This window comes from Sciurus carolinensis, chromosome 4 (genome assembly GCF_902686445.1).
Source record: "Sciurus carolinensis chromosome 4, mSciCar1.2, whole genome shotgun sequence".
Lineage (NCBI taxonomy): Eukaryota > Metazoa > Chordata > Mammalia > Rodentia > Sciuridae > Sciurus > Sciurus carolinensis.
In genome coordinates, this window is record NC_062216.1 from 51781955 (window position 1) to 51854043 (window position 72089).

Here is a 72089-nt window from a genome sequence, read left to right on the forward strand (position 1 = left end):
ATTTAAGGGAGCAGCTGGTTATACATTTATGGACCAAAATGGCTGGAAAGCCCTTTGCACCGGAGGAGTTAATGCAGGGCTTGGAAAGCACTCTAAGACTGAGTGACTCTATTTGGGAAATTGTTATTTATGGAGCTTTATGCTGCATATTAAGCAATTTGGTGGTCTAGACTACAGTTAAAAATAAAGAAAGAACAAAAGGGCTTGATGGACAAATTATGCTTTTCCGGATGGGGGAACTAAGGCTTTCTTGTAACACCATTAGGGTTAGAAGGATTTGGTAAAAGGCAGTGTTTGTATAGTGACAGATATTAAATATGATAGAGTGTAAAACTGCTTAATTACAGAAGCCTCCAGATATTCAGCTACTTATGTTTCTGTGTGTGGGGAAGAAAGCAAGTTCTGCTGGGCTCCTGGCAGCTCAGAGGGGCCTCATGGTGGCAGTTCCTTAAGAAAAGACAGTTGCCTTGTCCTCTTTTTCTGCCTGAAAACTTGGTTTCATCTCATTCTTTAAATGCTCTGGACATGGAGGGCTGATGAACCTCTTTGTGGCTCAATCTCCTCTTCTGAAAAATGGGACCCCAGTGGTATGCTAAATAAAGGGATACAGTGTAATGTAGGTTCATGTGTTGACACATCCGGTGACACTTAGAACAGGGTGTTCTAGGAATTAAAACGAAGAAGTACAAGTTTCCAGAAACATGGAAGAGTTTCCCAAGATGACGTTTTCCAATCTTAAATATGCACTAGATTCACCTAGGAATCTTATTAAAATGCAAATTCTGATTGAGTAGGTCTGGGTTGAGCATCTGCATTTTGAACAAGTTTTCGGAAGATGTAAATACTGCTGGTCTGAGGATCAAGTTTTGGGTAGCAAAGTCCTAGGAAATAGTAAAAATCTATCCTTTAGTCTTTGAGTTCCCTGACTGTTGCCAGAGTCCCTAAATTATAGATCTGGAACATTTGGTTTGGTTTTTGGTTGCCTGAAAGAGAAAATCCAAATGACTTTGGATTTAAACAAGTAAACATGGAAGATTGTGCTGCTCATCTAACACTTAAGAGTAGGCAGCTCAGGGCTGGTACAGTGATTCTTTATGACCCAGTGTCTTTCTGTCTTTCTGTTCCACCATACTTGTGTGTAAGCATTCATACTCATGCTTATGGTCTCATGGTTGCAAGATAACAGCTATACCTTCTAATATCACATCTGAATTCCAGGCAAGAAGAAGATGGAAGAGTCTAGGTGTATGTCCTCTAAGACTGTCTATTCAAAAATGTTTTTTCACTTCTCACTGGTCAGAGTTAGGTCATAAGACCAATATTGAGAAGGTGGCTCATTTAGCGAGTGTGTGTCTATTACATACCTGCTATATGGCTACACTGGAAATACAAAGATCAAAAAGATAAAGTTTCTCGAGAAGATCCTGAAAGAGCTCCAGACATGTAAGCAAGCAAAATGTGAAGAGAAGATCTCTGATGGCCATCGTGTCTAGGGGCACACTGTCTGACTATTTTAGCTGGGAAGCTCTGGGAAGAGGAGGGGTGAGATAGCGGTTAGCTGAGTCCTGGACACTGACTAGGAAGACAGTCCTGGTTGCAAGGGTAGTGGGAGCTCAGGCACAGAGGCATGAGCCTGGAATTTGCATGTCCACTTCACACCTCCATAGGATCAACCCCAGTGTTGGGTCTAGTTGGCACATTCCTGCCAGGCTCAAAGGTGACAATTGTCTGTCTATAATCCAATTGGTGGTTCCCATGTTATATTACATTTACATATTTTTATTACCACTCTTGAAAAGACTGTGGAATACTCAAAATCTTCAGGCCCCAGAAAGGACCAGAGACCTCTTGGCTTCTATTCTGGACCAGCCCTTGCACTGCCTCTTCTTCCTCTCATGGGTATATACACAGCCCTCTTTCAGTATTTTCACCACTAGAACACTTCTGGACCTTCCCATCTTGGTAGGTCAGCTATACAGGGTTCCTTGGCAGATGCTTGCACAGAGAACTGTGGTCCCCTGTGTGACACAGGATAGGCACCCTTTCCAGCAACAGTCCCAAATCTTCCACTTCCAGTTCTGCAGGCCTGTGTTACATTATCCTCCTTGTCTTCCATCCTAGGACCCACAGTTTCAGGATCCCCATGCACTTGTCCAAACGCAGTCCTGTATCTCCCTTGTTTCAAAAGCATTTTTACCTTCTGGATGAATTCACAATAGTATGTAACTGACTATCAAAGGTGCTTCAGGTCTTCTCCCCAGGGACTGGAATAGAACTAAGGCAATCCAGTCTAGTAAAAAGTCAACAGGAATTAGAACCCATAAGATCTGTGTTCCTGATCTAAGCTTATTTCACGCTGAAGTGCTTTGGTGGTTAGACTGCCAGCCAAGGAGCCTACTGTGCTGAACTTCTATGTCTTCTATGAGCTAGAAATACAGAAACTCTCTGCTAGCTCAGAAGCTTTTTGCGAAGCCCAATTGTGATAACACACATAGTTTGCAAACTGGGAAAGATGGCAGAAAGGCAGCCTGCTACTCGATAGGGGACTGTGCCTTAACCCAGATGAGTGATGTTCCAGATGGCTGAGGGTGGGTGCATTATCCAGGCAGAGAAGACCTGGCAGAAAGAGGCTCTCCAGCACCCCTGGATGGAGACATGGTGGAGGTGGGTGCTTCCTCAGCTGAGGGCAAGGGCATCAGGCATGGAGCCGAGGGGGTTCTCCCCTGTGGGGGAGGAGATTGATGATGGCACACCCCTCTTGCTAACACCTCATTTATATCTGAGTTGGTTTCTGCTTCAACCTACAGGAAGGCAGTGGACTGTCTGGTGCACTTGCCATGAAGGGTTAGGTAAATAAGCATGTGGCTCCTGGGGGAATTTGTCCTGGTCGTGGGCTGTAGTCAGTCTTGTAGCAATGTTGGCAGATTTATTGGCCACCCATCACTGAAGCATGTGCCACTTCACTTTCACTTCCCTGGGGTAACCAGAGTGGAAGGGGTTTCCTAAAGGCCTGTATCTCTTGCTCTGTGGAGTCTGAGTGAAGCTTTGAGGTCCCAAAGCCAGGACTTGGCACCAGGTGTTGCACCTTGGAATCCCCTCTCTTGTTTCCCACTCCCAGTTACTGTCAGAGGCTTCCAGAAACCCTAGACTTCTAGGTACTAGTGCCTGTTTTTGTACAGTGTTGTACTGGGGGCTGAGGGAAGAGTGTCCAGGAAGAATTTATAGGAAGCTTGGCTTTCCCCTAGAACTGGCAGGTGCATTCCTGAAACCCACCCACCACCCATCTTTCATTGAGCAACCTACTAGGTGCAAACCCTGTGGGGAGAGAAGTGATTTGGACATGGCCCCTGTCCACAGGTCAGCTCTGTGGTGGGAAGAGAACCAGTACTAAAATCCTATGTTTCACCGTCTTTGTATAAGGCAATGAAGACCAGTTTCTGTAGGATTCAGATCTAGGAAGATTTTTCTTTCCTGAAGACAAAAGGAACTATGTGGGCTATTTCTGCTTACTTATTGTCTTGGTTCTCAGAAATTCAGTGCAAAATCAGCGCTAAAGTATAAAATCTGGATAAGCCTGGGTATTTCACATAGTTGTCTCACTTTACTACATATTTATTTACATGTACTTACTAAGCATTCAATATATGCAATGTGCTAGATGCTAGGGATGCAGGGATGAACTAGATAAAATAAGTCAAGGTCCTGGTTCTCCAAGAGCTCACAGCCATACAGCATATACCCAGAAGTCAACAGTTATAAAATGTAGACTTGAGTGCTGTGAGGATGTGTGCACAGACTCTGAGCACAGGGAAAAGAGGGCCATTAATTGCTAAAGATGGAGGAGGGAAGTGATGGGTAGAGAGGAATTCAGCCATGTCTCCTTGGAGGAGGTGGGCTTGACAGATAAAATATAGGAGTTCTACAAAATTTGAATTCCAGATAAATAAGAAATCTTTTTTTAGTATAAGGGTGTCCTGAATAGTGCATGGGACACACATATATTATAAATTTTTCATTGCTTAATCTGAAGTTCAAATTTTATTGGGAACCTTATATTTTTATTTGCTAATTCTGTGAATCCTATGAGAAAGTGTTTGTATAAAGGAAATAGAGGGTGTTACAGACAGAAAAAAACAATATGGATCAACAGAACATACCAAAGTTGGGAAGCAAGAAAGAAGCAAGTAAGTTGGGGAAGTGCAAGTACTTCCTTGAGACAGGAGACTGGGGTGGTAAGAGGTGGTGGGAGATGAAGCCAGAGAGACTTTGGAGGGTAAGATCCTGAAATCCTACTGGAGTTTGGACTTTGTCCTGTAGAACTGTCCAAGAGTCTATGATGGTTTGAATCTGGGAAGTAGCCAATTAGATGACTTTGTTTTTAGTTTATAAAATCATGTGAAAATTATATATTTTATTTTTAGATCTTTCCTTTCTGGAAGACAGTATATAACTCTGTATTTATAAATAAATGACTCTATTTATGAATGAATGAAAATTGTCAAGCCCCATTTGACAAAGTGTCATCTGGAGAGTGGGTTGATGTGTCTATCTGAGCAGAGAAGCAGAAACTTGTGACCATGGCCTTGCCATCCAGGGCATGGCTAAATGCATTTTTCTCAATGCCACGGGTGGATGAGGGTAGGAACTGTTGCATGAATGGTCTCATGAGTAGCAATTGGAGGGAGTAGTTTCCCTCCAGGGAAGGAAGAATATTCTGGTGGTTTACTTCAACTTGGTGACCACATCCTAAAGAAGCAAAGGGTCCAGTGGCAGCAGCTGGGATGCCTAGCTATCCTCTATCAAGAATGGGGTAGAGGGACACTTACACAGGAGGAGGTGGGGTTGGAGTTTGTCTTCCACTCCAACTTTTTAAGATTCTTCCCAGACATTCCCAAAGCCCAGTTTCAGGTCCGATCAGTTCCTGGATGAGCCAGGGGCTCGAGATTTCTTGGTGGGATGGAAAAGAAACTTGTCCAATGAAGAACACCACTGCGCTTTGTGGCATCTTGTATCAGATTTCATTTTAAGCTTTTCATACAGTTGAAAGCCCCGCCAGGTGCCTTATGTGTGCCTAGATGCTGAGAACATCCTTTATTTCAGGAGGCAGCAGAATAGGTGTGAATAGCTCTGTTTTGGAGAATACTAAAGCCAGAGGGATGGAATATGTTTCTTCAGAGTTGCCCAGTCTATTAGGAGCAGAACTGAGGCCATACCTCTTGCTTCCTGACTCTGGGCCAGAATACTTTTCTCTATCTTGTATCAGTCCCATGTCCACCCCCTGCCCCTTGCCCCCAACCCCCATCCCTGGCCACAGGCAGAAGCCCCTTCGTCCTGGTGTAATGCTGCTGACTGATGGAGCAGATGCTGAGTGTATCTTTGGAGAGTGTTCCAAAAGTCACTGATGATATGATAATGGAATAGAATAGGAGCAATGGGCTGGGAAGGCTCCTCCCCTTCCAGTTTTATTCAGGAAGAGGCCACCAGATAGGCACCTGGGAAGCTCCTTGTGACCCTGCTTGACTGGATAATCAGCTTCAAGCAATGGGAGACTAAGAATGCCTCCTTAAGCTGGTTCTGTGAAGCAACAGGGAATGCACTTCCAATGTTCATATACTGCAAACTAGCAGTGTGGGAAAATCAGAACTTTTTCAAAGTTTTAAGCTTCATTTTGCCCTGGTTCATTTAAAACATTGGAGAAGCAGGGAGGTCTGAGTTTCTCCTGTCCCACAGTTCTCATACTCAGGAACCCTGGTTTCTAGGACCTGTGTCAAGTTAATAGCATGTTTAGAGTCTTTGTTCTAGAACTTTCTTCTGCGTGCGCGCGCGCGCGCACACACACACACACACACACACACACACTATTAGAGAAAGGGAGACTGGATTTGAAGTGTAAAGTTCTGACAATGTTAAAAAGGACAAAAATATTGTATGTGCCCCTGAAACATAAAAAGGCTTCAGCCTGTTCCACTGGGTGCTAAATACAGCATGTAAACTTATCAGTAATCATTTTCCCCAAATTCTGAGAATGGATTAGAGTCTACTTTAATGGAACTGGGACTTAGAGTCCTCCCTTTTCAATTGGGTCTTGTAAGGAACCAGAAATGTGCTGGATTTAGAATTCTGGTGTCTACTAATACTGACACTCCTTGTTTAACCTGGAGACAGCTGTGTCCTGGGCAGAGCCCAGGAGGCTCATCTCTGAAGTAGGAAGAACTGTAGAGGGGAGGGGAGGGTGCTGGGCATTGGGGTGATCAGTGTCAAAATGGGGTGACTAGAACCATCCTGGGCTCTCCCATAAATGGATGTGTAAGAGCAACTCCTGCCTTGAGACTTCAGGGTTGGTGGAGGCAGTTACCTGGATGAATTTCCAGAATTCTAATGGATGATTGATGAAAGTCCTCTTACCATTTGGGAAAATTATGTCAACATGAGAGGGGTCAGCTAAGTCTGGATTCAGGGTGAAAGGATGTTATCTACAAACACTGATCTTTCCAGTGAGTAAGTAAACACACACATTTGGCTCAGGACTGAAAGCCTGTCCTGAGGAGAGAAAAGGACCCCCTACCAAACAGCATTTTTCTCTGAATGCCCCTTGAATTGAGACACAGTTGCCTGGTCTCCTGTGGTCTATTCTCTGTGAGGAATGTCTTCCCTAGCTCCTCAGGCTGAGCATTAACAATTATCTTGGGATTAACCCTTGGCCATCCAAAGTATTGCTCTGTATTCTCTCTCTCTTTCCCCCATTCTGCCCCTCTGCTTTGGGGCAGCTTTTATTGGCCTAGAAAGGACAGAGAAGTTGACCATCCACTGATGCTTCCTGAGTGCACGGTGTAAGTACAATCTCTGTATGGGCACGATTCCTTTAAGAAAATAGCCCTGCTTCTTCACAAACTCTAGTTGTTTTACTTGGAATCTGTCCATTATGAAATGAGGTCTGCAGAGTCCAAAGCAAGCTTCCCTGAGAGCTTTACAAACAAGCTGGCCCAGCAAGGCGGTCTCTCATTTGGTGCTCTGCCTCAAGAGCTAAGATCTGCAGCTCACTTGCCACACGGGGTAGCATCAATTTGCTCAGCTATGGTTTTTAGCATCCTCAGCTTCCCTCCACCCACACTTAAGGACACAGACATGGAGATCCAGTGAACTTCATGAACTGCTTACTGTTATCTTCTGCCCCGGGATCATTTATGCTTACACTCTCAGCTATGGAGCTTGACTCTTCTCAGGGGAATGTTTAAAACATACAAAGAAGACCCAGGAACTTGGAGGTAGAGGATGGCAGCAAGGCTCAGGGTCTAGCCCAACCATGTTTCTGCTCATACTGTTCTCTTGGCTTCTGCCTTAGTGGGGACCTTTCATTTTGACATAAGGTTCCTGAACTGGGCCTGAATGTATCATGTGTGCCCAAGTCCTGACTTGATATTTACACAAGCCACGCGGATAAGTGCACATGTGTTTTTAATGTTTTGACTTTCCACACCACAAACATGTCAATGTGTATATGCCTGCACACAGACATGCCGTCAGCTGGGTTGAGACTTGAATAGGATTTTTAAACTTCATTTTAAAACTTAAAAAAAAAAAAAAAAAAAAACGTCCTCTCAAAGCTAACGACTCTGAACAATATTTCCCACCATATTGAGCAACTTTATTCCACTGTTGGGGTTGGGTGCGGGAGGCGGGGGGGGGGGGGGGTGCTGTTGAAGACCACCATTCTGTTGTCCCACCTGTGGAAGATGTTGCATTTTAAATACAGCCAACAACCCCAAATACCACCTTCTCATCTTCACAGGGGCCCAGCTGGACACGCTGGGGATTTAAAAGCAGCACACCCCCACACCCCGACTGACTGCAACCTTCCCAATTCCCAGTTAGCCCAGAAAATGATCTTTACACTGTTGCTAAAGAGAACAAAATCTTGGAGCAGACCTGCTAGTCTGGTGAGTTATAAAATTAGGAAAAAGCGTTAAAAATTTTTGTGATCTCATGAATTTGTAAGGCCTATTAAGGTTTCTTGCTTTTCCGCAAACTGGCCCAAGTTAACTACAGAGCTAAACATTTTCTTTATTCTCTCCGCTCTTCTAAGTATCCCCCATCCCACGTTCTTTGCTTTTCCTTTTCCTTTTTTTTTTTTTTTTTTTTTTCTTTTTCTTTTCTTTCCTTCTTCTTTTATTTCTTTATTTTTTGGTTTTGCTTCTTAAGGGGTGTTGACCTATGTCTAGTTCTAGTAAACCAAATCCTCTCGCCCGTGAAGCGATTGGTTAATTGTGCTGGTGACTGACAGGGTAATGAGTGCGGCTCGCGGTAGCCGGGAGCTGATTGGCTGCGCGGGAAGACTCCGAGGGCTTGGCCGCTGGAGCACCGCGCACTCGAGTCCTGCAGCACCGGGAGGAGGTGTCGCGCGCCCGCCTGCAGTCCGCTGCGCCTCTTGGGAGCCGGGACCGTACTCGGTCCTCCGCGCCACGCTTCGCTCCTGGTGCGAACTCCCGCCACAGCGCCTGAGGCAGGCCAAGGGCCGCCACCCGCGGGAGACCCGGCAAGAGCGCGCCGCCTCGGAGCCGGGCAGGAGTGGGGACGGCGCCTTTTGTCCCTGGAGATCCTGAAAGTTTGCGGCGGGACGCGCGCGTGAAGGTAGCGCAGGCAGCCCCGACGTCGCGGCAGCTAGTTCTCTGAGCCAGCATGGGCAGCGGGCGCGGCGCGGGGGGCCGCCGCTGGGCCGCCTCCGGTGTGCTGCTGGCGCTGGCCGCGGGACTCCTGGCCGCGGGCACAGCCAGCGAGTACGACTATGTGAGCTTTCAGTCGGACATCGGCTCGTACCAGAGCGGGCGCTTCTACACCAAGCCGCCGCAGTGCGTGGACATCCCGGTGGACCTGCGGCTGTGCCACAACGTGGGCTACAAGAAGATGGTGTTGCCTAACCTGTTGGAGCACGAGACCATGGCCGAGGTGAAACAGCAGGCCAGCAGCTGGGTGCCTCTGCTCAACAAGAACTGCCACATCGGCACCCAGGTCTTCCTCTGTTCTCTCTTCGCGCCCGTCTGCCTCGACCGGCCCATCTACCCGTGCCGCTGGCTCTGCGAGGCCGTGCGCGATTCGTGCGAGCCGGTCATGCAGTTCTTTGGCTTCTACTGGCCAGAGATGCTCAAGTGTGACAAGTTCCCCGAAGGAGACGTCTGTATCGCTATGACCCCGCCCAATGCCACCGAAGCCTCCAAGCCCCAAGGTAAGGGTGCCCCTTCTTTTGCCCTTCGACCCCATGTCCAGGGTGGGTGCTATCCGCGGGCGGCCAGGGCTGCAGCGGGGGCGACGTTAGAGCCCTCATTACCCCATCCCGTCCCACCGCTCCTTGTAGTTCAGATGTGCTGCCAGACATTGCTCTCAAGGTGTGCGTACTGACTCCTAAAAGCGTTTAGTTGGCCCGCGGTGTCGCTCTGCGTCTCTCACGACCCAGGTGCCTGGTGGGACTTGCTTAGGAGTGGTGGCCCTTGGCCTCGGGCCCAGCAGAGACTTGGTCTACACTGGAGCAGTTCTTCCTGAGATCCGGTCTCTTTTTCCATACCTGAAACAAAACATTACCCTTCCAGTAAAAGGAGAGGTCTCCTCTCTTTTGGGAGGGTACCGAGTCCCCATCCAGAATTTTTAACATCTGAATCAGGATGCTACGGTAGGAAACCCAAAACTCAAATGTAGAAAGCTCAGAAAGGGCCAGAGAATGCTAAGTGCAGGCTTTATTTTCATAGGTTCCAAGAGGATTCAAACAAAAACCTCTTTCCTTAGCTGGTCATTCAGCTGCGTAGTCCTAGGACTGCTGCAGAATTGGCTAAGAAAAAAAAAAAAGTTTAGGAACTGGGGATTTCTGTTTCTTCACCCCATTTCAGGTAACAACTCTGAATTCGGGAGGTTTAGGAGGTAGAAAATCTCTTCTCCATCATCCTTGCATACCCCCTGCTTCTCTCATTTACACAAATCCTCAGGTAATTAGAAAGATAAAAATGTAATTAGCCCATTGTTCATCTCCTCCGTGGGGAGTAGGGTGCTGCAAATTGGACTTTGTAAATTCCTAACAGCCCCAGGGACCCCAGGTTTCTCTCAGAGCCCCCTCCTGTTTAAAGGGCAGTTTTCTAGTGGGAAGAAAAAAAATTGGGGGGGTGGGGGGGTGGGGAACCAACCAAAACAACAAACAAACAAACAAACAAAACCCAGCCTATGACCTTTTATAGGACTGAATCCAACCCAGAATTCTTCCAAAGCAAAGATAAGGCTCAGAGATGTGCAGATAATCTGGGATGGGAAAGTTATACCCCAGGTATGCTTAGCACAGGGGCTGGCATCTTGAGGGCTCTCGAGGAGCAGGGAGAATTTGGCTTATCTCGAAGTGTTCAGTATTTTTAACCTCTGCTATTGATGCTAAAAAAAAGGGGGTGAGTGGTCACCTTACTCTGGGAGAGATGTGGGAAAAGTTTTGGCCCAAAGTTTGTTTATTCTAGGGAGGGAGATGGGTTCAAAGTGACCAACTTTGGGTGGCATTAGCCCCAGGCCTCGGGTAAAATGGGAGATAGCCTGCCTGCAGTGTTGATGTCTGGCACCTCTGTTCTCAGTGTTAATCTTGTGCAGTGGGGTACAGCCCTTTGAGAGCAAGAGCTGAGCAATTACCCAGAGCAAAGCTCTTTGGTTCTGTTGGTGTAGAATCAATTCTCGAAGCCGGCAGGGTTTTCCTTTTCCCCTTTCTCAGCCAGCTGGGGGGTCATTCCAGCCCTGCTATGCTTGAGAGGTTGTGGCCAGTTTTGCTTGGGCTGAATCCATTCCCTGTGGCCACAAATGATTGCCTCTTTCTGAGACTGTAGGTGGACATAAAGTAGAGACCCCTGGAGGAATAGCATTTTGGAAAGTGGATGATGTCCAAAGGCAAGGTGGGGGCAGGGCCTAGATGAGGTAGTGCCTGCTAATGAGAGGAAAGAACCCTCCAACCCAACCCCCCCAAAATGCTGTGGTGGAGTTGGGGGGAACCTGACCATTACTAACTTCTGTATGTCTTTTACCCTGTGGCTGCTGTTTTGCTTGTCTTCTCCCTCCTTGCTCTGGACTCAGGTAGTCACTTTCCTAAGACCAGTTCTTTGCTGAACCAAGACAGAAAAGCTGGGAGAGAATCAGTCAAGAGTGGGACTGGTTCTCTTCTTAGCAATTTTGGTGGTAAGCTCCCTCCTGAGAGGGCACACATTCCTTCCAGGACTGCAGCCCCTGGGTCTGAGGGAGCCCGGCATGACTTCCTCTGAGACTTTCTGGCCATTGACTCTCAGCTGAGGGTAGAGGAGGGGGCAAGTTGTGTGTGTGTATGTGTGTGTGTGTGTGTGTGTGTGTGTGTGTGTATGAGTCAGGTTGAGACAGACCAAACTAATGGTCTTCAAAACTTTATAGCTAGTGACTCCAGGACAAAAACTGGACCTTTTGAATGAGATGAGAATAAGCACTGAGACATAGTTCATTTACCTTTTATTCTTTCAACTGGATTTTAAAAGCAGGGTCTTGTCTTTGCATATGTTAGTCCATTTTCTGTTCATATACTTGGGCATATGCAGTTTTGGGGTTCTGGCCAGCATTTTATCATTAAGGATATGCCTGATATTAAGAAGTGAGTCAAAAGACACTTTTCTCCCCAAAGGCAGATGCCCAAATCACATCAGCTTCTGTTATAGGAGAGGCAAGTGTTCCTTTTCCAGGAAAGTGATTTCTAAATCTTACATTTACATTAAATCTGTTAAACTTCTAGGCCAATAACTTGTTGTTCCTCTTTCCTGCCAGGTTTTACTGATTCAAATTGTATGAGTGAGCACATTTAGTTTAGTTGTTGTTTAGGCATGTTGTGCATTAAATCAGCTTGGATATTTCAGTCAGACTGTAGAGGCCACAGGGCCCTCACTTTCCCCAAGAAACTTCCTTAGTGTTCCTTTTCTGTCTCTAAGTGAACTGGCCAGAGAAGATCTGGTGGTGTGTATGCGTGTATTGACTTTAAACATTTCACTAAATTTTGATTCCCAATGTTGGGTTTCCTCCTCTTCTCTCCCTTAAAAATTAATAAAATATAAAAACCTTTTCATTTTTTGTTCATTTGCTTTAAACATTATTTTAAACACACTTTTAAACAGTGATTTAGTTCTACCTCTCAGACGAAAGCCTGGGAGGATTTCTCCTGCCAAGGCAGCCTGCAGGGCCCCAAGGATACATGAGGAGGCGCAGATTAATATTGCATTACACATTCCTCCTTCTTTCTCTGGGTAAAGCTGCTCCAGAGTCAGGTTGTAAGAAAAGTTGAGATGAGGGAAAGCCATGTTGAAAACAGAGTTCGCCCCAAGGAATTCTTTCCATCGAATACTTGAAGTCCAAATGTAATTGGTGGGACTGAGGAAGATGCTCTTGTGGGGTGCAGAGCTTTATGACTGCAGGTGGGATCGGAGGGACTCAGAGGGGCTTGCAATGGGTGCGTGGAGCAGATAGAGACTTGTCCTTTATATGTAGATTATCCTGACCTGCTACTTGCTTGGCTAACTTTATATTTGTAGAACCTTATAATGTGATAACTTCTACTTAAAAATCTACACGAGAAAAATCTCAAAGCAGAGCTCACAGTCCTGGTGTGTGTGACATCGTCCTTTCCATATTGCGGGACTTCCTTTTTCTTTTTTTTCTCCCCAAGGAACAAGAACCATGATGGAAAATTCTGGGTAAGTTTTATCTTTGGTCAAAAAACCTTATCTCTAATCTAAAACCTAATCCCAAGTTCTGGGTGCAAAACATGTTTCCAACATCAGTCTCAAAGGCAGTCATGCCATCCTTTGCTTGGAGTATGGTTCTTACTGCACTGAGAACCTGAAAGGTGTTTAGTCCTGAGTGCAGAGTACACGTGGAAGAGACATTTTGTCAATACAGACTAAGGGGTGTGCACTCTGCTGGGCCCTGTGGGGACCTTGCTTAGAAACCTAGAGAGTTCTGGGAGCAACTATGCCCTGATGGGGGCAGCTCCCTCCTTCTCCTCCTTGGGGTGCTTTCACTGTCTGAGACATAGAGAGTCTCTTGGGGGAAAGAGATGCTGCTGCAGAAGCCCCTGGAGAAGGGAAGCAGGGATAGAGGACAAAGAGTAGAAGTGCTCAGTTCACCAAACCCTACTTGGCCTTCCGCCTCCCTTGGCTTCAGTCTCAGGGGTGACTTTTCTGTGCTCTAGCTACAGCACAACTTAGACCTCCTGTGCAATGTGAGCAGAGTGGGTGGGCTACCCCTAGATTATGCTAGTGCTCCTAGGTCCTCCATAAACTCCACGTTGTTTGATAGATAATGATGGCCATGGCAGTGATGAGAAGCTACTTCATCCTCTGGAGGATTCCACTGAAGTGCTTTCTTTCTGCCCTTCCACAGAGGGGTATCCCAGCTTCGACAGCATTTTGACTCAGAGAAAGCCTCTGGCCTTGGTCTCAGAATTTTCCTCTTTTGGGGCCTAGCTGCTTCCCAGTGGCATGCCTACCTACACACACTTCTTCTTCAAAGCACTTCACAGTGGCTCATGAAAGAGCCTTCAAGGGCTCCCTCCCCAGCCAGCTCCATCTTCCCATTTGGCAGCTCTTACCAGTGTCTCCCCACCCCCACCCAGCTGCTCTGCTTCCTGCTCAGTCTTTAGCTCTTACTGAAGTGACCTTTTTTGGAGGGGTTTTTCAGGGCTCTGGGGTTGAAGTTAGTAAGTTTGACTTCTTTTTCTCTCTGGTGTCAAATTGATAGGCTGTCTTGTTGGGAGTGTGCAAATGGTAAGGGGGCAGAAATCAGAAGGGGCAAAAGGGGATAGGGCAAAGGCCAGGTAACAATGGAATAAATAGATCTATTTTGCTTTATAAGCCAGCGTTTTCCAGGGACTCATAATACGCAGAAGTTATGATTCACAGAACCTGCCTCCATGTACCTTAGACATCTTAAATAATTGTATCACATTCAGCTCTCATAGGCCAAAATGTTTCAATAAACTATTGGTTTGTTTATGGCTCTAGATTCGGGGCTCAAGGACCTTTTTTTCTATTCTCAGATCACCCTACAGAAATTCCAGAAGACCTTTAACCACTTTCAGCCTGGTCCCAGGCACATTTCTTCCCCAGGGGTTGTTTTCTCTCCATAACTTACAGCTTCTGTTTCTCCCCCTTTCCCTTCTTAGGTACAACTGTGTGTCCTCCATGTGACAATGAGTTGAAATCGGAGGCCATCATTGAACATCTTTGTGCAAGCGAGTTTGGTAAGAAAGTGTTCCTGGCGACCTGGGTGGGGAGGTTTGGAATCCCCTGCCTTCTCCTGGCCTATGTCTCATGTGATCAGAAAGCCTGTAGGCTTTTTTTGTTGGCCTTTTACATTCTCTACCTCCCTCTTCTCCAAATGACTGCTGCTTTTCTCAAGCAGATAGAAGACAGGCTAGGGCAGGAACTGGGCAGTTTCTATTAAAGTCAAACTGTTTCTGCTTTTCTACATAGGAAGGTGTCACTGACATGGTCCTGGGAGACCTTCTGTAGTAGCAGAGTGCAGCAGACATGGGGACAGGTGGAGAGATGCCTGGAAACACACCCACCCTGGGAAGCTATAAGGAGGCACAGCCCCCTCTCACCTGCTCCAGGGGGCAGTCCTGGCTGGGCTCTGCCTGGATGACTCTTTTTTATATCTACCCCTAGGTGTCAGCACTACTCTACACAGGGTTTAGAGGGCTAACGGCAGGGTGCCTTCCCAGGAGGGGGAGATTTTAATGACTAGGGGATTCAGAGGAGAAATCCCAGTCAAGTTCTTCCAGGCAAAGCAAATTGACATATCCACAGTGGTGCGATTTCTCTCCCCTTTTCCAAATCATTGTGGGTTGAAAGAGAAATCCAAATCAGCCCCCAGGGCTCCAGGAGCCAGCAGGATGTGGCCTGAGAAGCAGATTCCCGGTTCCTCACAGTCTGAGGGTAGAAGACCTGAATTCTCAACAACCTGGGAGTCTTTCCTTTGGGAAAATCAAATGTGAATTGCTTCCTTTTGGAGGACCAGCTCCCTTCCTCTCTCTTGCTCTACCTTTCGTGGATGCAGAGATGTGCTTGGGTCAGGCCTGGTTTGCTCAAGGACAGGTTCAGCCTGATGCTGAACAGAGTTTCTTTGCATTGTGTCCCGGAGTTTGGATGTCTTACGGCATTCTTACCAGGAAAAGCATAAAGGTAGGTAATGTGAGTCTTCACATCCATCAAGAATCACTTCCTTTGTGTTTTCATTACTCAAACTTATCAAACTTCATCATAGTTCAAAAAAGGGCCTTGTACTAGTGAAGTGCCATGTCTGAATGAAATGCACACCCATGTGGGCACATACACAAGTCAAAGGAAATTGTGCATCACGATAGGCACATTTTCAGTCTTTGCAGTTGTGCAGAAGATGGAAGTTGGAGAATTCAGACTCTTTGCTACAGAGAGCATCAGGAGAATGAATGTTCATTGTGGTTTTTATTTCAACACCAGGCCTCTATCTGGCTTCTCTGTTTTCAGAGGAGAATGATTGGCTCCTCTTGGAAAAATCTGGTCTCCCGTACTTTTTGCTATCAGTGTTTGAGTCGCACCTTATCTTCTTTTTTGCCATTTTATAGGAACTCAAATAAAATTGTAGAGGTCACGTAAAGTTTTTCATGCAAAGTCTGATGTCCTTCCACCTATTATGGGAGTAACATTTACTTCTTGATGGTAACACTCTTGCCTCATTGGGGATGCCCCAAACTGGGTGAGCCTGGTGGGTTTCTTGCTACACAGCTCCACACTACCTTGGCAACAAGGTTTTCATCCACAAAGATACATTTGGTTCCTTCCCAAAGGATGTAGAGGAAACAAAGGCATAAATAAAATCTCTTAGAAGTCCTGACAGGTAGACTTTAGTTGCATGGCTAGCACAGGAAGAATTGGCTTGAATATGACTGAGATTCCAAAGTATCCTCAGGAGGATTAGTTAAAGGTATATGATTTGATCCCCTTCAGATATTGTAAATCACAATACTCATGTTTAGAAGTTTACCCTTGACCTTTTGTAAACTCAGGGAATCGTATTAAACTGTGAAAGGTAATGAATCAGTGGTTAGTTTACGTTCATATGATTTTATCAGTTTCTGCACCCCAGAGAAAAGTAATAGAAAGTCTTGGATTTGAGTGTGTGGCAGAGACTGGCAGGTGATGTCTTCCATTAGGAAACTCAAAATTCAGTGTGTCTGATCATTTATATGCACGTGTCCCTTCATTCAACATTTATTGAATACACAGCACCATGTTAGACACTACAATCCAAAAATATCTACCTAGAATAAATTAGAATGTAATTTTTAGCTTTTTAAAAATTCCTGACTAAACACTAGTCAGTGATTAGCTGTAGAGTCATGTAGTCCATTTATAGCTCATAGGCTGTAAGTTGCTGGGACTGCAGGAACTCAAGGCAAAGTTAATATTAAGGAGCTAAGAAAAGAAGATCCATGTCTTTATGCTCAGAATCTTTGTCTGAAACTCACTATCCCTGAATCATCATGGGGTCTCCTCCCTATTCTTCCAGTTGCCCCTCAATATTCTGGTACCTGGGGGCTTTGTGGCTACTAGTTAAACTAGATACATTCCTCAGACATGGGCTGAAAAGGCAGTCTTAGGGAAAGACTATGGATGGGCAAGATTGACCTTATAATGTAGGGCAAAGGTCTAGAGGGCATTAGGGTAACTCACCTGCTATGGGCATCTTTTCCCCACTACAGTAGGTACCTACTAAGTCAACAAGCCACCAGCATACTGCTTACTGGAAGGAGGGTGTATTTCATATCAATAACCAATCTTATTTTGGTGAAGCTGAATAATTAGCTGTTTGGGATTGTATTCCTTCAGCCCTGAGATCATTTTCTTCTTGGGTTCATGGAGTTCCTCTGGGACCTTAGAGAGCATCTTATCAAGTCATCATCTTTGATAAATAAGGAACCTGGCCTTGCCAACTGGAGTTTTTTTGCTCACAATGGTGCTGGCTTCCTCACCTATGAAATGATGAACAGTGTTGGGACTTTGCCATTGAGGCAAGCACAGCACAAGTATGGTGTATGCCAGACTTCTTTTATCCTGGATGCAGGAAAGACTTTTTTGGGGTTTTGTTTCTAATGTTCTTATAAAACAATAAATTAGACCCACCCCCTCCCCCCCGCTGCTGTCTGTCTACAGGAGCTGAGCTTAACTCTGCCCTTCTTAGCACTCTGGAGAACACAGCCTTGTTGAGAAACTTGTTTCCTAGCTCAGTTCATTTCAAGTAAGTGAAGCAGTCAGCCACGCTGATGGGATTCAGTTAGGAAACAAAGGCAATTCGACAATGCAAGCTGACACACAACAGAGAAGAAAGAGAATGTTTGACTCCCTACTTCAGGGATCAAACTTTGCATTAAGTGATCCTGCCATTCCTGGTGGGAAGACGTAGGTTGCTAGAAGGCCCCATGAGCTCTGGAAGCAAGGGCTTCATTCCTTCTGGGTCAGCACTCACTCTCACACTCTTGCCTGCCTATCCTTGGACTCCTGCAACCTCTGTGGAGCTGACCATACCCAGCCCATTACCTTCCCCTGGACAATGCATTTTTAACCCTCTGGCAAGTCTGCCTGGCCGTTTTTTTTCTCCACCCCTGCATTATATCCCCTCAGTTCAGAGCACATTTTTTTTCCCCAACAGGGAAAAAAATCAGCAGAAAAGCTTGTGTGCTGGATGCTCTGGAATGCAGCTGGATCAGCCTGGATCAAGCACCAGATGTGGGAAACCAACAGTTAGATGGTGCAAACTCTTTAAATTCAACATGGTGGCCAGCCTGCCTGCTGTGCTTAAATTAGGATGCACTCTTCTGTTATTTGTTCTCTCTGCTTTTCTTGCTGTGTGACATCAGGATACTGCTCTTGCTTCTTAAATAGGCCAATATAGAATTTGTGAGCCGCCACACAAATGATCTTGCTATTAACAACTCAGTGCCAATATCCATCTTTCCTTCAGGTTAGTTTATCTCAGGGAAGTGAGGATCTGATTTATAAATGCAATGAAATTAGGATCCTCACCTCCAGCCACTTTCCTGAACTTCTTCTCCAGTACCTGTAAAAACCCTTAAGCATTTCTGGCAGAAACTTGCATGATAATATTTAGTACTTTCACTGCAGATAGTTCAGAGCTTCCTTTTGTTCTAGCTTTTTGAGTTTCGTGAGAGTTCATGTGGCAACTTCTTTAGCTCCATATTTTCTTGTGGTGGAAAACTATTCCTTTACTCCCAGAAATTTTCCTTGCCCTCTGGGAGGATTTTTTTTTCTTCATTTATATATTTTCTCATAAAGAGAAAAAGTGTTCTTGGCAACACTAAAATTAGCCAAATAGGAAAGAAAAAGAAAAGGAACTCTCACAGTTAGCATTTGGAATATTTCCTGGAAGAAATATTTTCTGAGGTCCATGCACCTCTGCTAATCTGTTCTCACTCTGCCTCACACCTCTGTCAAGGTATCTGGGCTATGCTGCTGTTTGGGGGCATCAAGTTTTGCTCAGCAGGGCAATTTGCAGTCTTGCATAAAAGGGGTTTAGGCTTTCCAAACTAAACTTTGGGTTTCCTCCCTAAGATGAAGAAAACGGACTGCCAACTCAATAACTGTAACATCTGTAAGCTGCTTGAGAGTAGTATCTGTCTTGTGCCATATTTTACCTAGTATAGGATGCCCATTAATTACGATATGGGTTATTTGTTTTTACACCACTGACAAAGAAAACATCCTTCATGCTAAAATGGGAAAAAAATCTGAGTCTCAGAGTGAACAAAATAAGACCTATTTGTACTCAAAAAGTCCCTGGCACAGTGTCCCATACGTGATAGGTATAAATAAAGATTTGTCAGATATGTCTGTGAATGATAGAGACCTGGACATTGGACTTCCTTGTTTTTAAAGGGGAGAACTCCTTTCCAAGTGAATATATGCAGTTTGTTTAATTGAGTTCAAGGAAAGCTACATGCCCTGCTTTGAGTGACTTGAATGTCTATGTGTATTTATAAAAAGCAGTTCTAATATCCAGAAATCTAGTTTAGTGAAAGCAAAGTTTAATAGACATGGTAGAAGGAGCCTTTAATGCCCCTCTCCCCCAGACCTGGCAGGCTGAAAATAACTGGATTTTATTGTCACTGAAGATGTCTAAAATACATCTAATCCATAGATTCGTAAATGCTTGGAATGAATTATGTTACTTCATGTGTGAGAAAACATGGAATCAGCTCTTTGTTCAGTACACTGGAGGTGTAACACATGTGTCACTGTGTCTCATTCTAAACAGTCTTCCTGTGCTTGGGGTTGGGTGGTACAGTGTAGAGACCCTGACTGAACCAGAAGCCTTCAAAGCCTTCCAGTTGGAGTGGTGTTTGCCAATTACTTGCTCATCCAGCCTCAGATTGGGGGTTCCTCCCAAGGAATCAGGCCCCTGGAAGTTTGGGCTGAGGTCACACATTGAGGAACTACAAGGAAAATCTGTAAAGAGCCAAATTTCCCCCTCAGGTAAGCATAATGGAACCTTCCTTCATCATGAATTCTCTCTTGGCTGTGATGGTGGCAGAAGATACATAGATAAGGCAAATTTGACTGAGCATCACTTTATTTTAGTGTCTTTAAACCAATGAAAGTCTACTGAAATGTGAGCAAGGACACAGCCATCTGGGGTCCATGGATGGGGCACTGCATCTTTTGGAACTGAATTCCTTCCTTCCTCTGCCTCCTTTGCCACTGTGTGTATGCTGGGCCACAGTGGGCAAATCTCTTATGTTCTCCATACCTCGGTTTCCTTGCAGTGAGATGGTAGCCTTTACCCAGGTATAGATTTTGATGATGAGTGTATAAGGTGAGATAGTATCTTACCTGCTGAACTCAGCAGTTGTTTGCTTTGGTGTTCTTTCCAGGGATGGAAGAAATCAGTGATTTGACTTAAGCAGGTGAGGCCTCCTGTGTGGGTTTTACCAATGAAGTGAGGGGTGATTCAGGAAGCTCTTCTGTCCTCTACTCTCAGTGTATTTATTGAACCTGATTCTCTTTCAGTGCTTCGTCTTCCTTGCATCAGACTGGAATGATTGCCTTTCTTTGTCCTGAGACAGATTTAGGAATAGCTGTAATTGGGTTGGGACTGGCTGAGATATGGCTTCTATTTGTGATTAAGTTCAGTTCTGACTGGGTTATTCCTTGGGATGGGCAATTGTCAGATAGTGTGGTCTGGGTGTGTTAGAAGTGCTCTCCAAACTGCAAATCTGTGATTCTCTGGTTGTGAGTGGACCTGACCCACGGGCCTAGCACACCCACTTCTTCCTTCTCTTCATTTCTTTCATTGTGGTAGCATATCATATTAACATACAAGTAAACTGTCTTAACCATTTTTAACTATTTAGTCTGTGGCACTAAGTACATTCACATCATGGATCAACCATCATGACCATCCATCTTCCAAGTTGTCATCATCCAAACTAAAACTCGATATCCACTGAACATCAACTCCCCATTCCACTCTCCCCAGGCCCTGGCAACCACCATTTCCCTTTCTGTCTCTATGAATGTGACTACTCTATGGACCTCATGGGAGTGGAATCATATGGTATTATAATTTTGCACCTGACTTATTTTTCTAAGCATCATGTCTTCATCTTTTGCTGGATATGTTAACTCCCATGGAGAAAGGGAGCAAGGAGAAGGATTTGCCCTTAAGTTCACCTTTAATTTCTGAAGCTTTTCTGGTGGGGAGGGTAGGAAAAGAGGGATAGGGGCAGAGCTGGGGTAAGGGGACTATTTACAGCCCATACATGCTACCTATTGCTGTGGGTACCATGTTATTCATCTACCAGTTATATGCTAAGTTGGATAAGATCTTGAAGATCAGTCAGTTCATGTTCTTCTCTTACATACTGAAGAAAAGATAAAGGAGTTAGTCATTCCGTTGCCCAAGGCTATTCCACCTGGACCCCTGACAGTTTAGTTTTCCTTCTCACCAGCACATGTTAGCTAACCAGCCCAGATTTCATACCCTCCTGCTTTCCTGTCCTCTCATGCCCATCACGTTCCCATCCTGCCAGGAGCCTGGGAGGAGCTTCTCATGCTAGGGCATTGAGTTGAGTGTTCCTTTACTCTCAGAGTTGGTGGAATTTGCGAGGACAGAGAGAGAGCTCAGTGGTTGTTGGATTCCTTCTTGTGGAGAGGCCGGCAGTGTAACAGGCTAGAAAGAACACAGGCTGTGGGCCAGACAACTTGGATTAAATCCCAGCCCTTCAAGCTGAGCAACCATGAGAAAGACTCTTAACCTCCCTGAACCTGCCTCCCCATTTGCAAAATATAGATGTTAATTCCAACGTTACTACATTGTGGGGAGAATTAATCAGTCAGATTAATTCATTTCAGTAATGGCTGTTCAATTCATAATAATGATCTTATTTTATTGTAAAGTTGTTTCAGGGTAGAACTTAGCCTAGGAAGGAGGATTTGATTCTAGCACTCATGAAATTAGCTTGTTTGGCAAAAATAAGTAAATAAATCAATAAATAAATGAATTACAAAGTGGAATGGAATGTACTGGTTAATTCTCTGCTGGCAGGATTAAACAGAAGAAGGCTTTTAAAAGACCTGTTTGGAAAAAAAATTTGCAGCTTCTGAGTGCTATAGTTAACACAAACAAACGTTCCCTACCCTACACTGCATAAGTTATTAATGATAGAAGTGAAGGACGTCTGGATTTTAGTTAGATCACTCATACCCTGAGGTCTTTCTACAACTAGAAGCCATCAGAGATTTATGACTCAATCTACAGTACTTCCAGGACATGTCCACTTAAGTTTTCTTTTGTGTGTTTTTAGGTGCTTTGAAGCAATCTTCTACCTAAGATATTCTACTTATAATTTATTGGGGTCTATTTCAGAGAGATTTTAGAGCCCCTTTGTGTTGTTGCACCTCCTTCTCCCTCCCCTTTTTCTCATGCAACACCTCCTGGGCAGAATTCCTTTTCTTTTCCAACAGCTGCCCTGTGATATTCATTCCCTTTGACCAAAGAAGTAGGCTATGTTCAGAGGCAAAGGAGCATTTAAATATTGGTAGATTTCACCCAGTTTTGTAGAAATGAGCCAGAAGCTCCAATCTGTATTTTTTTTTTTTTTTAAAGGAGAACAAATGGCCAAAGAAATGTCAGACCCTTGCCCTGCCCCAACCTGCTTAGAGCAGCCAATTAAACATGCATTAGCTTTGGAAGGCTTCTCAAAGGCCTATAGATTGTGCTTGAAATCTTTGTTTAGTCTTTCAGGAACACTGTCACACGGATGATTTATCAAAGAAAGTTGTTTATCTGGCAGTAAAATAAACTCTGGGCCTGTTCAGACTAAGATTTCCCGTGAATTTCTACCAAGGTAAACACTGGTAACTGGCAGGTTGCAAATTCCGTGTGAAAGCCAGACACATACAATAAATATTTGAACTACAGCTTTGCCGTGTAAGGGGCCTTGCCTGTCACTAGTGCTGTCACTCTCGATGTGCCTGAGAGGACCTGGCACTGCAGCCTGGCTAGCTGGACAGCCTGGCATCATTGGTATCTGCAGGAGTTGCCTCTGCTGCTTTGAGCCTTCCTGAGTCTGAGTGCCACTTAGTGTTGGCACCTGGGGATTTCCTGGTTCAGAGGGGGTAAGCCTCAGGATGGCTTCCCTCAGCATCACAGGAACAGCCTGTGATGGGTTCTGAGGGAAGTGAACCAGAAGCAGCCAGCTTAAGTTTCTTTGAAAATAGATGTTCGTTGAATCAAACTGGCAGGGGGTTGAGTGTGTTGAGTGATTTGGGAGTCGGGGCCAGGGAATGATGGTAGGGGATGAAATCACCTTCTGGATCTACTGAGTTTGAGTTATAGTGGGGAAACACACACACACACACACACACACACACACACACACACACACACTTCTTCTCTGGGGCCTCTCATTTTGCTTGTTTGTGGTTTCAAGAGATCTTTATGGGAATCAAGATGGAAGATGAGCCCTGTGCAGGTAGAAAGAAGAGTCCAGGACAGCTTTTTTTTTTTTTTTTTTCTTTCTTTTTTTGGTATTGGGGATTGAACCCAGGGGTACTTGACACTGAGCAACATCCCCAGCACTATTTTGTATTTTATTTAGAGATAGGGTCTCACTGAATTGCTTCATGCCTCACTTCTGCTGAAGCTGGCTTTGAGCTTGTGATCCTTCTGCCTCAGTCTCGTGAGCCACTAGAATTATAGACATGGACCACCATGCCTGGCCCAGGGCAGGTTTAAATGATGCAGTGAATGAACAAGTGGATGGTGATGATGGAGGAACTGACATAAAGTCTTCCAGGTCTTTCAGAGGGTTATATTGTGCTAATTGCTTACATTTTTCAGAGAGGAACCATCAAGTTGTAAACTACTTGTTTTTCAGCAGTAGAAGATACTGGAGCTTCAGGATCACAATGCTCTGGGGTCCTTATGGTAAGACCCTATAGGGCACGTCTGATAACTTTGGACCCATCCTGGGTCCTTATCTTGACCTTCTTGGTGGAGCAGGGGTGGAAGCAAGAACCTCAGAGGACAGGTGACATTCGTGTCTGTTGGAGGAAGGCTTTTGGGGTTGGGGCCTGGGCAGAGCTCCCATGCTCACATTTGAGTAAAATGTGTTGGTTTCTCAAGTTCTCTAGGGGGCTGCTGACCTGGGAGAAGGTTACTCACAGACAGCTCTTAGGGACTGATGTTTACTGGCTTGCAGGTATTTGGGGGGAATAAAGGAGTATTTTCTTCAACCAGGAATTAAGGGAAATCATTTACAAATTCTGAAAGGAGTCTGTGAGTTGTAAAGAGTGCCAAAATAGTACTTTGGTGGTGGTGAAAAATGAGGAGTCAGGTTCCCTAAACAGTGTTCTTTCTCATTCAGGCAGGATTATGAGGGGGATTTTCTTTCTCTTGTTTTCTCTAGTCCTTCCATCAGCCTGCTTCATAGGACATTTCCTCTTGGGACTATCTCAGAGGTATTCTCTTTTGTGAGCTTTTTGAAAATTAGTTCAGACCTGTGTCTTACTATATATGAATCCATCCAGACTTGGGAAATGGCTTATGGCTGAAGGAAATCCCTACCTCTGTGTCTATGGCCTAGATAAGCACTTTAAACCCTTAGACACAACAGCTACCTGAAAAGCAAGTTCTATCCTGTGATACCTCATGTTGGGGTGGCCTTGCCAACTTGCTATGCATGGCTCATGGACTCACAGGCTCCTGTGTGCCTTTCAAAGTGCCTTCAGTCCCAGCTCCATACCCAGGACTTAGTTCCTACCCTTGACAAATTTAAGAATCTAGTGGGTGAGACAGGCCTTGGCCACTCTTATCTCTGTCATCCAGTCACTTCTGAAGCATTAGTGCACATTCCAGCTCTTTGTCCTGAGGGAGGGAGAGGTCTTCTGTGGGAGCTGCAGAAATTCAGGGAAGTTTCCTTGAGAGGATGAGTAGCTTAAGTGTGAGGCTTAAGATCAGAGGAGAAAGTCAAGGGCATCCTGGTTTCAGGAGATGAGGTTAGGGGAAGGTGTTAGGACTCAAGTCATAAATGTTCCAGTGACAAAACCTGTCAGGTAAATAATCATAGGTGAAGAATGTCAGTTTTAATTTGTCAGTTCTAGCAGTGAACTCAGAATTCTATTAAAGGGCTAGGCCTGTCCAAATACTTGGGGACTCACAGGTTGATTGAAGTATGCCAGATGGAATTGGTCCTTTTGATTCTCCATTGTCTGTGTCCCTGACTAAAAGAATGACAGGGTCCTAGATTGCTAGGCCTGCTTTTGTGGAGTAGCAGGTGAATTGAAAACCCACATGTGCTATAGTGGTCAACCAATCCACCTGTGGCCATGGGTCCTAGTTAGATATACCACCCAGGAGAGGAGGCACAGCTGTGGGAAGGAAGGAGTTCAGCCAAGCAAGTACTTGTTGTTAGTCCTGGGCAAGGTGCCAAGAAGTAGAAGGGCAAGACTGAGCCACTGAGGGCAGCCTCTAACCTTCTTGTGGTAACCTACAGGCAGCCTCTTCTACCAGAGGGAGAAGGGCTGGCTTCAGAGTCAGGGCCTTTGTTCTAAAATGCAGAGGTGCAAAGAGGATCAGCTGCCTGCAAGGTGCCAAATGCTGGCCAGCACCAGGGCCTCTCAGGTTACAGATTCTTATTCTTAACACGCATTCATTTAAAAGCAGGTGTGTATGTTTTCTTTTGAAAATCTAACCGTGCACTCTTGCAGATTTGATTGAGCAGACAATTGTTGGGTTTCTACTGAGATTCCTGCTTAGGCTTTGTAACACATCCTCTAACTTTGGAATCATCATCCAAAGAGATTTTAACCATGCAGACTGAAGTGTTTATATCGCTTCTTCCTAGGGCCTGGGAAGAGGGTCTCCACAGTCAGAGCCAAGCAGGGCAGCTGTAGAAAGTTAGTCCTGCACTCTAAAGAGTCCTGAACTTCTTCCTTATTCCAGGTGCCCTGAACTCTGAGTTAGGCCCTTGGTAAGGAAAGTAAAGCCTCTCCTGGTCATAAGATAGCTCTTACTGGTGCACATGGGTACAGGGAGGAGAGATTTTCAGTAGGTGAAATTCTTTTTGATTGCATGTTGCCTTTGAAATTATATCAGGAGAGAGAAGCTCTGCAGAGAGTCACCTGAATAAGGAGGAGCACCCACTTTATCATGTCTTGAAATGAGCAGAGAGGAGCTGGTAAGGTTTGGCAATGGGGTTGTTGGTCTATCCATGGGTGAGTTCATGAGAAGACTAGGGCCCCTCAAAGTCCTGCGGTCACTGGAGGAAAAGCTTCAGGTTTGCTAGGGGCTTCCACCAGATACATCTGCTCTGTCTCTTAGGCCTTGGTGTCCAGCATTTATGGTATTTACTGCTTTGGGGAGGAAAGTGTCTTGATGAATTTAATCACGTTAGTATTGGAGACTTAATAGTGCCAGGTGGATTGAACTGAGTATATTGTGGGTCAGGCTTGCACATAAAATGGTTGTGCAGTTGGGATGTGGTTCCTGCCCTCAGTGGCCTTACCATCTAGAGAGAGTAAATAGAATAGAATACTGCTTGACCAAATGGTCAAATTTCTCTAGTAGATAAGAAGAGGGGGCCATTGTAGTATGGGGAAGGAAATAGTACTTCCTAGAAAAGATTCAAGGAAAGCTATGAAGAAGGCATAACATGTTGTCCTTCAGGAAACTGGTAGTAGTTTGTTAGGCAGAAAAGATGGGCATAGGATGTTCTAAAGCAGAACGTCCAGCAGGGGTCAAGGCATGGAGGCATGATGTTGTCTATGTTTTGAAGAACGGCAAGTCTCTTTGTAGTTAGATTGTTTGGTGTATGTGGTTAGAGTGGAAATGAGGTTGATAAAGTAGGCAAAGGCCAGCTCACCAAGGGTTTTGAATGCCATGCTAAAGGATGGAGAACATGCCTGTTGGCAAAGGGAAAATAGCAAGAACCTATTTTAAAATGTTCTGTTACTCACTATAAATAAATAAATAAATAAATAAATAAATAAATAAATAAATAAATAAAAGAAGAGGAGATGATGAAGACCTCAAAGAGAAGTTGCTCATTGGCCCAAAGGAAGGAAATACTAATGGCATAACTTTAGGCATTAATGGGTGAGATATTTTGGACAGGAGAGCCTATGAGTGGGGGAGAGACAGGAAGCCCATAAGTCATGTCCCTTAAGAGACTGCTCAGGACGATGCTAGCTGGGTGTGGGCTAGCTCAGGGCCACCCACTTGAAGGAGGCAGGCCTGATGAGGTCCCAGAAGCCAGGGAGGGGGACCATCTGCTGCGGTCAGTGCCCCTGGGAAACCTCTGTGCTGGGTGTGCTGAGCAGGAGCCAGAGCCTATAATCAACTCATACTTGGGTCACCGCAGAGCCGGTCATTACCAAGAGCAGTCGTCATTAGGAGCTGTCATAAACCGCTCTGACTTTTCTCTCCTGAGCTTGTTAGTGGCCCAGGCAGGCAGCAAACACAGTGCTGCTTCTGGATCCAGCCCCATAATCGCTGGATTGGTAATGACATTAGACAGGGCCCAGGGACTGGATCAGCTCAGGTGTCTTGGGCTTCTCTGGAGGAGGAAGGCAAGAGAGGCTGCACATTAAGGGATGAGGGTCATGGCACATAGATGAAATGTGAGTGTGTGTGTGTGTGTGTGTGTGTGTGTTTAGATCTCTGTGGGTGCATGAATATGGCTGTGAGGTGGGTGTGAAGATGCAAGTGAGCAGTGTGTGATGCAGTGTTGGTGTTTGCACGTGTAGTGTATGGCTGCCTGTGAGGTGTGAGTGTAGACATGTGCATGGTTGTACTGTGGTGGACTATGTGCCCGTGGCCCTTTCATGTTTGTGTGTGTGGACACAGCATAGCCACCAGCTACTTGCAAAACTCAAGAGAGTCTGCCACAGCTGACCGGCCCTCCTGGGGATGTGGTCTTTACTCATGAGGCCTGAGGCTTACTTCTTCCTCCACTGCTTCATAGAGAGGACTTCGAGAATGTGCTGCCAATTCTCCCTCCTCAGGAAGGGCTTTGGAGAAGCCCATCAGGATTTCTCTGCAGTGGTGCCTTTGTGCAAACCAAAGGCCATTTTAACAAGGCTTGGTGTTTTGTTTTTTACTCCAAATGCCAAATAGACCTGTTTTGTTTGGGTTTTAGTATTTTCAGTAAATCCATTTAAAAGTGCCGATTCTCTGGGCAGGAGTCACTTCCTTAGCAGATTCCAGCGGTTAGCAGGAATTGTCCTCAAGGGCATGGTGTAATTCCTAGGGTTTAAAAAAGCATGTTGGAAAGAACACGTTAAGTGTTAGGAGTCATACAGGCCTGAGTTCAAGTTTTGGTTTACCCTACGTCAGTGCAGCCAAGACACTTATTCTCTTTGTGGTTCAGAGGTTCACCCACCTGTTCAAAACCAAAATGAAAAATTTCTATGTTAGGAGATAAAATATGATGTGAAAAACAAGAACAACAACAACAACACAGATTCTGATATCCTAGGATGTGACTTCAGTGCTGCCACTGAGCAGCCTTCTGATTTGGGTCAACCAGTTGAAGTCTTTGAACCTGTTTCCTTAAGTGAATTGAAGGATCCCCATTGGTGATCTCTCCGGCTTCCAGATTAGAAATAATGTGGTTTTGTTGTCTAAGAACTCTGTGACTTGGTTTCTTAATAACATATCTGTGTGGGCTCCCTGCTCCTTAGGCATATCCACTGGGAATACTTAACTTTCCTCCAAGAAGCCTGAGTCTAATATGATGGAGTGGAGAAAAATGAATTGGATGCATACTCTGAAGAGTTGAGTCGGGGTTGGAGTTGGAGGTTCTGGGACCATTGCACACATTGTAGATAAAAATTCTCTGACCAGGGTCTGGTGGGTGTCCTGACCTCAGCTGTCTCTCCTTGGAATCATCTTTACATATGAGGTCATCTCTTATATGTGTCCTGGGGCTTCTTGTTCTTCCCTGTCTTTACTCAGAAACTCAGAGATGGATGGCACAGGAACCTCTTCACCTGTATGAGGTTGATAGTGCCTTTTAGGGAAGCAGTTCAGAAGTGTAGAAAAAGTATTTTCTCAGTAATTGCTTTCTAGAGCTCAGAATTTAGATTTTTTTTTTTCATTTAAGATTTTTATTTCAACATTTATGGAATAACATACTTTTTCCCTCATTTTTTAATTGTACATTATAGTTGTGCATATCGATGGGATTTGTTATTGTATAATCATACATATACACAAAATAACAATATAATTTGGCCAATGTCCCTCTCCAGCATTTCCCTCCTCCCTCCATACCTCCCACCCTTTGGTCCCTCTCCTCTACTGATCTCCTTTTGATTTTTAGGAGATCCACCCGACCTTTGTTTTCCTTTTTCCTCTCTAGTTTCTGCATATGATAGAAAACACAGGACCCTCAACCTTTTGAGTTTGACTTATTTTGCTTAACGTGATGGTCTCTAGTTCCAACCATTTCCCTTCAGATGGCATAATTTCATTTTTCTTTATGGTCGAATAAAACTCCTTTGTGTATATATACCATATTTTTTTTTATCCATTCATCTGTTGATGGATACCTAGGCTAATACCGTAGTCTCACTGTTGTGAATTGTGCTGCTATGAACTTGGGTATGCAGGTATCACTACAGCAAGATGCCTTTAATTCTTCAGGGTAAATACTGAGGCATGGTATATATGGATCACAGAGGGGTTCCATGCCTATTCTTGTGAGGAATCACCATACTGATTTCCATAGTGGTTGTACTAATTTACAATCCCACCACAATGTAAAAGTTTTCCTTTTTCTCTACATCCTCTCCAGCATTTATCATTATTTGTATTCTTGATGTTTGCCATTCTGACTGGTGTGAAATGAAATCACAGCATAGTTTTGATTTGCGTTTCCCTAATTTCTAATGATGTTGAACATTTTTTCATGTATTTGTTGGCCATTCACATTTCTTCTTTTGAGAAGTATCTGTTTAGTTCATTTGCCCATTTAATAATTGGGTTATTTGATTTTTTGGTGTAAAGTGTTTTGAGCTTTTTACATATTCTAGATATTAATCCTGTGTCAGAGAATTGCTAGCAAAGACTTTTTCCCATTCTGTGGGTTCTCTCTTCACATTCCTAATTGCTTCTTTTGCTGTGTAGAAGCTTTTTAATTTGATGCCATCCACTTATTAACTCTTGGCATTATTTCCTGAGTTTTAGGCATCCTATCAAGAAAGTCTCAGAACTGAGTTTTATTTCCTGCTCCACAATTTGCCTGCCACGTGAGTTTGGTCAAGTGCAGTTTTTCTGAGCCACAATTTTATCATCTGCCAAATGGGGATAATCATACATACTTCACTGAGCTGATGTTCAAACTCTATAGATTTTATCAGTGTCCTGGTGTCCTAGAAACTACAAAGTACAGTTTACATATGACATGTCACTCACTCTGTGGTGGCCAAGTCACAAGGTGCTCTCTTAACAGCGCTTCTTGGCATTCCCTTAGAAGGCTTCCTCTTTAAGCATGAGCTGGTTCATGGTAATATTTTTCTTAGAGGAGCTTAAAATGAATTTTTGAGGTTATTAAAATAGAGACTGAGCTGACCCTGCACATCTCTTGTGGGCCTTTGAGTGGAGCTGATATTAACAGAAGATTCAGATTTAAAGGATAGATCAACTTGAGATCCTCTTAGCATCCCCTCAAAGAGGGGACAGTACTCACAGCAGACCCTGGGGCAGAAGTACATGCCTGGGGGCCATCAACATTTAGTAGTAGAAAATGATTGGTGTTTTCATCAGCATTCTCAGTTTTATTCCTCTGACCCAATTCTAAGCATGTAGAATGAGTGCCCTGCATCCCTTTAGCTTCTAGTGACTGATGGCAGAGATTTTGTGTAAGCGGGAGCTGTGAGGAGGAGAAAGTAAGCTGCAAGGCCCCTCAAAGTATCAGGTTGATTCCTTTCCAGTTTCCAGAGGGTCTGGGAGTTCTCCCACATCTTCTCTTCAAATGGACGAGCCTGCATGCTTCAGGATGTCTACCTCTCAGGATTATAAACATCAGGATGAAAATCGAGAGGGCTCAATCTGTCTAATCCAGCAAAGAGAATACTTACTCCACCTAGTTGGTATAACTTGACTTGTTGCAAAAACAAAACTTTGTTCAACAAGAGGGATGGGTTGTCTTGTCATCAAGTGGGGCCACACCACAGGAATTATTCAAAGGTGCAATGGCCTCTTGTCTGTGATACCTAAGAGAATTGCCTTTGACAGGAATCCAGAAAAGTATGATGCAAAAGGTCCTTCCTAACCCTTCAAATCCCACGATTCATGAATTTTCCAAGCACCTGCAATGTGTCTTCTTGAGGGTGACTTCTACTTAGTAGGGGCTGTGTGGGTGGGTGAAACTTTCTTCTCACAGGGGATGTAAGATGATTTTGAGGAAGGTGGAGGAGTAAAGGGGGCCCACCCAGCTCATGAGGTCACTGGCAGTGTAGGAATCCAACCCTCAAAATGTGTTTGTCTTCAGCCCCTGACCTCATGAGTAGACAGACCTCTTCAAGGAGAAAAGGGACAACCAGAAGGTATGCAGAACCAGAAGGTATGGGTTCTGAGTCTTGCAGATGAAGATTAGGTGGCTCTGAGCCTTCTAATGGTCATGACTCTGGGGAACAGCTAGCTGGTTGCCAGCAAGGGGGTCTGTTGGACGGCTCCCCGCATCCCTCCCCCACTCTGTCCTTCATGCAAGCAGGAGCACCTGGTCCTCCACCCCCACTCCCTGGGCTTCCTTGGTATCAATTTTCCTTATGAGTTCGATGTTTTTTTTTGCCTTTACAGTCGTACAACTGTGTGTGATGGGGGGAGGTGGTGAGAGGGTTGAGCATGAGGCTGCCCTTCACTGGGAAAAGAGTAGAATCAATATATTGTGTTGATTTTTCCCTGTGACTGACAGCTCTTTGCCTGGAGCCTTCTTTTCTTACAGACTTAATGTATCTCCTGGCAGATTTCCCTGTTTGGACTGATTGCTCAGAGTCAAGAACAGGCAAGCCTAGGGAAGCAAGGGGGAGTTTTCCCTTTTTTTTTTTTTTTGCTCTTTTTCCCCATCCCTGGCTCCCTTTCCTGATGTTTTTTGGGAATAGAGTGGTGTGAGGAATCTGGTCCAGAGCAGCTGAAAGCAGGTATTCTCCTCCTTGTCCTCCAAATTCCTTTGAATGAGAAACCTGGCTTGGGTTGGTGTTTGGAAGCTTTTCTTTTCTTTTTTTTCCCCAGGAAGTTCTCAACCTGGAAGTTCCCAGGGGCAGCAGGGTCAGAGGGACACATCCCCCGCAAATTCCAGCATAATACACTGACTTCTGAGGTGGCCTGATGAGGTCATTGATGACCTCCTGGGCTTGCTTCTCTAGTGGTGCTATGAGCACATTCATCTGTCCATGGTCTCTGCCTTATCTGGATGCTTGGAAGACAGGGTAGGGACACACCTGGATGAGCCCCAGGGGAGCTCAGTGAATGGTTTCTGTATTGACAGGAGAAAGTGCTGGACTGCAGCCTGCTTTTTTGTCTGATCAGTGGTCCTGGGAGGAACGAAGGACCCAGGGCAGCTCTGCCCAGGGTCTTGCTGAATTGAGAGGGCTGGGAGGACTGGTGGAGGGACCTTTGGACATGACTTCCCTCTTCTACTGCAGCCACATTTCTTTCAGGAAATGATTTATCTGATAATGAGCTGGAGTGGGGCTTTGTTTTCTGTTTTTTGGCACTTTGTGCTGGCATCGAAATAGGGAGAGGACTGCTTGCATTTAGAGAAGGAGAGAACTGGGGAGGCTGTTTGTGTCCTTGGGGCTGGAACCAAAGGGGTTTCTGGGACTGTAGGTGTGTGTGTGCCGGGTGCGTGTGCACGTGTGCATGTGTAGGAAACTATGAGAGGAAAAAGCGTGGGGAATGAAGGGAAGGGAGCGATGGAGTATGGGGAGACAGGGGTCTTCCCTAAGTCTGCTTGGCTACTAATGACTGAGTGATAGGTGGTCCTCATTTCTATTCAGGGCCTCCGTGTTAGACTCTGGTTACATGGCCTCTTAAATCCTATTCTGCTTGAAGGATGTGCATGTCTGTCCCAAGTTAGTGTTAGCATTAAACTCATCCATAGGACCGGGGGAATATGCAACTCAGTTGTAGAGGGAGCATGCTTAGGATGTGCATGACTCTGGGTTCAATCCCCAGCACCAGAAGAAAAACAATGGCATCTTTTAAACACACTCAGGTCGTTAAACAGCATTTTTTCTTTGAGGGAAATCTTACACTGGACTCCATTATAGAAGACCAACCAGTATGGGCCACTAGATAAGAAAAGGAGGGGCCCAAGACTGGTTGGTGTGGCCACTGTTTACCCTAGGGGAACATCTGTGGGATATGTGGGAGAGTGTCCGACCTCAGGGAAGAAAGACAGCAATTATTCAATGAGAAATACACTCTGTACTTTCTCCCTGGACATAAACATCAGGTTTTTTTTTTTTTTTTTTTTTTTTTTTTTTTTTTTTTTTTTTACCAAAATGTCTCTGGCATTGCAGCCTTTGGGTAGAAATGATGTCATTTCTATCAAAACCAATGTTAGCCCACTAGCCTGCACCTGATTGAGTTCTTCAGCTGTTCACCAAGGGCTTTGTACAGTCTCTGGGGTAGTAGAGACTACTCGCTGTGCTGTCCTTCCTGGGCTCCATTAAATGAATGGCTGTAATACCCTACAGGTTGAGACCAAGATCTCTTGAGTTTGCCTTGTTTGCTGCTGCCCTGAGTTTTGTCTCAATTGCTGCTAGCCAAATTGGAGATCTCTGGGTATTTCCAGCCCAGCACCTGACGTGTACCCACACTGCCAGGCTGAGGGTCCCTACTAATGCTCTCAGTTGCTGTGGAGCTACAGGAGTGCTTTGCTTGGTGTCTGAGTGTGGTTCTCTGTGGGAAGGAGATCCATCAATGTTGATTCACCCTGATCAAAAGCTCTTTAATGTATTTACATAGTACATTCTCCCTGCATTGAGACAGGGTCTCGCTAAATTACTGAGACTGACTTTGAACTCATTGATCCTTCTGCCTCAGCTTCCCAAGCTGCTGGGATTACAGGCATGTGCCACCACACCTGGCTATTTTTTAATTTTACAAAAATGAGTGTTGATCTGGGAGGTTTTTTGCTAGTTTAGTTGCTGATTTTGGTCTGTCCCTCTGATCCTGCTATTGGATTGTCTTTCAGTACATTTTGAGAGGGGCTGAAAAGCCATCTGGTGTTTACCTGTTGCATTTGCAAGGATGATTTCTTTGGGTTTCCTGTCTAGTCTCTAGGTCTGTCTGACATGAGGACTTGACATAGTTCCAGGAAAAGGCCTGACAATTGCTCCACTCCCATTGGAAAGGGAGAATTCACAGACTTTGAAGGGAGATGAGGAGGAGGAGGAAGGATACCTACCTGGTAGTCTCTCTCATGGTAGCACTCATCAGGGAAAAGTGCTTTTTGTTGTAACCAAGGGAGAAAGCAGCAAAGATGTGACTGTGTCCTGAAGCTCAGCAAATGAAGATATTGAAATCTTTGTGCCAGAAAGAGAGGGAGAAACAGAACTAGAATACATATTTTCAAAGGTCATATAATAAAAAGCAAGCATCTACATTAAGCAGTGCTTCTATGTGTAGGGCGGCCTGGAATTTTTATGCTTTTGGGAATAGGGTGAAAAAAGAATGAGATGATAGACAGTCACAGAGAACTTCTTGAGAGACCATAGGAAAATGAATCCAAATTTCTAAAGCTGGAGTTGTTTTGGCCAAATTAGAGTTAAAAAAAATATTTGTGCTTCTCTGTTTCTCCTGAAGGCAGAGCAGTACTTAAAAGTGGGACAGAAGGTAAGGAAAGTAGAGTAAATGAATGAATGAATAAATATAGACTAAAGGCATTAATCTATACATGTATTTGTGTGTGTGTGTACACACACACATGCACACACACACACACACACACATATATATATATATATATGCACACACACACACATATATATACATTTATATGTATATGTATATATATATACATTTATATATATATATATATATATATATATATATTTGTATTTGTATTTGGTAGAGGAAATTACAGGTATGTGATAGGAACCCTAGGTATGCCATATCACAACTGTGCAGACCCTGGCTTCTGGTAGCTACTGGGAGGCAAGCAGTTGCTAGAAATATAGCAGGACTCTGCAGTTTAGACTCTGGGGCCAAGAGGATGTTACAAGATCTAACTTCTAACATTATCTGTGAATAGAGCCAAACCCAGAGCCATGAGGTATATGCTTGGGGTGACAGGATATCTGCCATGTAGCCAAGACAGGGAGAGTAAGGTTCAGACACGGAGAGGGCAACCGACAGTCACCCCAAAAGGCTCAGAAAGTAGGCCCTTCAGGGTGACAAGAGGGGTCCCCACTGTGTCCCTGGCGTTGAATGCTCTGAATGTCTCTAGTGCTCTCTTTGCCCCAGCAGCTCATTTCAAGCTCTTCAGACAAATAAGGACCCTTTACAAACCATTTATTTGTCGATTATTAGGTACAGCATATGCACTCGCCAGATTTCTCTGGGAGATCACGGTCAGGGTAGCAAGTTTGGGCAAGAATCCTAGATCTTGAGGATGCACTTTGCTCAGTTGGCCATGTCAACAAAATTCTTCAGCCGTGAGGATGTGACTCTGAATGCTGCACACGGGCTACGATGATAATTGGCCATAGCACGTGCTGTCTGAAGCATGGTTTCACAGCAGCCCCACCATTTGTGACAAATTGGCACCATGGCTGTTATTTATATAATGTGTCTATGTGCACATCTGTCCACAAGATGTAAACTGGTCCTGGTGTCTGTATAGCATGTGACAGTTGTCAGGATGCCCTCCCACTCACCACTTGTATGAAATCTTTGGATGGTAGCCAGCAGCTTGAACATTTTATGTTCTGAAGTGACTTCACTGACTGGTACTGCAGCTATGATGGTGTGCAAGGTGACATTTGTCTTCCATGGTCCCCTGCCTGTGACTGAGAAAGTGAGGGATGCTGCCACCCCACTCCTCTTGCCCCTCCATGAAGGGTCTGCCTGGCATCCTGGATTTCTGCAGCTTTGGGCGAGGGAGTTGGGAGCTTGTGGGCGAGGTCTTTGAGGAGGGAATATAAAGGGGGTGAAATCATGGGGGACCTTGGAGAACAACTTGAAGAAAACCCCCCAGACCACTCTCCACTCCCTGTGGGGTGGAAGTCCTTGCACAGGATGCAGGAGCCTTGGGACAGCAGCATGCGAACAAGGGAGAGGAACTTGGGGGAAGTGAGGTGGTCAGCTCTGAGGGTTGACTCTGTAAATCAGTAATGAGCACTCCCACTGCAGGAGCTGGGAGCTCACAGGACTGTCTCATGGGACTCAGTCATTACCCTTCACACTGGGATTTTGTCTGTCTTCAGTAGGAAGAGAAGTGCTATACACGGAGGGTTCTGTAGTCCATTAAAAGAAAATCTGTCTGATTTGGAGCTAGGAACTTGGTAGTATACCTAGAAGGCATTTGACTTTGAACAGGAGGCATGCATTGAGAGTTGGGGAAGGTGCTCCTGAATGTGGGCCCAGCCTGCTCTTTCAGGTGTCTTTGTTGTAGCTGAGTCTTTACCCATCCACTTAACTTCATGCAGGTCTCTGGAGTTTTCTCTCTACTGGGGCCAATGTGGCCTCATGGATCAGCAACCTCAACAGCCATAAGGAAGCTTTGTGTTTATTTCTTTTTAATAGGTGGCTCTTTTGAAGAGAAGCAGGAAAGGAGAACAAAGTTGGGGGCTTATGAGTTTGCATTGCCTTCATTTTTCCTGAACCATTGGCTTTCCTTCAGTTCTAAGAACCCCTGCAGTTATTTGTGAATGAGGGTTCAGATGGGTTGAGAGAGAAAAGACTCAGTAGGGTCAGAGGACCCAGAAGCAGGAATCTGGGTATTCAGCTCAAGGCTGATAGCCGTGGCTGCTCTGAATGCAGACTGGCTGAGCTTGGCAGAGAAGAGGAACTCTGGTAATTGAGACAGTGCCAGCCTTGAGACAGGGCTGGTGCTGACTATAGTTCACTTTTTAGGTTCTTGGCTCCAACCAAATCTATTTCAGACCAAGACTGATTTCAGCTCCAAGAAACTAGAGGAACCTCTGTTCTGTTTGATGTATGTCGACATGCAACCAGACGTGTCTGTTTCTGGTGGGCCTTTGCTGGGTGGGTGATAGGACAGCCATATGTGTTCTGTCCCCTCGTTATAACGATCTCCAGGTTTGCAGTGAAGCCAGGTGCTGCCTGTCTGATGGATGGGAAGTTATGTGTCGTGGGCCCAGACTGGACTTTGGTGCTTGCCAAGGGCCAGAATTGGGGCAGGCTGCCAAGGCAATCTCATCTTCCCAGCCTCCCTGCTGTTAGTATAAATCCCAGAACAACTGGGGAAAAAAAAAGAGGAAAGAAAATTCAAGTGTAGAAAGTTGGATAGACAGTCAGGGTCAGATGTGTGAATGAGCAAGAAGAAACTTAACCTATGATTAGGACCCTCTGAGGGTGAAGTGGGCTTGGAGAGTAAAAGAGAATTGAATAAAGGTTAGAATGAGGGATTTGGGTCATTAACTTTTTTTTTTTTTTTAGCTTCTTTAGCAAAAGTTTATAACGAATCAATGGAATGTCTCTCTGAATCATTTTATACCTAGAAAGCCCTGGGGAGGGAAAAGAGCCAGTTAGTGAAACCCTTCCTTGGTAAGGCATTGCACTAGTCAGTGCACAGGGGTGAATAAGGCTTGCAGGAACTTGCAGTGGGGAGGAGGACATAGAAGGTACGCTTGGGAAATTATCATGCAAAGGTTGTGACAGGGAAGGCCATGAAGGTCAAGACTTGAACTGGCTAGGGGCTTCCTGAAGAAGATGGACTATAACTTGTCTTGAAGAATGGGGAGGAAGAGCATACATTTTGCCTGGGGTGTACTCTCTGCTTTTAAATGGATTGGACTGCGAAAATAATAGAATGAGGAGAGTTGAAATATGCCTTGGCCACCATTGTGCAGAGGCACTGGACTCAGCCTGTTTAGGGGGATCCCATCTTCAGGGGGATGCAGCACCTGCCCAAGGTCTCTTCTTGCCATCTGTCAAATGAGATAGCATACAGCCTGCTAGATGTGCTTGAAGTATTTCAGGTCCTTTTCTGGGGTTGTCCTTGGGTTTAGACAGCTTCATGATCAAGACTGGTACTCTTGGGCCTAGGCTCTGGTACATGCAAGTGAAGTCTTTTGATGATGTGAACAGACAAGGGGTTTTTATTTTTTGTTTATTTGTTTATTTTGTTTTTTCCTCTTGGATGGTCTTGGCTTTAATATTAAATTTCTAAAACAGAGGAAGGAAATACAAAGGTTTAGATTTAGATTGCCATTGATGAGATGGAAATGGAGATGAACTTGCCTAACACATTTGTTTTGCAAATGATTACACTAAGATCCAGAGAAGGAAAGTGATTCATTCAAGTTTATACAATAAGTTAGTAGTGGGTTTAGTCAGCTGGTGTCTGCTGACTGTGGATTTGGGATCCTTTCTTCCGAAATGTGCTGCCTGTTGGCTGTCAGAGCCTTTGTTTTCTGACTTTGCAAGTTTCTATAGTTATGGAACCAGTGTTTCATGGTCCTTAGCAATTCCATAAATGGTGCAAGACCATGTTGCCCAAGGTCTGCTGGGCAGTGGACATGCTCATGCTGATCTTCCTGCCATCAGTCTGAGCTTCTGTGGATGGGGTGGGGGGGCGCTGTCCTCAGCCCCTGGATTGTTTAAACATTCAAGAAAGAGTTCTTAAAATATGCTACTGTGAATAACTAAGGTAATAATCCAAAGAGCCTAGCCTATCCCCACCCTCAAATCCTTTAAATCTGTGGTTCCCAAGTGTGGTCATCAGTCCAGCAGCATCAGCCTCTCTCGAGAACCTGTTAGAAATGCAAATTCTTGGCCCCCATCCCATTGCTTCTGAATCAGACACTCTGGGGTGGACCTCAGCCATCTCCATTTTTACGTGTGATTCTGGTGGTGCTCAAGTTAGACTTGTCTTAAGCATCTTTCAGTGCTGTGGGGACAATTCATGGCTTTTCCAGTTCATTGGTTCTGAAGCCATCTCTCCCACTCCCCATCTTTTTCCTTCCAAAAGACCATCTCACACTTCAGCTTGCCATTTGGGTGAACCCCAGGAGGTGGAATGAAGAGGGATGGAAAACCAGTAACCCCGTGTAGGAACAGCTGTTTTCCTTGGCAGATTTGCCTGAACTTGAAGCCACAATTCAGTCAGTCCCAATGGTGGCCTTTAAGTGATTCTCCACATCTCCTCTGCCTCCTGCTTAGGGGTTGGGAGCTGGCAGGTGGAGGTGGTGATGGAGTGCCCTGGGAAGGGAAGAGTCAGTGCTCTACTTCCTTGTACTGTGAGACCCAAGCTCTTGCTGCCAGTGCCACCGACACACATGCTTTCCCAAATAAAATCACCAGGCAGCACTTTGCTCTCAAAGTGGGTTTTCATTTTGCACCATTAGCTTAAGTCAGTAGGGATTTAATACAATCCACAAAATCAAGCAGTTAGGCAGTGTGATTCTGGATGGTGGAAATTGATGCTACTAGTGTGTGTGTGTGTGTGTGTGTGTGTGTGTGTGTGTGTGTGAGAGAGAGAGAGAGAGAGAGAGAGAGAGAGAGAGAGAGAGAGAGAGAGAGAAAGAATGAATGAATATGAATGGATAAACTGAATGTTGGGGAGGGGCATGTAAATTTGCAAACTCTACACACTCCTGCCTGACCACTTTCCTAAGGTGTCTAGGATCCAGAAAACAGGACAACTTCAACTTAATAATTTGCCTCCAAAGAGTCACTTAAAAGCATTTTCTACATCTGCTTCTTATAGATAAGAGGAAAAAAAGCTGCTTTCAATCCTTTTAGGTTTTTTATTTTGTAGTGTATGTACTATAGTCAGTAAATGCATATAAATATGCAGCATGTGGTTTGTGGTCAGGGGAGGGAGCCTGAGTTATTGTGACAAAGTGCCAGCTCCTTTCTCTGCTAAACGAATTAATGATGCCAAACACCAGCTCCTGCTGGGAACAGAGGGTTCTGCTAAGCTGCCATCAGGAGGCCATTGTCACTAGGACTCATTTGGGCCCTAATGCCTCAAAGCCAGCTCTCCATGGTGCCCAGACCCTCTGCTGAGTATTGGAAAGAAGCTGCAGTCTGTCAGAGCCAAGGGCCCCTACCCAGCGCTGTTCCCAGTCTCATTTGCACAGTTGATTTGAGAATAGTGCTTTCTGCCTCAGGCCTTAGGGTTGCCCACCCAAGATTTGTGAACCAGGCAGAGGAAACAGAAAATAGGGTCCCTCTGTCTTCATGGCTTCCTGAGGCTTTGTTATCTGAATGGACTCATGTGGAGGCTCCATGTGGTAGGAGGGCTATAAGTCAGGCCTTCAGGGCTGATGCATTGGGGTGCCATATGTGCACCCTACTTAATCCAAGTGGCTGGTTGTCCCTGGCTGGTGACAAGCCACTTTGTCAAGAGGTTACCTGTCTCTGTGATTGGCTTACTCTGTTCCTCAAGTCATCTATTTGGGAATTTTGGACCTCTCTGAAAGAGAAATCAATTTAGGAAAAATGCAGATCTCTTCAGAATCAGGGTGTGCAGTCTCGTATCTGCCCCTGGTTGATTTTTCATTGTCATGTATTGGAGAGAATGTATTCAAGTGCTGGTGCAGTGTCCCCACCATGGCTGGGACTCCATTCATCTCCTCTCAACTCTCTTACTGGAGTAAAGCTAAAGTTCTAGACAGAGAGCTAGGCAAGTAGGTGGGAGTCAGAGCTGTGAGAACCTCCAGCTGTATGACCTCAGGCAAGTTACTTTTGAGCACATCCCAGTGAAGTTTAATGTCCCTTCTAGTTCACAAGTAAATAATCCACATTTTTTTTTTTTAAACTTGAAACGTGATGGGGATTGACTAGATCTGTTGGTTTTCTCTTGTTCCCTTTAAGGACAAAACAAAACAATAAACCAAACCTCCGCCCCTAACCCGGAACCCTGAACCCCAAAAATCCAAAAGGTTGAAAAAGCAGAATTCTTATTCAAAACCCCTAAGAAGTCTCAACTAAAGCCAAGTTGCTTCAGTTGACTGGAGAATGGATGGCCTGAAAATGTAATCTCTTATTTCTTGAATGGTCTCACATTGTGTGATTCATTTATATTTTATAATTTATTGGACTATAAACTTTTTAAAACCCAAGTATTTTTGCTTCAAAATAAATTCAGTTTAAAAAGTCAAATAGGAATCAATGGCTTTTAATAAAAAATTGCAATTCACTACCCTATGTCTTCTCACCCCAAATTCCCATGACCCAAAAGTAATAATTTTCAACTACTTTAACAATTTCATGTGATATTTAGCAAACTAGAGCAAATATATGACATGTGTGTTGTTTGATTTCTTCATTTTTAATGTTTAGACATTATTTAATATTTATCTGTTATTGAAGTTAAAGATTTCTCTCCCTTGCGCTATTTTTCCAATGTAGTTATATAGTACTTTGACTGAGTTAGTATTCAATTTTTAATTTTTTGGAATTATGTAGGTATCATTTGCAGCTGAACCAGTAAGTATATTACATTTACATTTCATTTTTTTTCACCTGTGTGTGTGTGTGTGTGTGTGTGTGTGTGTGTTTGAGATACTAAAAGTCTAATTTTATTTGTCCTGTTTCTTATGTTCATGTTATGAATTCAACCCCTGCCTTTCTGGCAGATTTTCATCAGATCATTTGCTTGAGCCCTTTTACCTCCTGCTTCATTCTGAATTGATTGAGCTTTAAACCTGCTCTGCAACTATTATGGAAAACCTTTCTAAACCTTCTTTGGCCTTTTTTATGTTCAATCTTCGCTTGAATGCTTTGTGTTCTTGTTTACTTCTTCGTTTTTATAACTTCTTAAGCTACATGGGAGGTAATTTTTTAAAAACAGTTTTCTCATGATTTCTGCATTGTCTGTTATTTCTGAAAAAACATTTAAAAAAAATTTTTTTTGAATGTTTTGGTCTCTGCCATTCACTTTTAGATTTCCTTAAATCCTGCCAATTTTGACTATGCATTTGAATATAAGAGTGAGGTATGAAATTGGAAACTCTTTGTTTATATGCAGGGCCTATGAGTTTTAGGCCTTATTTTAGAGGTTTTTTTTTTGTTTGTTTGTTTGTTTTTTTTGTGGGGGGTGATAGCAGGGACCCATAGGTCTTTTTTTTTTTTTGAGCAACTAGTTTCTTTAGAGAGAAAGCATTCAGTCTTCTGCCTGGGAGACATAAATGTAGTGTCCTAAGCTCTGAGGGGCCCACTTTTTACTGTGCAGACTTTCACTTATTCCTTTGGGGTCTATGTAGCACTTCGCCGCCCTTTTTCCTATGTCTCTGGTTCAAACCTTCTGCATAGGATAGACCTATTGGCTACTCTTGGAGCTGGTGAGGGAATGGTCACTTGGATTCATGTCTCAGGGCAGTGGATCTGAGTGTCCCTATACAGACTTTATTCCAATCCCTGTGTTTTACTATACTGGTATGCAAGTATACCTGTGTCCCCAGTGCATGACCACCTCTGGACCCTGCAGTGTGGATCAGCTTGATTCATCCTGGCATCTCTCTTGTAACTAGCTAGATTTCTGCATTTATTTTCTCTGCCAAACCTAGTTCCATCATCCATTTGCTTTCTGCTATATGAAATGTTGTTGATATATTCTTGTTTCCCTTACCATTTTTGTGCACATCTTTATAACTTTTTTAAACTATAATTTTAAATTGATTTAAAGAAGAAGTGGAAATGTTTGTACCTGCTCAATCTGTTTGGCCAAAAGTGGCCAGTGGTAACTCTGTAGGTTTCTAGGAGTCTAGTGGTTGTCTGTATGGCATGCCTTTGTTTTTGCTTCCAGTTGGTTTTTAGCTCTCTGGAATTCACCCTGGCCTCTTCAGATCCTGGCTTTCCATAGGGCATCAGTGACCCACATCACCAAGTCAAGTGACCTAGTTTCAGACTCAAACTTCTTCAGCATTGGGGGTTGAGGGGCATCACCTTCATTTAGAACTGCTTCCTGCCACTGGCTTTTGTGACACTGGGCTGCCTGGTTTCTTTCTTTCTTTTCTTCTTCTTTTTTAAATCTTTGCATCTGATGACTTTTACAAATTTTCTCCCTGCTGTCACTACAGCAAGGGTGCTTCCTGGGGTTCCCTCCTTCTTTTCTCTATACCCTTCATTGTAACTGTTATCTGTGAGCAAATGAGTCACAAGTCGGGTTCCTAACTCAGCTCTATTCTTACTTTCCCCATCATTTTCTTTTTAGATTCCTATAGAAATTTCAGATTATTGGTTATATAAATGGCTGGCCCTTGGCTGATGTCTGTCTTGTGTCTGAGCACTCTGTCTAGGTTATGGGAAGAATGGTGGCACCATTAGTGGAAGCAGGCAAATCAGGAGGAATAGACAGTTTTGAAGAAAGTGTGGGTTTGGGAATGGTGGAATGACTTTTCTGATATTCATCTCAGCCTCAGAAATATGGCCAAACTTTGTGGGAAGTCTATCAAGGAAGTATAATTTGTGAACAATAAACATGGTTTGAGTGACTGAAAATGCAGTGAAACTATAATGATCTACTCAAACATAAGGGATTATTTGTTTTAAGATGACTGAGAAAGACCCAGAAAGTCCCTAATTGCAGCCTCAAGTTTTTGGTTTTTAGAGTTTCTGGGTCTCTGAATTCTTGCTGATAATAATAGGTGGGAGCAATGTCTCATTCTTAGAGGACGTTAAATTGTTAAAGTTAAAAAAAAAAAAAAAGATTTTTTTTTTTTTTTTACTTTGTTTTGTTTTAGTTCATGGCCCAACTGTTACAGGTAACTGAGATCAAGGGTTTGAGATGGAGTTTAGATGTAGTGTTTTCCATCAGGGTAAGCAGGGCACACAATGAGATCAAACCCATGGTAGAGAACAGTGCTAAGGATGAACTGAGCTGGCTTCCCAGTTTTGCCCAGCCTGGGATGCTCTGGATGGTAATTCTGCCAGGCTAGTGGTCAGATTATGCTCTATACCTTTCAGATGGAAAACCGAGACTCCAGGTGTTTAAAATCAAATTTTGAGGTTACACAGAATCTAGGACCCATAACATTGGCCAGCAATAGCTTTTTCCTGACCTGTCCCTGACTTCTGGGTCTTCTCCCTGACTTCTGCCACCATTGGCACTGTGAGTTCAGCCAGGGGTAAAAATCCTTGAGGTCCAGGCATGTTAGCACATTGGATTGGGGAGGCAGTGGTGGTCAGCCCAGTAGTTCCTGGGTGTAGCATGGTGGGGGATGCAAATACATCCATAAGGCATAGGAAATCAACCTTAGACAAGTAATTGCCTATCCAAACATTGCTGGTAATCTGCATCCCTGAAATAAACCCTTGAATGATGGAAAGATGTTAGCAATTTCTGGCCATATGTTCCTTCTTCCCTATTTTCTCCACCTCAAAATAGAAAGTGATCCAAATGGCAAGAAGTAAAGAGTCTAATGCATAACACATTTCCATCATCTGATTTCCCTTCTCCCCTCGCTGTTCCCCCACCTATGTAAACTAAATTCCTTTACACGGTCATGGCAAAGAAACATTAATGTTTGATTTGAGTTGTGATTAAAAGCAACACAATCAAAAGAATGAAATAGTTTCCATTGAAGCAATATTTTAAACTGAGTCATGGTATAGTAGGAGAGAACACAGTCTATGGGTTTAGGTGTGGGTTTTAATCCTGATTGTGTCTCTTGCAAATTGTGGTCTTGCATTGTCATGATTTAGTCTGAGTCTGATTCCATCTCTTTCATTGTAATAAGATAATAACGATGCCTACTTAACATGCTCTGTTTAACAGGCAGAGCATCTATCCTATGTTCATCTATAGAGCTTAGCCCATGGCAGCTACTCAGTGAATGATGGCTAACTTTTCTGCAGAAAAGAGTACCTTCCATTGTCAGCTGGTGCACCCATTAGTCTCTCCTGGTGATGTATTTGGTCATGCCTATGGCAACACTTGGTTCCAAGCATTAGACTTTGGAAAATAGGTTGGGACTTATCTAATAACCTGGGCCACTTTTTGGAGAGTCTAGGGAGAGGTATAGAATTGTTTTTACTCCCTTGCTTCCTTGTGGTAACTTTTGCAGTCTTTCTTTGGTAAATTGGTGTGTTAGCCAGCTTCCTATTACTATAAAGAGAAAAGGTTTATTTTTGGATCACAGTTTTGGAGATCCAGTGCATGTTCACTTGGTTCCATTGCTGTGGGTGAGGCAGCACATTATGGTAGGAACACATGACTGAGCAAAACCACTGACCTCAAGACCAGGAAACAAAAAGTAGCAGAAGAGGAAGGGGTTGGGGCACAATAATCCCCTTCAAGGGCGTGCCCCCCCAGTGACCTAAACACCTCCTGCTCCACCTCTCAAAGTTTCCACCACCACCAAGGAATGGCAGGTTTTTAACATGTGGGCCTTGGCAGGTGTTTAAGATCCAAACTATAGCAAGTGCTTCCTCCTATTCCTATTGCTCTGTTCTGCAGAGGGAAGGCAGAGATGAGACTTGTCTCTGCTGTGGACTGGGCACTGAGTCTTTTCTTGCTGGTCCCTCTCTCGACCTCACTGAGAATTTTTCTTATTTCAGTAAGCCACATGCTGGAACAGGTGAAGTCCTCTCTCAAGTGAATCACCACTTCATTCAGGGTTTGTAAGGCAGCGGTAGAAGCTGAGCCAGGTGTGGGCCTGTTCAGGCATGTCTGGGGCGAGGCCTTTGAGGGATGGTCTCTGCTGCTTTCCCTTCACTGCACTCCCACCTGTTGGTTCCCATGTGCTCTGTCCACCATGGGGTAGGAGCTAAGCATAATCCCAAACCCTGGGCAATCACTGACTCAAGCAAGGGATAGAGTTTGAAAATGCAAACTCATGGGGAAGCTGTGCTCAACTCACTCCTGTGTGCTAGGCAGCCTGGGACAACTTGGAGGTCAATCTTAATCCTCAGCTAGAGCAGTCTGCTCATTAATACCCAGTTCTGACCTTTCTGCTACCCTTGGGGTGAGGCATTTCTCAGGCCCAGGCTATTATATGGGGCTTGAGTTAAGTAGGCATCAAGATCTGGAACTCCTTTCGTCAGAAAAAGAAAACAGTGGGAGAGGATTTAATTTACTGACTTTGACACATTCATTACAGATTTGCTCCTAGGAGTTTTTGCCCTTCTTTTTTGCTTGTGGGTTAGCCAAGGGTGTGGTTTTCTAATCAACCAAATATTAAATAACAAAGTCTTTGCTAATGTAATCCTTTGCTAGGGTAGTCTCTTTCAGCCCCAGGAACTCTTTCACCACTCCACTTTAAAATGTGGGAAGAGTGTCTGAATTCCTCCCCCTTATTTTCTCAGTCCTTTTAATGAGCACTTTTAAGTTTGGGGTTTGTTATAAAGAATTCTGGAACCATAGAGTCAGCAGGGATACAGCATGGTGATTAAAAGTGCACAATCAGACATGGTGCTGCAGTTTGGATTAGTGTCCCCAAAGGCCCATGTCTTGACGGCTCAGTCCTCAGCCTGTGGCACCTCTGGGAGGTGGTAGAACCTGTAGGGGGTGAGTCCCAAGGGAGGAAGTTAGACCACTGGGGCCCATACCCTGGAAGAGGATATTGGGGCCTCCACCCCTCTTCTTTCTTTCTCTTTTTGCTTCCTAGCCATCATGAGGTGAGCAGACTGCTTCCACCATTAAGTACTGCCTCAGCAAAGCAATGAGGGCAATTGACATGCCCCGGAACCTCTGAAACTGTGAACCCAATGAACCTTTCCTCCTTATAAGTTTACTACCTCAGATATTTGTTACAGTGATGGTAAACTGACTAACACACAATTTGTTAGGATTGATGATTTTGGGCAAGTCAATTTAACTCCTCAAGCCTCAGTTTTCTCATCTCTTCATTGGGGAAAATAATTGTACCTTCCTGATGAAATTATTAGGATTGATTGAGGAAACACATGCAAAAGACTTAGAACCCTTTCTGGTATGCCACATGTTTTTATGATCATTAACTTCTTATGGAGTATAGGTGGAAACCTTGGGTTATGAAAAAAGGGCCTTGATAATTTTTAATTCAGAAGATTTCAAAGGATATCCACATTATCTGGTGACTGGCACCTGGAAAATGATTTCCAATTCCTAAATACCTGGGGTTGGCCAGTCCTAGAGGGGAATCAATTGTGAAAGTGACACTACATAATTAGTGTGTTTACAGTTTATTGAGTGTTTTCACACTAACTTGTAATTATCAATGGACCCCATCTGGCTGTCACTGAAGGATCCGGTCCACAGGTTAAAGATAATGTTAAGGGCTGGGAGTATATCTCAGTGGTAGAACGCTTGCCCAGCATGTGGGAGGCCCTGGGTTTCATCCCCAGAACCAAAAAACAAAACAAAACAACCCTCCCCCCACACAAGAAAAATCCAAGTTATGGCAAAATTTGTAGAGAGAGAAAAAACGGGGAGGGAGTTGGTGGGTAGGCCTATTTTCCCTCTCTGCTGGGGTTGTGTTGAGAACAGAAGCAACCTTGTACCATATGGGTTTGTGGAGAGACTATCACCTAGTTTTATCCACTACAACTTCACTGGGGCTTGCTGTGATCTGTCAGGAAGTCAAAGTAGGGTTTATTTCTGTGTTGGTCTTCTCAGTTGGAAGAACCTTAGGGGTACCTGTTAATGGTTGATTGATTAGTGGTGAAGGGACGTTAGCAGTATCTACTGTCCAACTTCCATGGAGAGACAACCATGAGAACTCAGATTTTGCCCATGCTGAAGCTGGATGTTGATGTTTAATGCACCTAAGCCTGACAATTCAAAGTGTGCTTTAACTTTCCCTTGCTGAATGTGAAATAAGGCAGATTCTCTCTGCCTTATTAATAGGGCCCAACTTCCAAGGAATTTTTGAATCTACTTTCTCTTAAACAAAAAAATCAGAGTTTTTTTCTTTGCTGGAATTTATAACACCAGATTATATGAATTAAATGGGATGGTTTGACCCCCTTCTTCCCTGAAAGCATTGCAGGATATTCTGAGTCACTTGGAATTTACAAAAAAGAAATATGATTTGGGTATGAAAATTTATTTGGAAGTCAGGGTGCCCTATAGCAGTTCCAGAGATGTCCTTAGACGCCACAAAACTAGGGGTCAGAATCAGAAGCATAGTGACTGAGACTTTGGTTTTCATTTCTAGAACTGCCTCTTTCTCCTTGCTGTTTGCGTTTCATGTTACTCTCCACTTCAACCAGATGTTAGGGTTTTTGTTTTAGATGAAAAACTGTGTTCTAAAATGCTATGTCTTCCCTTCTCTCCCTTTTTGCCCCCATCATCTCCATAGCACTGAGGATGAAAATCAAAGAAGTGAAAAAAGAAAATGGCGACAAAAAGATTGTTCCCAAGAAGAAGAAGCCCCTGAAGTTGGGGCCCATCAAGAAGAAGGAGCTGAAGAAGCTGGTGCTGTTCCTGAAGAATGGGGCAGACTGCCCCTGCCACCAGTTGGACAACCTCAGCCACCACTTCCTCATCATGGGCCGCAAGGTGAAGAGCCAGTACTTGCTGACGGCCATTCACAAGTGGGACAAGAAAAACAAGGAGTTCAAAAACTTCATGAAGAAGATGAAAAATCACGAATGCCCCACTTTTCAGTCGGTCTTTAAGTGATTCTCACGGGGTGGGTTGGGGAGGGAGCCGTGGGTGGGGTGAGGGACGGGGGAAGAGCGGACGACCCTGGAACCCGGGGGTTCCCACACACTGCTCCTGTTGGTAGTGGACGTTGCCACCCGGCTGGCTTTGTTCTTGCAGTATTCCCACTCCCTTCCCTTCGTAGCCACACTCCAGACCCCAGTATAGCCACGTCCAGGTAAGGAAAGGGCCATTTAGATTAGGAAGGCTTTTAAGATCTGCAGCGTGGAATAGTAGCCACTGTGCTTTATTCAGAGACACAGTCACTAAAATATTTTTTGCCAGTGAAAACAAACAAACATGAAAAAGAGGTATTGGGCAAAAAGTGAGAGAAGGCAGCAGAAACTAAGTTCTGCATCTTTCCTAGTGTTGTTGTAAATTGCTTATGGGCTTCCCAGCCAATCTGTGCCTCTGGAACTAGGAAATTCTGAGTGTTGGTAAATTGCATTGTTTTCAGTTCCAGAATGATCTCTCTGCTTCAGATAGAAACACATACACTGCACTTGTCGTTTCAGATAACTTCTGAAAGTAATAGGTGCAGGGATGAAAAGTGCAGGTGCAGTAGGTAGTAGTGAGAACAAAGTGACTAGAAGAGAGGTCATTGCCTGCTCTGCTCTAGATTCTCCCATGGGATCCTCTTTGGATATGAATTGGCCAGTCTCAGATGCACTGCTGTTCATGTCCACCTTGTGCATGACCTCATTTCCACCCACGTGCAGGGGCGACATGCATTCGCTTTCATGTAAAGAAGAGGAACACAGTGGGCACAAGAGAGATGAGGATTTTCAAGCTGAGAAGGCAATGGTTTGTTGTTTTCCAAAAACATAAAGAAGAAAAGAATGTTTGAATTCTTCACTAAATTACTAGTCAGGGTAAATTGTGAAATTGGGTAAAGAGCTTTATATTCTCATTTCACACATTCATTTCACATTTTAAAAGAACAAAGATGATGACAAAAAACGTATTGACTTTTCAAGGTTTTTAAAAAAAGTCTACATTGGGCATTTGAAAGGCCAATCAAGACCAAGGTCTCCTGATCCATATGAGAAGCTCCTTCACTGGGCCTTTTCAGGTGGAGGTGGATTCGAGGTCCTCCTTTGTGAGTTCTCAGATGCCCTGGAGCTAATGCAACGCTGACAGAATTCCTAGTGCTTCCCAAACTTTGCTCTCCTGTGAAGGAACTGATTCCGTTAAACTTGGTTTCCTTTAGATCTAAGAAATTTCAAACATCCTGCCTGTCTGACACCCTCCACGTTTTACTTTTGTACTCCCCCACCCCATTTCTTCCAAGGGAAAGTTGACACAAATGTCCCCATCCAAGAAAACAGTTTCAGAGGCAAACCATCTCTGCAGTTTTTTCCTAAGTGCCAGGAGATGTTTCTCAAAGTCATTTTGCCTAATAAGTGATATAAATAAAACAGTTCTCTTAAACCACTTTACTTCTGTTGTCCAATGTAGAGCAAGTAATTCTAAAAACATAATAATAATAACAACGTTAATTTCTTCTGCCAAAGCCTGATTCTTGATTTCCCTATCACATCTCAAGGACCTTAGTGGTTGCCCCTCTGGGCAAACATTCATACCCAATCCAGATGTAGCAGTGAAGCTGTCAGGTGTCAATCACCCTAGTGGCCCTGGACTGACAGAAGCACTGGAAGATTCTGTTAATTCTGGAAAACTCCAGTATGAAAATCAGCATGCCAACTTAGTTACCTACCTGAGAGTGATCCTGATGTAATTAACCTCTCATAATTAGTAATCCCATCATTTTAACACTTTAACACTCTCTGATCTTTAAAGTTTTGGGGGACTTAAATGATTTGCCTATAATTTTGTATGACTTAAAATGTGTATATATATTAGTAATTAGAAATATTATACTTTCCATTGTCCAACTGTTAGAGCAAGTTCACAAGTACATGGATTTGGGCCTTCATTTTTGTGGATTAAGTCAAGAGCTCAGTGATTGTTATGGATCTAATGCACATTTTGACAAAGTGTGTTATGCATTGGGGCCCTTTCTATGTTTAGGGGCCTTCACAGAGGGATTTATCTGGGATATCAGCAGTTACCACAGAAAGAGTAAGGAAGAGCAGGTGGCCATGCTGTACACTCTGTAAATGGGAATTCTCAGGTAGGAAGCAACTTTTTTGGAAAGGGTTCAAAATAACTTGGCAATGTGAACCACAGCTGCACATTTTACCCCAGCCACAGGGTCCTTGGTCTTTAGGTTTGACTGTATACTTTGTTGAAGAATTTAGATACATACCAGCTTTGTCTCTACTGCATCAGCAATTTCAGGAAGAAAAGGGTGACTATCTATGGGCCCAAAGTTGCATTATTACCAGCTGTTGTTTTTTTCAACAAAGGATATAAAAAACCAATGTACAGACTCATTGATTTAGTCATTGGTTTCCAAAAGAGGATAGTTTTTGCTAGTACAAAAGTTGGATTTGTGAAGCTTTAAAATCATTCTGGAGAAAGTCCCATAAGGCCGTTGGCAGATCGCAGCTAAATCTTTGAAGAATATTAGTAGTTATCTTAGAAGATAGTATGGGAGCTGATAATTCCAAGAACATTTTATTTTTAAGATATCCTGTGTAACACTTGGCTCTTGGTGTTGGTGGATTAGCACCAAGTTCTCCCCAGGGCAGAATCCAATCAGAGCTCCAGTTTTCATTTGGATCTGTAAATTACAGAAATCCCATTTCCCAAACCTAGAATCTGTTTTTCTCATCAGACTCCATGTAGCTAGTTGCTCTGTTGTAACTTCATAGATGTGTTGAGCTCAGTGAGTGAGCTGTTTTAGAAGTGCACCTTAGACAATTTCCCCAGAATAATGTGCTGGCTGTTCTGACCTGTTGTCAGAAGATTTGCAGGACACAGATAAAATTCCCGTTTCCTTGAGTTCCTTTGTAGTTCTCCTCTCTTAGAGTCTAAATCTTTTACACAAGCTTTGAATACTGTGAAAATGTTTTACATTCCATTTCATTTGTGTTGTTTTTTTAAGTGCATTTTACCAGATGTTTTGATGTTATCACTTATGTTAATAGTAATTCCCGTATGTGTTCATTTTATTTTCATGCTTTTCCTCCCATGTATTCACTTGACTAAAATCACTCAATTAATCAACTATAGTGTGAATTGTGACTCCCTGTCCCCCACCCCACAATCATACACTTGTCATCTTCTTCCACTGCACACATACCCACTGGCTCTTGTTTCAGTAATGTTTTCTGGTTCCAGTTCAGCTGTTTTCTGGGTGCGGTGACATGGTGTGGGTGGGCTGGGGAAGACTCCTGGGATGCACTGAAAGTTCCCCTACACTTGTTCTGCATTTAGCATATGCTCCTATGAATAACTGCCTGAGGTGTTTCTAGCTGTGTGTTTCGGATTGAGAGAGGTTAAATACTTCCTCTACAAGAGTGCAGTTTCCAACTTTGCCTGAGTTTCTTTTCCATATTTTTGGTTTCAGATGCTCTTTCCCCTCTGGCCCAAATCAGTGTTCAGATTACCAGCTAGGACTTGAAAACTTGTTTGTGTCTGGATTGTTGGACCTGCATGAGACGTTAGAGAAGATCATGCCTTCCTTCTTTACAGATGAAGAATCTAAGATGTGATGTGGCCAGGACTTCTCAGGGGACCTGTAGGTCACTGATGGTGCTGGAGTTAGAACCCAGCACCTGGGTAGGCACAGGGTCTGAATTACTGCTGAGCTTCCTTTTGGAACCTGAGTGTCACACTGCTGAGCCCAAGCTGTTTCCTATCAGGCTGTAGTTTTCTTGCCTAAGGAACACTTCCATGTGACTTTTAATTCTGTAAACAATTGCAGTAATAACTTCATATGAAGTAGTTCCCTGATTGATAAAGTATCTCGAAACCTGAAACAACTGGCATTTTCCCCCAAAGTGAGCATATGTCCCCAAATCACCCCAAACCTCACACTCAATCACAGAAACACCATTTTTAAAATCAGTCTATAAAGACTTGTAAGATTCTATTACAAGTCATGTTCTGGCACAGAAAGATGTTCATATACTAATGTCCCTGACTGGTGAAATGGTGGGATGTTAGCACAGCCAGGTGAGACATTAGCATTTACTTCTAGTTCCCCTGTGGTTAATAAGAAAGAAAATTTCTTCTACACTGGGCATAGATGTCCTTGTCACCGCTGACCCTGAAGCCCCATCACCCCTGACTTAGAATTTCCTATTGCTCTCTTGAACTTGTTTCTTTTTAACAAACCAGCACAAGGACAATGAACTGTGCATAAAGGCATCTCAGCTGCAGCTGCCAGAGTGGCCTTGGAGTTTGGGGTACCCAAGAACTGCTCAGGTCTTATGCTCAGGGATGCTGGCAGCACCAAGAACTTGCCCTCAAACTGCACAGCACACAGTCCACTTAATGAACTACACAGGTGCTTCCCTACCTTTGGGTAATAAGAGTCATGGGTCAGAATGTCCTCCAAGTAAGGTTGGTCTTCTAAAAGGTCATCTTCCCACATTGGATCCAGAAGTGCTGGCAATTCCCACTTGTTCCCATGGGAGATAAATCTGTATCCATCATCCAATAGCAATCACAAGAAAGAACCATTCTTAAGTTTTAATAGGGATAAGTATCACTGAAGGGAGCTTGCTCACCCATCATTACAGCTTCTACCCCTAGATATTGTGATTAGGAAGGTTTGTGATGGGCTTTGAACTTGTAACTCACGCATTTAGGTTTTCAGGCATTCCCAGTGCACTGCATCTTTGCAAAACTTTCTAATAGGATAACTGACTTGGGGATGGGAGGCAAGGGATTATTTTGTTTTCTTCCTTTCCCCTACCTGCATATGTCATATTGCTGCCATTCAGTCTGAAGTTTGATGGATTATTTTTCCTGGGTATTAGTTATTAAAAGTAAGTTACATATGGGAGGGAATGAGACTTTATTCTTCTCTTTAGGATTGGATACATCTGGCTCTCCAGAGTGCTTCCTGGATTTTAATATGCACATGAATCTTGTAGTAACCCATGTTAAAATGCAGATTCTGACATGGTAGGTCTGAGGTGGAGCATTCTGCATTTTTAATGAGCTCCTGGGTGAGACTGGATTTGCTGGTCTGCAGAACACACTTTAGGTAGGGACACTCTAATGGACTGGTGGTGTCCTTGCTCCTGTTGTGATAATGCCATCTCTGGGATCCCTGTGTAGAACCTGTGTCCTAGGGACTCAAAATATGAGCCATGCTTTGGGCTGAGAAGATAAACCGGAGTGAGTGCTGGTTATTGCTGATCATAAACCCAAAGCTGGGGGCCAGTCTTAAACTATTTGATTCCCACCCCGCAAGGTTTTGTGCATGCCAAGTGCATTGCCACTGAGCCACGCTTCTGTCCCTAGATTTTATTGCTTGCTAGGCAAGTCCTCTACCCTCAGCTTTAGATTTCAACCCCTTCAGGATTGATTCTTTTCCCTAAGACTGCTTACTCTGGAAACTTGCAGATACACCTCCCCTCCCCCACCCGCCACACGGCTTTTTTTTTTTTTTTTTTTTTGACTCCTCAGCAAACTAGAATTCCAAGCTGTGTCCTTTTCAGACTTCCCCATGCCCTGCCCCACTCACCCTCAGATCCACAGGGATTGTCATAGTTAACCAACTGGTGGTATATACCCGGGCAGCTAAAGTACAGAAATTTGACAATGGAATTGGGACTTTTCATGTTCCATTTGCTTACATCTGGGCAATTTCAAACTCAGGTTAAGGGAGGAGCTGGGAAAGGCAGGGTGACTGAAGTATTTGGAGGGGAAATCCCACTTCTGATAAATTGAGGACAGCCTGCCATGCAGGGCTGATTTACTGGGGCAGCAGGCATTAGGAATTTCTGTCAGCACAGGCCAACGAAGGCTGCTTTTTGTAGATTTGGAGGAGATGGGTACCAGAACAAGCTCCAAATAGGAGCAGAAAGCTCCTGTGTCTTCATACATCTGTGGACTATTTAGATAAGAAGGGGCTGTGCTTAATCATGGAGAGAGTTGTTTGCTTAAATAAAGGGAAGGAAAGTTACATGTGTGTGTTTGAGAAAGAGGAGGTGGGAAGAAGGAGAAGGGATCCAGCAATTTTCCACAGCTGAAACCCCACTGTGTGTTTTTAATTAAGTTGCTCTTCCCGTCACCTGAGCACCAGGAATTGGTGGATGGGGTTGGCGGTGGAGGATTCAGAATCCACATGGTCCCGTTCTGGGGATTTCAGCTGAGTTTACTGTGGGCAGTTGTGACTTCCAAGGAAAAGTTCTTGTCTCCCACTCCCCTTCAGGAAGCCCATGCATTGGATGGTGCCATGAGCCACAGCTTCCCTGAGATTCTCTTGGTATCGGGACTTAAAGAACACAATCAAAATCCAGAAATGCACTTTAGATTTCCTTCCAAGAAAGAATCAGAAAGAAAATGTAGATACTGCAGGAATTCTTTGTACACAGTCCCATCTTTTTGCATTCTTTGCTGATCCACACTAGCATCCATCATCACCATTTAAACCTGGGAATGGATGGGGACTGACAGGGGCTTGGCTTAGGGCTTCAGTTTTCATTTTTTCTGTCTAGTTCTCCAGACAACTAGGTAGTTTCACTTAGTGGATTAAGTCCCTCATCTGAAGGAATAAAGGAATTATGTGCCAAGACCCAAGTGACTATTTCACAATGTGGCCCAGGGACAACCAGGGCGGTACCACAGAATTAACTGGATTCCTCAGGGGTCAGTTTTCCCTCCCAAGGCTGGCATCTAAGGCCACTAGGAATCCAAATTTGGCTGCTAGTCTTGGTAGGTTACTCAATGACTTCTAGCAGCAGTACCTCCCTCTGGCATGGCAAATTGGGTCTTGACTTGGGCCAGGCTTGGGGAGGCCCAAGGTTCCTGCAGAGGAGGAAAAACAGGAGGAGGCAGCCAGTAGTTGGCTAGAGAAAACAAATAAGCACCAGCCTATAAATTGTAATTAATGTCAGCATGAAGCCTGCTTAGCTTCCCCACTTGCCAGCCGCGGTCATGTGTCAACTCTCTGCATCCTCTCAGTTCTCCTAGGCTGCCTCCTGACTTTTGGATGCCTCCTCCCTGCAGTGCCAGAACTGACAGCCATTAATGATAGGAGGCTGGAGATTGGTGATGATGATACCCCATGATGGAGACAAAGTAGGAACAGGTTAGATGTGCACAGGACACAGTCTTGCATTTATTTCCATTCATTTGGATGGAGGGAAAGAGAACTCATCCTTCAACATTAGAAACTATCTTGACTTTGTCCTGAATCTTGATGAAGAAAAAGGACAGCTGGTGTGTTCATATTTGATTCCTAGCAAATGAAGAGTTCCTCTTCATTATGACCCTACTTCTATCCTGAGCTGGGGAACACAGCTCCGTACTGGGCGACAAGTCTTTTCTCCTCATCTACATATTTTTCAGCAATCCTCAGACTAAACCTACAGCAGGTCCAGAGAAAACCCTCTCTTCTTGAATATTTCTTCCTCCCTGCCTGGTGGATGGAAACGTGTTTGTGCAGGAGGAGTGGATTCAACTGCGGGGGGTTGGGGGGAAGAGATCCAGCTTTTAAATCAAGTCAAATAAAACTCATGTGTTTTAAAAAGCACATACACAGACACACACACGGTTGCACATGTGCCTTGGGACAGGGTCACAGCTCCACCTCCAGAAGACTATTTTTTTTCCTCAAGGTGCAAGAGACTTCGGCTCTTGTGGCTATTGTTTTAATGATCACTGTTATGTGTTCAGATGATTGTGAGTGGCATTCAGAATGTTTGTTCTCATGTAATTGCTTGTTTCCTGCTGAAATTTCCATGTCAGAGCCTTTCATTGTTTTCACTGTTGCTTGCTTTCCATTCTGCCTGACAGTTGGCATTCTTGGTATTGATTATCCAAGGTGGCTGCTGCTGTCTCATGTGTGTGCTGGCTGCAGGGATTCAGGCCTGTGGCCACCCCCTTGCTCTCACCCAGCTGAGGACTGGGGGGAACTATGCTCAGTTACTGGACCAAACATTAGGAAAGGGAGACTTGACTAGGGCCTGGATTGCCTCCTGAATTTGGATTAGGCCAAATTTGGAGTGCATTTTGCACCCCCACCCCCAAGTATTTCAGAGGAAATGTGACCCTTGTGTTTCTGCTTCATGTGCACTTAACTCATTAAAATGTTGATTTACAAAGGGTGGGTGATGTCCAAACAAACCTCTGGGGCCTCTATTTCAAGCCAGTTTTTTTTTTCTTGGTGACTTTTTGTGGGAAGGGTAGGTGGGAAGAAGGAATCAAAGATTCTGTTTCTAAACCGGGAAATCACATTCCTTCAGGAATGAAACTTGGACCTAGCAGGCAGAGACAGGAACTTAGACCTCTGGAATTGATTGGGTTCTCTATTGGACGAGTCATGTGCTTCCAGACCTAATCAGAACCACCTGGACTTCCTCAAGGCCCAGTTACTGTCCAGCCTGCACGAAGCATTTGAACTTGACCTGTGCTGAAAATGAGCCAGGGTACATAAAAGACCAGCATTCATTTACAGGAATAAATGTACATCGACAGAGAGCACTAGGAATTCTGCTACAAACCTCCAAGCTTGGCTTTTCAATTCCATCTGAAATTCCAGTGACTACCTCCCATGAACATTAAGTTACTCTCTCTTTAAACAATCCAACCCTCCTAGAACTTGGGGTACATTTTCTTACAGGGTGCACATAAAACCTGCTTGGAAAGGAGCAAAAGGATGAGGACATATTATAATTCAGTCCTGGGCCACTAAACTTCTTTAAGAGGCTCTGTAATTTTGGATTTTGTCCCACTTCTCAATTTTTAAGGGGAGGAATGTTAAAAAAAAGTCATTGTGTGCAGGCGTGTGTGTGTGTGTGTGTGTGTGTGTGTGTCTTTGCAATATTGGGGATTGAGTTCAAGGGTGCTTTATCTCTGAATTACACCCACAGCCCTTTTTATTTTGAGACAGTTCTTGCTAAATTGCCCAGGCTGGCCTTGAACTTTTGATCCTCTTGCCTCAACCTCCTGAGTCCTTGGGTTTACAGATGTGTACCACTGTGCCTGGTGAGCACAGCATTGACTTTTGACATTTTTTTTTCCAAAATTTTTATTGGTGCATTATTATTGTACACACTGATGGGATATGTGGCTACACATTTGTACATGCACACAATACACAATGTAACAACATAATTTGACCATTACCATTCCCCGGCACTTCCCTTCTCCACCCACACCTTCTACCCTTTTGTCCCTTTCCTCTACTGACCTCCCTTTGATTTTTAGGAGATCCACCTCCATCTTTCTTTTCCTTTTTCCTCTCTAGTTTCTGCATATGAGAAAAAACATACGATCTTTAACCTTGTGAGTTTGACTCATTTCTCTTAACATGATGGTCTCCAGTTTCATCCATTTTCCTGCAAATGGCACGATTTCATTTTTCTTTTTGGCTAATAAAACTCCATTTTGTATATACCACATATTCTTTCTCTATTTTGTTCCACTGACGAACACCTCGGCTGGTTCCAGTTTGGCTAATTGTGAATTATGCTGTTATAAACATGGGTATGTATGTATCACTGCAGTATGACTTTAATTCTTCAGAGTAAATACCAAGGAGTGGTGTATCTGGGTCACATGCTTAGCCTTTTGAGGAACCTCCATACTGATTTCCATAGTATTTGTACTAATTTACAATCCCACCAAACAGTGTAAAAGTATACTTTTTTCTCTACATCCAATCTAGAATTTATTATTATTTGTATTCTTGATGACTGCCATTCTGACTGGTGTGAGGTAAAATCATGGTGTAGTTTTGATTTGTATTTTCCTAAATATCAATCCTAATTGTCAATTGTTGAACATCTTTTCATATATTTGTTGGCCATTAGTCCTTCTTTTTTTGAGAAGTGTCCATTTAATTCATTTGCCCACTTAATAATTGAGTTGTTTGATTTTTTTGGTGTAAAGTTTTTGAGTTCTTTATATATTCTAGATATTAATCCTGTATCAGAAAAGTAGCTAGCAAAGATTTTTTCCCCCCATTCTGTAGGTTCAGTCTTTACATTCCTGATTGTTTTCTTTGCTGTACAGAAGACTTTTGATGCCATTCCATTTATTAACTTTTGGCATTATTTCCTGAGCTTTAGGGCTCCTATTGAGAAAGTCATTGTCTATGCCCATGTGCTGGTGTGTTGACCTTATGTTTTCTTCTAGGAGTAGTTCCTAGGTCTTTGATCCATTTTGAGTTGAGTTTTGGAGCACAACTCTTTTTAGGGTGTATATGTGTGTCTGTTTGTGGCTCTGTGTGTGGTGTTGGTGAGATTAATATCACTGTGTGTGAGTGAAGGTGTTGGGATGTGTGTGCTTGTGTTAGTATTGGTATCTCTGTGTATAACGTGGCTCCCATATCAGGCCACTGGGCTTTCCCTTCCTCACAGGTTCCTCCTGGGAGCGCCTACCTTATTTGGGACACAATGGGATGTTAAATTGTGTGGCAGCAATTCTGTTTTGAATTGACCACTCTTGTTTCTTGAATGACTTTTAATCATGTCACCCTATTGATTGGCATCTCCGGGATAGAAACTATGAATATTGGTTCTGGGTCACCCTCTTCCATGGCCATTGCCCTCAGCGTCATTCCTTACACATGGCTTAAACTTGCATTGGATGGTTAAGAGAGAGGAATGGGTAGAAACTGCTGGACTCCAGAGTGTTGTGGACCCGGGCCTCTGTGGGGCCTCCCAGGACTAGGGAAAGTCACCATAACGGGTGATGAGGTTGGACAGCATTCCCATAGCTTCACTGTCCCCACCTGGGAACCCCTTCCTCACCTCCTGTTGTCACTATTGAGTTGAAGTCATCTTCGTTTAGACTAACTTTATTTTTCCATTAGGAAAGGAAAACGGTGAATTCATTCCAGTAGATTTGTAATTTTGAAGACTGATCTGGCTTCACAGATGATGTCTGTCAGCTGCTGACATACCAATGAAATTAGAGAAAAGCTGGTTTCCCAGTATTTCTTTGGCAGAGGACCCAGTGGCTGACACTGGACCAGAATTAGGACTCATAAAAGATACAGCCAGGACCCTGAACGCTAAATGTCTTCTTATAAGATGCTTTCCACTGTTTATCTTTCAGAACAGTTTCAAATGTCTGAATTTGGCTTGTTCCCCTGGGACCATTTATTGACTTTTCAGGATGATCCCTTCCAGTGTAAGGAGTCAAGATCTGAGCTGACCAGCAAACCTTGGATGTTTTCTTATAAATAAGTGGTTCAGCTCTGGATCTTTTATGTGAAGTTAATTCTTTACATTTCTTCGCTATAGGACTTGAAAAACCATACCCAGAAGAAAGGAAAAACCAACCCTAGAAAATGAAAACAAAACCCAAAACAAAACAAAACAAGATATCCCCCCAAATCATCATCGTCTAAATAAAACCCAATGACATGATGACAAAACAAATCTGCAAAGAAAGGATTTTTGAAAACCTTATGTACTGACTTAATAGGGAAGTAACAGAAAGGAAGGGTTAGCTCCTAACCTGTTCAAATCCTGCTTCATGGAGGCTGGTCTGAGACACTGGAGACACATACATTGCAATAATCAAGACAGGACTTCATCTTGTTCTGTTTCTCAATGGCATCTTGAAAAGACCCTTAGTATTAGTTGACTTGAAATACTATTCCTTACAGGCAACAAAAGAATAAAAAATAGATGCATTGGACTATATCAAGTTAGGAGGAAAAAAACATTTCTGTATATCCGAGAACATAATAAACAGAACAAAAAGACAACTTACAGAATGGGAGAGAGTATTTGCCAATTGCAAGTCTGATAAGGGGTTACTATTCAGAACATATAAAGCACTTCTACAACTTCTACAACTTCATAATGAAGATTCAAATAACTTGATTAGAAAATGGGCAAAGGACTTGAATCAACATTTCTCTAAAAAAGGTATGCAAATAGGTATATTGCTATGCAAATAGTTATTTGCTATATTGGCTATGTGTGCTTTTTGCACATTAAATGATGCTCAGTATCACTAATCATTAGAGAAATATGAATCAAAACCATAATTTGATATGAGATGTCCCTTTACACACATTAGGATGGCTACTAATAAATACACAGGAATCAACAGTGTCAGTGAGGATATGGAGGAATTGGAACCCCTGTGCACTGTGGTGGGAATGTGTAATAGTGCAGCTGCTGTGGAAAATAGTATGGCAGGTCCTCACAAAAAAAAAAAAAAAAAAAAATAGAAGTATCATATGATCCAATTCTGGACATATCCAGTATTTCCAATTCTAGACATATTCCTAAAATAACTGAAAGAAGGATCTTCAAAAGATATTTGCATGTTCATATTCATAGTAGTATTATTCACAATAGCCAAAAAAGTAGATGAGTGGAAAAACAAAATGGGGTGTATACATACCATAGAATATTATGAACTCCTGAAAAGGAAGAAAATTCTGACACATGATATAATATGAATGAAACTTGAGGTCATTATGCTAAGTGGATGAAATGAGCAAGTCACAAAAGAAAAATTCTATGTAATTCTAGTTATGTCCTTAAAAGAAGTACAGTAGTCAAATTTCTAGAGAGAGAATGGTGGCATGAAATTGATCAAACTACCCTGTTTGTTTTAATATAAGACTATATTATAGTCTGGAGTTGTGGTTCAGTAGTAGAGCACTTGCCTAGCATGTGTGAGGCATAGGGTTCAAGTCTCAGCACTGCATATAAATAAGTAAGATAAAGATCCATCAATAACTAAAAAAAATATATATATATTTTTAAAAAAGACTATGTTACAGTGAATTTTACCTTTTTGTTTATCTATAAAGCACTAATTAAAAAAAAAACTATAAATAAATAGAAAGAAGACCAGTAGAGTACAGGAAAGAAAACAGGGGGAAGGAGGAGAAAAGGGAAAGCGGAAGTACTGAGGACCAAATTGGAGCAAATTATATTCCATGCTTGTATGATTATGTCAAAACGAACTCCAATTTTATGTACCATGCACTAATAAAACATTTTCTAGGGACAGAATGTAGAATGGACGTCTCTAGGGGCTGGGGGAGGAGGAATGGGGCGTTGTTCCTTTATGGGTGCAGAGTTTCAGTTTTGCAAGATGAGATGAATTATGGAGACGGATGGGGATGATGGTTTTGCAATACTATTGCACTTAATGCCACTGAAATGCACCCTTAAAAGGGGGTCAGATGGTAAAGTTTCTGTTGTATGTATTTGCCACAATTAAAAATAAGAAATAAATTTAAAAGATATTGTTCCTTCTTTCATTCCTGGAACAAAAGAAGTTTTCCAAAGTCCAGGAATATGTGAGTTGAAAGCTATGTGTGCAGCAGACCCTGATTTCTGAATTACGCAGTTTAGTGGCCTCCTAATGGAAAAAACAACAACAAAAAGCATTTGGTGGTGTTTTCCACCCCCTGCTCAACCACACTGAGGATTACAAAAGGAAAACAGAAACACTAGAATTAAAAGTGATCAGATCTCTCACAGTGGTGGGATTTTCCAACTCAATAGACAAGTTATGTGCGTGCACACACACACGCACACACACACACACACACACACACAGACTCATGCACACTTTTCCAGCCAGCTCAGCAGATTTCCTCTGTGAGATGACACTGCTCTGCTGCCTCCCTGCTGGAGTAGTGGAAACTCATCTTTCAGGGTCCCCAGGACTGTGTCTGCCTATAAGGAAGAGGCAGGAAGTGATGGGCTTCACGTAGAAACTCACAGCTTACCCATGTGGCCCCGCTCCTGGGTGCCAGAGAGAGAGCACCACCCACACAGGGGACATGCTCCTAGGAAACATTTTCTACCTATCATGAGACTCTCAAAAATTGTTACTACTGGGGCTGGAAATGTGACTCGGTGGCAGAGTGTGAGAGCCTATTCATTTGCCAGATCAAAAACAAAGAAGCAAAGAAACAAACAGAAACCCCCAAACTTTTACTACTAACATTATTTCTTACTTACCACTTTTTCTCTCCTCCTCCTCTTCAAATGTCCTTATTTTCTTTCTTTCTTTCTTTCTTTCTTTCTTTCTTTCTTTCTTTCTTTCTTTCTTTCTTTCTTTCTTATGTTCTCTCTTTTCTCACTTTCTCATTCTCATTGTCTTTTTTTTTAAGATGTCTAAATATTTTTTTAATATGTTGAATAGGTGCTTCTATTTCTTAAGATGGAAAATAACATATTGGCTTCTAAATTATTTGTATGAGAGAGAGAGCTTATTGTGTTCTACTCTTGTCCATAATTTGCCTTAGACCTAACTTTAGCAATGTGTACATACCCTATAAATATTAACATGTTGAAAATCATACATTTAAATAGGTATAAGGAAGACTCTAAAGTAAAATTGTAAAAAAGTAGGCATTTAAAATTTATTAATATTAAAATATATAGAATAACTTCATAAAAATACATTACAGACTTTTTTGATTTTTTTAATTTGTTCTAATTAGTTATTATTTACAGATTTTTTTGGTGTGGTTCTTTCTGTTTTAATGTTTTCTTATTGTTTCTTTTATCTTCCTTTATACTTTTTAAATTTATTCTAATTAGTTACACATGACAGTAGAATGCATTTTGACACATCATACATAAATGGAGTATAACTTCTCATTCTTCTGGTTGTACATGATGTAGAATCACACCAGTCATTTAATCACATATCCCATTGTCTTTTAAAACATTATTTTCCTATCAAATCTCTTCCTCTGGCCCCAGGCCTACGCCTAGACTTCCTGTTTTTCTTTCTTCCTCTTTGTCTTCTTTCTCAGCTCCTCTTTATGGTCAATGATAGAATCCTTGCCAGAGGGCCCATCGTAGGACAATGTTGTTCTGAAGTGATGTGGTGGGAGTCTGCCTTAGGGACCTGCTACTGGTCCAAGCTGTGTGCGGGTAATCAGCCTCTGCCGTGGAAGGTCGGGCAGCCTCTGTACAGTAGCAAACCTAGGTGGAGCTCTTCCTCTTCCTCATGTACCTTAGTTGCCTTGTGCAGACTGCCTGTGACTTGGGTGAAGCCCCATCTGATTTATGGCAGGGGCATCCCAGTTGAATTGCAGGAAGAGCTGCCTCTCTGAGAGGCAGGAGGGACAAGGGTTTGGTCCCTGAAGGTATGAAATGTGGCACATTGTGCCTGCATGCTGCCATCAGTCCTGGCGCATTCTCAGATGCAGGAAAAAAGCAAACCAGGATTGTCTTCCAGCTGGGCGGCACATTCCTTCCAGAGCTTCTTACCCTGTAACCAAGCCTCGTGCCTGCCACGCACCCTGGGGGCCTAAACAAAAGTAGTTTCCCTTCACACAACACTAACCTATCTTCCATCTGTCAAGTCTGCTTCCTCATCTAGGGACAACTGGCACTAGGCTCTGACACCCCGCTGGGCAGTAAGAGGCCCGAGAGAGATGAAAGGAAATGTCCTACTTGACTGAGACAGGGGACAGCTGGTGTCCTCGTTTTCTGAAGAGCTTAGAGAGGCACAGAGCCCTTCCAAAGTGTCCACTTAGCAACCAATCAATTTCCCTAGTGCTGATAGGATGTCCTGGCTGGCTTCCATCAGGGCCTGGACCTTCTTGGCACTGGAGGTAGGAAGAAAAGACAAATAGCCATTTATCTCTGCCTAGCCTGTTCTATGCAGACTGAGGGAGGGAGTTGTGTGATTTTTAATCATTGATGAAAATCATCTTTGTTGGGTAGCCTTTGTGCCATCTATGATAAAGGAGGCAAAAATAAGCAGAAATAACTGCCAGGTATCTTACAATCTCATAGGAAAGGTAAGACGTGGACACAAAGAGCCACGGTGCTGGGTAGGAAGTAAAATAAGAGAAGTGTGGGTGAGTTCCTGTACAAGGTCTCAGAGGAAAAGTATCTAGAAGGACAGAAGAGGTGGAGGAGGTGGCATTGAGTTGGAGCCTTAGAAGAAAGAAAAATAGCATGAATTTGGAAGCAGAGAATAAGGATATGGAAATACTGCCAGGAGACCCACTAAAGGATGTGGCTCCAGATGACACTTACTCATCAGAAGTTGCTTTAAGAAGATTGGAGAGAATGGCAGGGAGAAATGAAAGGCCTGCAATTTGTTTTTTTCAAAATCTTTAAGCACTTTATTTGCTTTGATTAACACATAATATTTATACATATCTATAAAGTGATGTTTTGGTTCATGTATCCGTTGGGGAGTGATCAACTCCACAAACACAGCATGATCTCACTCATACATGGAATGGAAACAAGTCAGTCTCATAGAAGTCGAGAATAAAGCAGTGGTCACCAGAGGCTGCAGAGAGTAAGGGTGGGAGGACAGGAAGGAGAGCTGGGACCACGTGTGCAGTGTGCTGTTTGATTTGAGGAATCGATTCTAGTGTTCTATGGGATGTGGGTTTCAATGACTAACTGCTTCTGGAGAGCACTGTCCTGGATTGGCTTCCGCTAATGGTCCCTGGCTGGGCTAGCGGTACCCAGAATATGGTCCAAGGGCTAGCTGTCATTGTTCTGGGGAAAAATGGAGTCATTTTATGTTTATCTCATCTAATAATACACATGGGTAGCCTTTGCTTTTATTTAAATTTTTTAAATAATTCATTTACTCACATTTTATGAAATGAGTTCTATGATAGATGGAAAGGAAAACAGTAGATCTTTCATGACAGACAGTTTGAGAGACCATTTTCCCTGAAAAAGGTTCCATTTCCCCTCAGTGATAGGCGATCCAGCCCCACAATGTTTGCTGAGGTTTGCTCCCTGCAGCCTGATCTAGTTCCTCTCTGCAGACAGACCACAGAAGGCACACACCACGGCCGCATGACTGTGCCGGGTGGCAAGTGGTGGGGCAGGGACACAGGTGTTAAGCTGTCTGTGAGGACAGGGGTTGGTATTTAGGGGCCTATTCTGTGAGCACCCTGGAGCATTGAGGCAGATCTGGAGCTGTGCCCTGGACGGTCCACAGGTGGACTGAGGAGAAGTCAAGTCACAGCCTGCTTTTTGACTGTGGCTCTCTAGGGTCCCATCTTTTTTCCTGTATACTGTTTTCATATGTCTAATATTTGTAGCCAGTTTACTGACTGGACTGACAGAGAAACGATCTTCTGTTTTCCACCCTCTTGCCTTGCCTACCTGCTTTATTGGATATCTGTTTTGGGAACTCAGATTTCATAGTGTTCTCATCCCTTGCTGGTTTAAGGAACAGGTCCTCTTCATGTAACCAGGTAGTTTAGGCTAATTAAAAACATGAAGATCTTATTCGACTTAAACCTCTCCCTTCCCTGCTCCCCCTGGCCTTGAAACCTGCAGTGGAGGAACAGCAGGGTAGACTTCTCTGTCCCTTGTCCTGACATTTCCTCCATGGATCCTCCTGCTTGTGGGAATGGGAAGGGGAGGAATTGGTTGCCAATGGGGGGGTGAAGCTCGGTTGGTGCACAGTAATCTGGATCAATGCTCTCTGATTTGGCTGGTGCCCAATCCTGGTCTTTCTCCTGTGGGGACTTTTAAGGATTACTGGCCATCTTTCCCCTCTCCATGGAAAGTTCTTATCTTGCAGCTGACATAGCCATGCCCTTCAGTTTCTGCTTCTGTAGGTATTCCGACATCAGTCTGTTGGGGTCACCTCATTTTGGAGGGACCACTCAGGAGTGTAACCCTTTAGATGGCTCTAGTCTAGTCAATGTTTTTAGCCCAGAAGATATATCTGGGCCTGGGGCCTCTTCAGAGTCACTCCCAGGGCAGTTTTCTCATCATTGATTTTGCAAATAACTAACCATACTCTGCCTTTAGATTTCCCTGCTGAGAGCTGAACACCTGGTTCTTGGTCCTCCTGACTCCTGGGAACATCTTTAAGTGTCCATAGGAAATTCCATAATGGCTTCCGCCATGGTCCCAGGGCTCCTTTGCTTGAAGTGGAGAGAAAGAGGGAAACGTCCATATGACTTGCCAACCCACCAACCCACTTTCAAGAAGTACATTCTCACTAGCCCTCTTCCTCCATCTCTCCATCACTTCTTTACCCTTTTAAATGGAAGGAAGTGACTGGCTCTGACAGGAGATGGAAAATAGACATTATTTTAATAGAGAGAATGTAATATACATAATTGTGAACAGTATGGTTCCAGTTGTGTTGATGAACTGAAAAGGAGTAATGGACTACTAAGGTCTTACATAACGGAATGGCAGCAAGTAGTTGGTTACTCCTCTCAGGGAACAGAGGAAAGAGAGGAATTAGGGAAACTTGGACGCACTACCCTTCATAAGTGGTAACGGCATCTGTAATTGTTCAACTGCCATGAAAATTGTTCTTTGGTCCATAAAAAACTGGACAAAATATATGCAATAACATTGTCAGTCACCAGTAATAGGCAGCCTGGGACTGATTGCTGAGAGAAGAAAAACAGGAGTTCAGCCCTACGATGGCTCTGGCTGTCTGCTTGGTGTGAATTTCTGAACTGTGGTGTGAGGAGAGGGAACTCAGACAGACCCCAGAGGTCCTGCTGAGTTTAGGCGACAGAGATTGGAGTGTGGGAGACTGATGTAGTTGGGATTTGGAGAGATGTGCACCAGGGATCTCTGGTCTTTGGCTGAGCAAGATGACAATCTGCGAGACTGGGAGAAAAATAGCTGCTAAGGAAAGAAACCTTACTGAGGATCTGTTGGCCAAGTTATTTCCAGAGCTCACACAGGATTGGGAACCATTCCATTCCACTAGACAGCATGGAGAAAGCTTGCTTAATACTGCAAAAAGTATTAAGCAGAAGTTACATACCTGAATAGCAGTACTAAGTAAGTTAGAAAAACCCCTTTCTGTATAACCTTCCAGAAAAAGGATTTAAAAAAATTCCCAAAGATGAAACAGATGTCTAAATAACCAACTATCAGAACAAAATTAAACACTCTTTAAAGAAATGCAACAAAATCTAATATTCTAGAATATAAAATTCACAAAATTGCTGATTTGCAAAGAAGCAGACAAATGTGACCCATAACTAAGAGAAAAAAGGAAGAGGTTGCTCAAAAGAAACACACCCAGAAGCAAACAGCCATGATAGAATTAGCAGAAAACTATTAATTTTCCCTATTCCCCTCCCAGAACATGGCTAGATTTAGTGACTTACTTCCAAAGAATAGAGTGTATGGGAGGAGAAAATGGTAACTTTACAGTGAGAAACTTGACAGATACCACCTTAGGCAAGTGCTCAAGGCTCATATCACGAGTGTATATCATGTTAATGTCACATATCCTTGCATATCCCTGAATATGATGTCATACAGGGCATTTCACTTTTCTGCATTCTTTCAAAGAAACTCATATAACCCCAGCCTAACAAGGGAAAATATTAGAGACACTCTAATTGAGGGACACTTACAAAGGCTGATGAGTACCTCTTAAATTTTTGAAAAACAAGGGATGCTTGGAATGTGCCACTGTGCAGAGGAGACTGGGAAGAAATGCAATGTCTGACTACAGTGTAATATCTTGGATAGGACTCTGGAGCAGTAAAAGGACATTAGTGGAAAAAGTGGTGAAATCTGAATAAAGTCTGGAATTTAGATCATAGAAATGTACCAAAGTTAATTTCTTATTTGTCTTGTTTTCTTGCACTGTTGTAATAAAGTATCATAAACTGGGTGGCTTTTAACAATAGAAATTTATAATCTCAGGGTTCTGGAGGCTAGAAGTCTGGAAACAAGATGTTGGCAGGAATATGCTCTTTTTGAAGATTCTGAAATCATCCTTGCCTCTCTCTACCCGCTGGTGGTCATCAGAGAACTTGGCTGGTAGATGCATCATCCACATCTCTGCCTCCTCATAATATGAAATTCTCCACATGTGCCTCTGTCCTCTGGGTCTTTTTATATGAGGACTCTGGACATATTAGAGTTAGGGTCTACTGTATTCCAGTATAATCTCATCTAACTAATTACATCTGCAAAGTCTTTATTCTAGAATATAGTTATGTTCACAAGCACCAAGGGTTAGGACTTCACCTTATCTTTTTGGGGAAGTTCAATTCGACTCACAATATTTAGTTTTAACAAGTGTTATAAAAGGTGTTAAATTAAGTTATACAAGATGTTAAAGTAAGGGAAGCTGGGGGAATGGTATATAGAAACTTAATACTATCTCGGTCAATTTTTTGCAAATCTTAAATTATTCTGAAATAAAAGTTTATGAAAACTCCATCTATTGTAAATGTGCTAAAAAAAATCTGGCGGAAAATATGAAGATAATGAAAAGAGAGAGACGGAAAATATAAAAATAACCAAACTGAACTTCTATAGCTGAAGCAATATCTGAATTGAAAACTGCAGCTTCCTGCTTCCGGTTCTGCATGGAAGAAGCTTGGAGGTTGATACTCTGCCTGAGCAACAGTAAAGAGCTGAACAAACTGAAAAATCGACAAGTCTTGTTCCAGACGGGAGAGTATCAGGCCAATACAGATAATTATGTGTGGGAGCAGCAACCTTTGTAGGAACCACTGCGGGCATAGGACAATCTGAACTTTAACTGACACATTGTGGGCAGCTCGGTGTGGAAGAGTTTAAGAATTCAAACTCTAGGGAGATCAAGTCAGAGGCCCCCCTTCCACTTTTTAAACTCTATCTCCATGAGTTCAACTTAGGTTCTCACAGGAAATATTGGAGAAAGAGCCCCTCCTGCTGCCAGCGGAATGAAAGGGGAGAGGAAACCATTTTGAGTTATGCCAGAGCACTCTGTTCTTAACAAGGTCTTCCTTTAGGAGAAACCAGTTAACCAAAGTCTATCTTGCTCAGCCCATCTGACCATGGGGAAGGAAATACACAACTCCACTCCTCCTGCCTCTTCCACTTGAAGAAGGGAAATATCTAACTTTAGCAGCTCTCCCTGTCCTGTCCCATCTAAGCAGGGAAGAAAAAATTGAGAAGCACTGAAATTAATGGTCCAGAGAGGCACAGGCTCTCTAAAGGACAGACCGAATCACAGGACAGAGCACTTTCTTTCCCCTCATGCCTTACCATCATGTGACTAAAGGTCTAGTTATTGTAGCTCCTTTCACACAGTACATCATGTCTAGCTATCAAAAAAGAATTGCAAGGGATACCAACAGGCACAAAACAACAGCAACAATGACACACACACACACACACACACACACACACACAATAGCAAACCACAGTTTGAAGCGATGATACAAGCATCAGAACCAGACATAACAGGCATGTTGGAATTACGATAGGAGATTTTAAACAATCGTGACTCTTGTGCTCTAATGGATAAGATAAACAACATGCAAGAAGAGATGGGTAATGTAAGTGGAGAGATGAACATCTTGAAGGGAGAATTCAAAATTTTTTGATCTAGAGATCAAAAACACTGAAACAGAAACGAAGAATAGACTTTGGACACTCCTCAGAATGGCCACATCCTTAGATGGACTTATTAGTAGACTGGACATGACTGAGGAAAGAGTCTTCCAGTTTGTGGACATATTGACATAAACCTCCAAATGTGAAAAGCAAAGAGAAAAAAAGAAAAAAATATATATACTATTAAAGAGCTCTGGTCCAAATACACAAAATTACAACAGACCCACACCAAGGCACATTATAATGAAAATACCTAACATACAAAATAAAGACAGAATTTTAAAGGCTGTGAGAGAAAAGAACCAAATTACATTCAGGGGGAAACCAATACGGATATCAGCAGATTTTTCAATCCAGACTCTAAAAGCTAGAAGGGCCTGGAACAACATTTTTCAAGCCCTGAAAGAAAATGCATGCCAACCAAGAATCTTATACCCAGCAAAACTTACCTTCAAATTTGACGAAGAAATAAAATCATTCCATGATAAACAAAAGCTAAAAGAATTTACAAAAAGAAAGCCAGCATTACAGAACATTCTCAGCAAAATATTCCATGAGGAAGAGATAAAAAACAAAGAAGCAAATCAGCAAAGGGAGGAATTATCCTAAAGGAATTGTCAAATAAAGGAGGAACCAAGTTGTGTCAAAAAAATAAATAAATAAATTAAATTAAAAAATGAACCAAATGACCGGGAATACAAATCATATCTCAATAATAACCCTGAATGTTAATGGCCTGAATTCATCAATCAAAAGATATAGACTGGCAGATTGGATTAAAAAGAAAGATCCACCAATATGTTGCCTGCAAGAGACTCAACTCATAGAAAGAGATACCCATAGACTAAAGGTGAAAGGATGGGGAAAAACATACCATGCACATGGACTCAGCAAAAAAGCTGGAGTAACCATTCTCATTTCAGATAATGTGGACTTCAAGCCAAAGTTAGTCAGAAGGGATAAAAAAGGACATTTCATACTGCTTAAGGGAACCATAAATCAGGAAGACATAACAATCATAAACATCTATGCCCCAAACAGTGGCTCATCCATGTATGTCAAACAAATCCTTCTTAATTTCAGAAACCAAATAGACCATAACACACTAATACTAGGTGATTTTAACACACCTCTCTCACCACTGGACAGATCTTCCAAACAAAAATTGAACAAAGAAACCACAGATCTCAATAACACAATCAATAATTTAGACTTAACAGACATTTATAGAATATACCATCCAACCAAGAGTGAATACACTTTCTTCTCAGCAGCACATGAATCCTTCTCTAAAATAGACCATATATTATGCCACAAAGTTAATGTTAGCATATACAAGAAGATAGAGACACTACCTTGTATTCTATCAGATCATAGTGGATTGAAGTTAGAAATAAATGAAAGAGTAAAAAACAGAAACTACTCCAACACCTGGAGATTAAACAATATGCTATTATATGATGAATGGATAACAGAAGATATTAGGAAGGAAATTAAAAAATTCTTAGAGGTCAGTGAGAACAAAGAAACATCATATCAAAATCTCTGGGACACTATGAAAGCAGTACTTACAGGAAAATTTATTTCATGGAGCGCATTCAATAAAAGAAGTAAAACTCAACAAATAAACGACCTAACACTACAGCTCAAAGCCCTAGAAAAAGAAGAACAGACAAACACCAAAAGTAGTAGAAGACAGGAAATAGTTCAACTCAGAGCTGAAATCAACAAAATTGAAACAAAAGAAACAATACAAAAAATGGACAAAATAAATAGTTGGTTCTTCGAAAAAATAAACAAAATTGATAAACCTTTAGCCACACTAACAAAGAGAAGACGAGAGAAAACCCAAATCACTAAAATTTGGAATGAACAAGGAAATATCACAACAGACACGACTGAAATACAAAACATAATTAGAAGCTATTTTGAAAATCTATACTCCAACAAAATAGAAAATTTCGAAGACATCAACAGGTTTCTAGAGACATATGAATTACCTAAACTGAACGAGGAGGACATACACAATTTAAATAGACCAATTTCAAGTAATGAAATAGAAGAAGTCATCAAAAGCCTACCAACAAAGAAAGTCCAGGACCAGATGGGTTCTCAGCCGAGTTCTACAAAACCTTTAAAGAAGAGCTCATTCCAATACTTCTCAAAGTATTCCATAAAATAGAAGAGGAGGGAACCCTCCCAAACTCATTCTATGAGGCCAATATTACCTTGATACCTAAACCAGACAGAGACACATCGAGGAAAGAAAATTTCAGACCAATATCCTTAATGAACATCGACCCAAAAATTCTAAACAAAATTTTAGCAAATCGTATACAAAAATATAT

The 72089-nt window shown here is 43.2% G+C and overlaps 1 protein-coding gene across 1 annotated transcript; it reads left to right on the forward strand.

Annotated features, from left to right (window-relative positions):
* The first annotated feature begins 8348 nt into the window (after window positions 1-8348).
* On the forward strand, window positions 8349-51482 carry Sfrp1 (secreted frizzled related protein 1). Its single transcript, XM_047551702.1, has 3 exons — window positions 8349-9220; window positions 14186-14263; window positions 48006-51482. Exons 1-3 carry the CDS (start codon window positions 8677-8679, stop codon window positions 48326-48328), a joined length of 945 nt encoding a protein of 314 aa, XP_047407658.1. The 5' UTR covers window positions 8349-8676; the 3' UTR covers window positions 48329-51482.
* The last annotated feature ends 20607 nt before the right edge of the window (window positions 51483-72089 follow it).

Coding starts and splice junctions, on each gene's coding strand:
- Sfrp1 (XM_047551702.1), top strand. CDS start 8,677: ATGGGCAGCGGGCGCGGCGCGGGGGGCCGCCGCTGGGCCGCCTCCGGT. Junction 9,221..14,185: donor CGAAGCCTCCAAGCCCCAAG/GTAAGGGTGCCC, acceptor TTCCCTTCTTAG/GTACAACTGTGTGTCCTCCA. Junction 14,264..48,005: donor TCTTTGTGCAAGCGAGTTTG/GTAAGAAAGTGT, acceptor TCATCTCCATAG/CACTGAGGATGAAAATCAAA.